The sequence below is a fragment of the Eubalaena glacialis genome, chromosome 18 (assembly GCF_028564815.1).
Source record: "Eubalaena glacialis isolate mEubGla1 chromosome 18, mEubGla1.1.hap2.+ XY, whole genome shotgun sequence".
NCBI lineage: Eukaryota > Metazoa > Chordata > Mammalia > Artiodactyla > Balaenidae > Eubalaena > Eubalaena glacialis.
The window spans coordinates 48197968-48268779 of NC_083733.1; the positions used below are offsets into that span (position 1 = coordinate 48197968).

At 49.8% G+C, this 70812-nt stretch overlaps 2 protein-coding genes across 2 annotated transcripts; one reads left to right on the top strand and one right to left on the bottom strand.

The window, feature by feature from the left end:
- The first annotated feature begins 914 nt into the window (after window positions 1–914).
- PLEKHF1 (pleckstrin homology and FYVE domain containing 1) lies at window positions 915–8763 on the top strand. The gene is made up of 2 exons (XM_061173191.1): window positions 915–1030; window positions 7113–8763. Exon 2 carries the CDS (start codon window positions 7127–7129, stop codon window positions 7964–7966), a length of 840 nt encoding a protein of 279 aa, XP_061029174.1. The 5' UTR covers window positions 915–1030; window positions 7113–7126; the 3' UTR covers window positions 7967–8763.
- Window positions 8764–28410: 19647 nt separating this feature from the next.
- Window positions 28411–38076, bottom strand: C18H19orf12 (chromosome 18 C19orf12 homolog). Its single transcript, XM_061173281.1, has 3 exons — window positions 38003–38076; window positions 33734–33903; window positions 28411–29398 (listed from the first exon to the last, which is right to left on the bottom strand). The coding sequence occupies exons 2-3, from the start codon at window positions 33891–33893 to the stop codon at window positions 29133–29135; spliced, it is 426 nt and encodes a 141-aa protein (XP_061029264.1). The 5' UTR covers window positions 33894–33903; window positions 38003–38076; the 3' UTR covers window positions 28411–29132.
- Window positions 38077–70812: the final 32736 nt, after the last annotated feature.

Sequence of the window (70812 nt, forward strand, 5' to 3'; positions counted from 1 at the left end):
AAGTGCTTTGCAAAATAATAAAATGGAGTGAGGTAGATGAGGGTGGGTCAGGAAGCCTCTGAGGAGGGGACACTTTGAGTTGGATCTAAATGCCAAAAATGCAGCCATGGGAAGATCTGGAGGCACAAAGGAAGTGCAAAGGCCCAGAGGTGAGAACAACCTTGGGGTTTTGAGGAACAGGAAGAAGCTAGTGTGAAATGAAGTGTTGAGAGGAGGCCAGAGGGAGGTTGAGACAGCCCTCGAGGAGTGGTGATGGTGAGGCTTGGACTTTCATTTCATTTCAGTGTTGCTGGGTGGGGGGCGGCGTGGGGGGGGCGTATGTTGAGCGCGGGGAGAAGGGGGACAAAACCTGCTGGCAATGTTGGAGCTGGGTGATGGGTACATGGAGTCCATTAAATTAGTCTCTTTCCTTCAATGTATGTTTGAAAGTTTTCACTATAAAAAGTTTAAAACATAAAACAGATAAAATACTGATTTTTCATATTATGATTATCAATCTCTCGATTTCTGAGAGAGGACTATGCCAGCCAGCAGCAGGGAATCCCGCCAGAGTCAGCAGAAGGCACAATAACGCCAAGGCCTCCCTCCCCCTTTCCTGGCTCACAGGCCCCAGTCCGGTGAGTTCAAAGTCTGCTGCCTGGCAAGAACAGCCAGCGTGCAGAGCGCGGCGTCGGAAAGGGAAACCGGGGGTCTTGAGACGGGGTACCCAGCCCCGGGAGAGAGCTACAAGCGAGCCCCGCCCAGCCCTGGCTCGCATCAGGGGCTCACCACGACGCACTCAAACTCTGGCCACTCCGCCTGCGCACTTTTCCCGGGAACTTGGGGTTCTGGAGTTGGAATCCAGGCTCCGCCCCCGCCGCGCGCCAGGGCTCCAATTGGCGGAGCTGCCGCGAGGGGCGTGTCGGGGAGAGTTGGAACGCGTCGGCTTGGGCGGTTGGGGTTAGCCCCAGCTGGCAAGAGGAACGGCGCGGCCGAGTGCGGTCTGACACGCAGGCTGCCGGGCGGGGCGCGCGGGGCCCCGGCCGAGGAGGTAAGGGTCCCCGGCCGGGCTGCGGCGACCGGAGCAGGCGGGCTTCCGGCCGGCCGGCCGCCTCCAAGCTCCCCGGGCCGCCTCGACTATATGGCCCCGGGGCTGGGGCGGGGCGGGCGCGCAGCCAGGACCATCTTGGACTCTGGCCCCGAGCAGAGGCGCGGAGCAGGGCGCTTATTGCTGGCTGGTCGGGCTGGAGGCGGGGCGGGGGCTGCAGGGGCTCCAGGGATAGCGGGGTGACAACAGGTAAGGGGTCTCCGGGGTGAAAACAGGTTAGGGGTCCCCGGGGTCGAGGCAGGGTCCCCGGTGTATGCGCGACGTGAGAGCGGAAAAGGTCAGGAGGCGCCCGTGGGCATTGAGCCCTGGGGCAGCAGGGATCTCAGCGCTCCCGCGGTCCGGAGATGGTTCAGGGATTCCTGACTCACGCCGTCGACGGTCCCAGTCTGCGGGGTGTGGAGAAGTGGGCTGAGATAGTTGCCCCAGCGAAGGGGGGAGGAGAGGGAGGGTGCAAGCGCCTTCCAGGTGACCTAGGTGCTTGCTAGCCTCTCTCGTTTAGGAACCGGCTGGCCCCTGAAGCGTGTGAGTTTGTGACTTTTGGTGGGAGTTGTCAAAGGAAACAGAGCCGGCCTTAATCTCCCATTTCACAGAGGAAGTAACTGAGGCAGGCCCAGAGAGAGGTGACAGTTCCTTCCCAGCCTGCAGTCACCTGGAATCTCCTTCCCTTTCTCTCTCCCTGAACACCTGAAGAGCTGTGCAGGGGGAGAGTTGTCATCAGCCCCTTTTGCAGGTGGGAAAATGGACGCTTTGAGTCACACTGAAACTGTTTTGTTTGTTTTTTATAAATTTATTTATTTATTTATTTTTGTCTGCATTGGGTCTTCATTGCTGCACGCGGGCTTTCTGTAGTTGCGGCGAGCTGGCTTCTCATTATGGTGGCTTCTGTTGTTGCAGAGCACGGGCTCTAGGCGCACAGGCTTCAGTAGTTGTGGTTCGTGGGCTCTAGAGTGCAGGCTTCAGTAATTGTGGCGCATGGGCTTAGTTGCTCCGCGGCATGTGGGATCTTCCCAGACCAGGGCTTGAACCCGTATCCCTTGCATTGGCAGGCGGATTCTTAACCATTGCGCCACCTGGGAAGTCCCTGCATTATGCATTTGACAGCATGTGGTGGTATAGATCAGGGGTCTGCAAACTTTTTCTGTAAAGCGCCAAATAGTAAATATTTTAGGCTTTGCAAGCCAGTCCCCATTGCATGTGGCTGTTTGCCAATAAATTGTATTTAGAAAAACTGGCAGTTGTTCAGACTTGATATAGATTTGCCACTCCTGGTGTAGATCATGTGTGACACCTCGACTGTCAAGCACAGAACCCTGGTCACCCAGTGACACTTAGGGCATGGCTCACTCACTGAGAGCACCTTTGGCCCAGCTCAGGTGGTGGGATCACTTGTGTTCAGGAAGGCCAGCCCAGGAGCCTGCCCTCCTTCCAAAACCTGCAAGAAAGAGCAGGTCTGTTTACTTCCCTGTTCCCAGACACTGGCCCTTCGGGAGTGTCCACCTTCTGTCAGCATCTGGGGTACCACATGGGGGTCAGCACAGGCTGTCCTGAGGCAGGCGGCCCCAAAAGGAGTGGGCACAGGCTCAGCTCTCTCCTCCCCTGTTCTAAGGGAGGATGGTTCACTTCCCTAGTGACAACAATAAGAACAGGATTCCCCATCTGCTGGGAGGGGTGGGGGATGGGGAGGTGGGGATGCTGCCTCATTTACCAAGAAAATCTCCAGGGGACTTCCCTGGCGGTCCAGTGGTTAAAACTGCGTGCTTCCACTGCAGGGGGTGCGGGTTCGATCCCTGGTGAGGGAAAGAAGTGAGGGGCGCGGTCAAAAAAAAAGAAAAAGAAAATCTCCAGGCCATGTTATAGCAGGTGTGAAGTTCTGGTCGTGGCAGATCTGGTAGGCAGATGTGGGGGAGCCCCCCAGGAGGATGCTGTCTGCCCGGCCCCTCACCCCAGCTGGTACTCGCTGCAGGCCCACGGAGGAGGGGGCACAAGAGCCTTCCCACTACCCCAGTCAGTGTGTGGAGTCAGCTCGGAGCCCAGACCCCTTTCATTGTCACCAGGTACTCCCCACCCTTCCTGCGCCATATTTTGCCGCCAACAGGGCCTGGAGGGGGTCTGTAAACCACTGACTAGGGACAGAGCAGTGTGGGGCATCCAGGGGCCTCCTACAAGGGACGGGGAGACAGTGCTGTAGGTCCTCCCCTGCCCAAAGCTCTCCCCTCCCTGGGCGCTGTTCCTCACTTCCTCCATGGCGCCCACCTGGGTAGCATCTAATCAGAGATGGACCTGGGCAAGTCTGCCTCCAGAGCTCACCCACTGTGGGGGGCACCTGCTGTTCTCTCCACATAAAGTCTGTCTGCTCAGTGCTGAATGTGTTAGGCCTCGGTGTGTGGCTGCAAGATTGGGTTTTCAACCAGTTCTGCCAGGTGGCTGCCAGGTGTGTTGGAGGGAACAAGTGGCGTTCCATCCTCAGATGTTCATCCTGGCGTGTCCTGCAGCCTGGGCCCTGCTGCTGTGCGGTCAGGGGAGGCCCAGCCTGGTGACCCGCTGCGAGGCCAGTAGAGCCCAGAGCTCTTGACCCAGACATTGTACTGTAATTCTTTTCTTTTTGAGGACCTTAAATTTAGAAAGAGAGAAAGAAAAAGCTCATGTTCCCACTTCCCAGAACTGACTGGTATTGGGATTTTATCACATTTGCTGCTGCCTTTTTTTAAATGAAAGAAATAAAAATTTCTCCTGATTTTGGTTTGTATCTATCTTTTTGTTTTAAAACCATCTTAACTATTTTTAAGCTTACAGTTCAGTAGTGTTAAGTATATTCCTATTGTTTTGAAATATCTCCAGAATTCTCTTCATCTTACAAAACCGAAACTCTATACCCATTAAATAAAAACTCTCCTCCACCACCACAGCCCCCGCCCGGACCCCGCTCTTCCTCCTCCTCCACCCCCAGCCCTGGTAACCACCTTGCTACTTTCTGTTTCTATGAATTTGACTACTATAGATATATCATATTAGTGGAATCATGCAGTATGTCTTTTGGGGACTTGCTTATTTCAGTTGGCATAATGTCTTCAGTGTCCATCCATGTTGTAGCAAGTGACAGGATTTCTTTTTAAGGCTGAATAATATTCCATTGTATGTCTATACCACCTTTTGTTTATCCATTCATCCATCAATGGACACTTGGGATGCTTCCATTTCTTGGCTGTTGTGAATAATGCTGCTATGAACATGGGTGTGCAAATACCACTTGGAGATCCTGCTTTCAATTCTCTTGGATAAATAAACAGAAGTGGATTGCTGAATCATATGGCAGTTCTATTTTTAATGTTTAGAGGGACCTCCATACTGTTTTCCATAGTGGCTGCACCAGTTTACATTCCCACTAACAGTGCAGGAGGGTTCCAACTTTTCCATGTCCCTACCAACACTTATTTCCTGTTTTTTTGATAGCAGCCATCCTCATGGGCGCGAGGCTCCATCCTATCCATTTTGATTCACAGATATAGTTCTTGGACACTTTTTAAATGTTGCGTAATTTCTGCATACATGGTGTCACACAGACCATTCTGCAGGTTGCTTTTTCCACTCAGCGTTTGGTGTCTATTGTCGCTCCATGTTGACCCATGTGGATCGGGTGGAGTCACTGTAAGTGCCAACAGTAGCCCATTGTGTGAGTGCACCCAGTTCACCCTTTGTTCTGCCCTTTCCCCTCTGCCAGGCATCTCCGTTGTCGCTGCTGTAGGTCCCAAAGTCACTGCTCTTGGTGCCTCTCCCTCCTTTGCTACACTCTGAGCTCCTCCAGTGGAGCCCTCATCCAGCCCATCCCGGGGCCCAGCACCCAGCCCAGGGGTCCTGGGGGTGGCCTCTGGAATGTTGCCAGACTGTCCACAGCAGGGATGCAGTGACTGGTCCTAGCAGGACAGCCCAGGGCTGTCACCCATAATCAGCTAGGTTTGCAACATGCAGCCGAGATCAGCAGCCTAAAAATAGTGGTTCTTACGTAAGGTGGTGTGGACAGCACTTCTCAGGATGGCTTGTGGTCTGAAAGGGGCAAGTGGTGTGTGAGTCGGGGCCGAGCACCCCTGTTGTGTAATGCATCCAGCCCCCGCGCTGGCCCCACTTCAGCTTCCCACAGGTAGCCTGACTTACGGAACTGCAGTGTGGTGACCCAGAAACTCTGCGTGTGTGATCAGTTCGGCCAAGGGTGTGCTGTGTGTGACTGTACACTTGTGCGCACATGGTGGTGGCGGCAGCAGCGGCTGTGGGGTCAGCTCTCATCTGCTTCCTCTTCAGAGACAGGAGGTGCTACTCCTTCCTCCTGTGGTGGGCACCAGGGAGCTTTGGTTCATTCATTCACTAGCCACTCACGAAGCACCTACTATGTGCTTGGCACTGTTCCAGGCATTGGGGATACAGCAGTGAACAAGAAAAGGCTCCTGCTGTGATGGAGCTTAGAAGTGGGTGAGGGAAATAGAAAACACGCAAGCAAATGATGGATGAACAAGAAAATATCAGGTCCTGGTAAGTCCTGTGAAGAAAAAGCAAAATAGGGTAACATCCTACAGAAAAGGTTAGCAAACTTTTTCTGTAAAGAGTAAATTTTAGGTTCTGTAACCATGTGGTCTCTGTCACAGCTCTCAGCTCTTATTGCAGCAGGAAAGCAGCACAGACAATTGTAAATGAATGATGTGGCTGTGTTCCAATAAAACTTCATACACGAAACCAGGCTGTGGGCCAGATTTGACCCTCAGGCCATGGTTTGCCGACCCTGTCCTGGGTAGGGGGAGAAGTTGCCTGAGCTGGGGTTGTCAGAGAGACCCTTTCTGAAAGGGAGATAGCCTTGCTGTCAATTCACTGGTGGAGTTGTGTGTTGAGAAGTGGGCAGACTGGGGCCAAGTGTGAGAGAGAAAAATGATGGAGCTTGCTAATGGGTCGAATGGGGGTACAGGAAAGAGGAGATTCAAGGGGGAGTCCTAGATTTGGGGCTTCAACAACTAGGTGAATGGTGGTTTGTTTCTGGAAAAGAAGAGGAGCTGGTGGGAGGTCACGGAGGCAGCTCAGGGGAGAGCTGGGACTGCAGGCTTGCCCTGGGGTCGGCGGTGTTTCGGTGTCCTCAAAGCTGTGAGTCTGGTGAGTCAAAGGGAGTGGGTATGGACAGAGCAGAGGGGGCCCAGGTGAGATCTGGGGCTACCACATGGAGCGCTTGGCAGAGGAGGATAGAGGCCTCCTGCTCCATGGGGGAAGGCTCTGAGCAGCACCATCTCCAGGGGTGCAAGCTCTGGGCTGCCTAGTTACTAACAGAGCCTCAGTTTCCTCCTGTCAAGGGGGGACCTACCTGCTATGGTTGGTGTGAGGACGAAATGAGATAGTCATGCTTGACATGGAAGAAGCACTCAGCAATGGTACCTGTGATGATGATGGTGGTGACCACTGGGCTCATGGGCTGAGTGAGTGGGTTGCAGGGTCTACGATGCTTTGTCTTGGTAGACGGGGGAGTCACTGACAGGTTGGGGTTGCAGACACCCCATTGCCTGGCACTCCCCATCCTGGTGCATGCACCTGCACCCTTCCGCCTGGGGCAGGCCCAAAGTGCTGGGTAGTCAGTGCTCCTGGAAGCCCCTGAAGGGAGTTGGGGCTCAGTATCCTTGCCCCTTGGGTGGATGGTGTTGAGGCCTGTTCTACCCTGTTTTCCAAGGCTCCCCAGGGGCTTGAGCCCCCACTTCTCAGTCACACATCTTTACTGCTGCCTTCCTATCCCGGGCTGGCTTCCATACGTCCCTCACTGGGGGGGGGGGGTGTCCCCCTTCACCTCCCAGTAACTCCTTGTCTAAGGGTCATTTTCTGGGGCAGCGAGTTTCCTTGGTTGAGTGGCCGTCTGGGCCCGCTGGGTTGCAGTGGGGTAATTAGTGGGTTGTCTGATGGATGGGTTGGTGAGCTGGGGGTTAGGGGGTGGTCTTGACACACCGCCCCCCACCCACCCCCATGTCTGAGCAAGCTGACGCCTCCTCTGCTGCTCCTCCCACAGCCGAGTGGCCGAAGATGGTGGACTACCTGGCGAACACGGAGATCAACAGCCAGCGCATCGCGGCTGTTGAGAGCTGCTTCGGGGCATCGGGGCAGCCACTGGCCCTGCCGGGCCGAGTGCTGCTGGGTGAGGGCGTCCTGACCAAGGAGTGCCGCAAGAAGGCCAAACCGCGCATCTTCTTCCTCTTCAACGACATCCTGGTGTACGGCAGCATCGTGCTCAACAAGCGCAAGTACCGCAGCCAACATATCATTCCGCTGGAGGAGGTGACGCTGGAGCTGCTGCCTGAGACCCTGCAGGCCAAGAACCGCTGGATGATCAAGACGGCCAAGAAGTCCTTCGTGGTGTCAGCCGCCTCCGCCACCGAGCGCCAGGAGTGGATCAGCCATATCGAGGAGTGTGTGCGGCGGCAGCTGCTGGCCACGGGCCTCCAGCCCAGCACGGAGCACGCGGCGCCCTGGATCCCCGACAAGGCCACGGACATCTGCATGCGCTGCACGCAGACGCGCTTCTCGGCGCTCACCCGACGGCACCACTGCCGCAAATGCGGCTTTGTGGTCTGTGCCGAGTGCTCCCGCGAGCGCTTCCTCCTGCCGCGCCTCTCGCCCAAGCCCCTGCGCGTCTGCAGCCTCTGCTTCCGCGAGCTGGCCGCCCAGAAGCGGAAGGAGGAGGCGGAGGAGCTGGGCACCGGGTCCACGGGGAAGCCGGCCTACCTGGCCGGGGCCGTCTGCGGAGCGTCCAGTGGAGACGAGGATGACTCAGACGAGGACAGGGAGGGCAGTGGGGATGGTGACTGGCCCAGCCGCGTGGAGTTCTACGCCTCGGGAGTCTCCTGGTCGTCCTTCCACAGCTGACCCCGGGTCTGCAGACATGCGGGAGGGCTTTCCTAGTCACTTCGGCATCCAAGCAGATGCCATTGCCGGGGCCCCTGAGAGGGCAGAGTTCCCCAAGCTGCCCAGCACCCTGCAGGGCCCTACCCCACGGGACCCTACCCCGCGGGGTGGTGGGCACAGCGGAAGCGGCTCCTTTTCTCTGAACCCCCAATGCCTCTTTTTGGCATCCTTCTAGTTCCACTTCAGGTGGAACCTTTTCATTTAGCAAACCCAAAATACTTAGGCCTCTTGGGAACAAATGTCGTTTCTTGGCCCTTTGAGCTGTTGATCCAGATGATCCCTTGAATTAGACAACCTCAGGCAGCTTTAGGGACCAGAGAGAAGGTTGCACTGGAGTGAGGTCCCCTCTTCTCTGAGGCCTTGAATCACCAGACCTGGCCCCGCCCCCCTGCAGGAAACACTGTGGGTCCTGAGAGGCCTCCAGGAAACCAATGCCTGCCCACCTACCTTGCTGATGCCCACCTGCCTGGCTGGCTGGGCCTTGTCACGGCAGGCATGTGGGCTCACCCAGAGCCAGGCAAGAGACTGCCATGCTGTGGGTGCCCGCCAGGCCCAGGAACTGCAGCCTGAGCTCCCCATGGTCCAGAGTGGCCTGCCAAGCCCTCTGGCCCAGTCTCACCTCCCTCCAGGTGTCTGATGCCTCTCAGTCCTGTCCTCATCCCTCCCTGTGCTGGAGAAAGCAGTGTTTTCTGTTAGGACTCTTAATTGCAAGTGACAGAAACCCTACCCAGACTGACTTAATAATAAAAAGAAAGTTTATCGACTCATGTGTTTGCAAAGTCCAGGAGTGTTCTTGCTTCAGACACAGCTCTGTGACTGAGGACTGAAACCATGCTAGATGGCAAATGTCGACAACTGTCCACCACTCTGGGCATTCCTGAGAACGCTGGCAGTTCCAGTGGGGTCAGATGTTTGCACCACACCATGGTTGATTCCCAGGGACAGAGCTCCATCCATCCAGGCGCCGTGACTGTAGCCCAGCACCTGCAGCCCTGTTCACTTGGTGTGAGTTATCTAAACAGCCAGACAGCAAGTAAAGGAAACAAGGAGCCACTTATCCAGCTCTCCATGAGCCTTCCAGGTTTAAAGCTCTCCCATGTGGCCTCCTGCTCTGGCCCACCCCCGAGGATGGTGCCATTGAGTGGGGAAGTCCCAAGTGCAGCAACCTGCCATGCTCAGCTGGTGTGTGTTGGGGCTGGAGCTTGAATGGCAGCCGCCTGATTCCTGGCCCACACCCGGCCACGGAGTTGTGGTCCTTCAGGACAGTCTCCTGTACCAGTCTTCCCCCCATCGCCTGGCTGGCCTTGGCCAGAGCCCACTGGGCAGAGAGGGGGTCACTGTCAGAAGTGGTGACTTTGGGGCCAGGAAAGCTGCCCCCAGCCCACACTGCGCAGTGCCTGAAACCCCACCATCAGCTCCAGTCCCTGGGTGAACAGTTGTCCTCCCGGCCCAGTTTTCAAACGTTCACTTGCAGACAGAACCCTGAGAATCTCCTTCGAATGCTAACTCTTGATTCAGCAGGCCAGGTGGGCTCCAAGGGGTGGCAACACTCCAGCCTACTCTTGACAGGAGCCACCCGTGTGAGGGAGGGCGGGAGGGGCAAAGTGTGAGGCACCCAGGGCCTGCCTGTGGCCTAACCCGCAGGGCAGAGGGACTGGGTGGGGAGGGTCAGAGGTGCTTCCAAGAATTGACGAGCCCTTGGCCTCCCTGAACCACACAAACTGGTTCAGGCAGTTCTGCCTGGGCAGAGGGTTCAGAGCAGGCAGGTTACAGGGTGCAGCGCAACTTACTGAGGCCAGATCGGCGTGAAAGCCCAGGCCAGCCAGTCCTATCCCTTCACCCAGGGTTGGTGCCCAGGCAGGGAGTGCCCAGCTCCAGCCACTGGCGTCTTGGTCACTGCCCCACTCCCCTAGAACCTCCCTTGCCCGGTAAACGGGCAGTAGAAGCACCAGGACAGTGTTCCTTTGGACGGAAGAGAGGATTTCCGCACCTGATTGCAGGCACCGGCAGCCTTCTCCACAGCTGCCTGCCAAAGGGGCACAGGGCACAGAACCCCAGGCAGGTGAGGCCATGCCCTCCACACTCGGGCTAGACAGGTCCTGGCTCGGCCCTCAGCCTTCGACCCTCAGACCTGCTTCCCTCACAGCCCTAGCCACCAGGGCTGGGACAGGGCGGCAGCTTCCCTGAGCCCTGAGGCGTTAGGGCCTGTGAGGACCCAAGGGCTCAAGTGGCAAACAACCTTTGGAGGGCTTTCATTCACGCAGACTCACTCATTGCTGTATGCTGCCTCATGGACTGGGGACACAGTCTGAGTGAGATGCACAAGTTCTCGGCTCTCAAGGAATATACAGCCTAGCACAAGAGGCACAGAAGTGGGTGACGTCGGGCCTGGCATGGGCTGTGATGGGGGCATGGACTTGGGCATGGCGGGGCGCGGGAGGAGGGCAGCACTCCTTGAATAGTGGGAATGAGTGAGTGAGGCCAGTTGGGGAGATGGCGTTCCAGACTCCAGACGGGGAACAGCAAGTGCAAAGGCCCCGAGGAGGGGAGGAGCCCATGTGTTCTGGAGCAGCTTGGCTGGACTGAGGCCAGAGAGGTGGTGGGGGCAGGTGGGATGCACCGGGAGCCACTGGAGCCTTTAGCAGGGCGGCAGGTCTGCTGTTTGCTTTCAGGAGCTTGCCCTGGTGGCTGTGTGCAGATGGCTGAGGCGGGAGAATGGCCGTGAAGCCTCCTGCTACCCCTGGGATCCCCAAGGGGTGGCCTAGGCTTCACTAAGGCCACATCTGCCTACCACGATAGATGGCAGAAGGCAAGCCTTGGCTGCCCTCAACTTATCCCAAAGGGCTGGCCCCTGCCCTGTTCTGCAAGACGCTCTGATGACAGCAGATGGTGCCCTCGGAAGCAAAGTAAAAGCCCTGGGCGGAATGTTTGCCCTGGGCCAGCGTGTGAGGTGGAGCAGTGATCAGGCCCCTGACCACTGAAGCACAGAGGGGAATGTGTCGGAGGAGTCAGGACCTCCTGAAAGGGAAGATGTGGGCCCAGGAGGGGAAGGCGCTGCCTCGGGAGACCCCATCTCTGACTCCTTACGGATCTGTTTCCCTTCAGAGACAACCTCGTCAGCCTGGCTTGGGTCGAGAGTCAGGCCAGGTCCTGACTCCACCCCCCTCACGCACAACCCCCCACCCTACTCCCCCATTCCCCACACCGGCTGTTCTTAGCAGTAGCCTGCTGCCCAGCCAGGCCGCACGGGTCTGCGCTTTCCTCCCCCACCTACCCAACGGCACATGTTGTCCAAGACTCTGGAGTTGCCCTCAGTCAGGGCCACGTGGCTGGCCCTTGCCCTTGGCCACCATGCTGTCCCCACACGTGGAGGAGGTCAGGAGTTCTCAGGCTGAATCAATGTCTGGCTGTTTGTGGATGTTCCCTTTCCCCCAGGACGATGCTTAAGGTCTGGCAGCAGGGCTGGGTCTGCTGGGCCTGCGTCTAGGTCCTCTCAATCCCTCTTGAGGCTTCACTTGCAAGGCCTGGTAAGGGCACGAGAACCAACTGTCCTGCCAGCCAAGTGCTCCTGTTCACCACCCAGGAATCTTCCCCCTCAGCTGGGCGTGGACTGCACGTCCCTGCCAGAGGCGAAGCCTGCTAACAGGCTTTGGACGCTGGGAGGGGCCTGCCTTGCCCCTCCTTCTCAGAGCTGCAGATGGACGAGGGTCTGAGGACCAGGCCCAGGCATTTGAGGGGCACTGTGGAGCCCCTACCACCTTAGCACTGCCTGAGGCACCCTTGCTGGAATCAGCGCAGACGGAAGTCTGAAGTCGCTCCTGGTGGAAAGCCAACTCACAAAGGCGACCTCAGGGCATTTGGGGACTGACTGACAGGCAGGCCTCCCTTTAGAGTTTAGCCCACTCCTAGGCAGGGGTGCTATGTTCCTACAGGACTCAGCTATTAGGGGAGGCCTCCTCAGGCCTCCTCCAACAGTTTTGTCTGTTGGGGTTTTTAGATGCTGAGTTTTCTTAAATAGGGCCCACTGCACGTGTGCTGATAACATTTGAGTGCTTTCTGCCACAGGCAGGCAAGGGATTCACAGGACCCAAGGAATCTTATCCCTCCTGGATGATGCTGATGGTGGGTAGTGGTGCTGATGGGAGCTGTGGCTGCCACTTACTGAGACCCATCTGTGCACTGGTCCCAGAGAGGCAGACCCAGGTCACACAAGGCCATCCTAAGGCCCTCAGGACAGCTGTTTGATCAGGGAGGGCTTCCTGGAGGAGGTGGTGTTTGGTTGAGCCTCAGAGGAGGGCAGGACTTTATCATAGAGGGTGGTAGTCTCCATGAGGCCTGGGAGTCTGGGTCTTTTTGTTAACCATCCCCTCCTGTCCCTGGCATTAATTTGTTGACTGAATAAATGAATCAAGTAAGAAATAGGCTGGGGGCACTGGGGCAGAGGGGATGACAAGGAAACGGGAATTGGGCCTCACTCCTGGAGCCCCCAGTCAAGGCGCTGGATGAGAACCCTGGCCTCTTTCTGGAGGGTTGGAGAACAGCCCCTCCCCCAAGACACTGATTGTTGCCCTCTTAGGCAGGGCAGGAAGTACCCATCCACCCCCAACCACCCAGGCAGAGCTTTCTGGAAAGGTGTCATCACACCTGTTTGCAGGGGTCCGGTGGCTCCCTTGGGGATGGCATCCAGGTTGGCATCAGAGGATTTCTGGTGGCCTGGCCTCTTTCCTGCCCCAGCCTGTTCTCTGGGACACGGCCACAAAGAGGCTGCAGGGGGGGTCAGGGCCACTCTCGGGCTCAGCCACTGGGCAGGGTGAGAGTGGGTGCGAGGCTGACCCAGTTCTCAGCCAGGACCCAGGGTCTCTCAGGCCACGATTGCAAAGCAAGGCAGCCGCTTCCTCTGCCCTGGGCCTGCAGGAAGTGGCCTTCTTGAGGGCTGTGGGCAGGGGAGGGGCCGCCTCTGTGTCTGGGGCTTTTCGCACCTGGCTGGCAGGCTCTGGGCTGCCTGAAGCCTCCCTCCTCAGTGCTCACCGCCTGGCCCGTGCCTCTTTCTGTGCCCAGGCCTGCAACTGTGACGGGGCCCCTGCCCTCCACCTAGGTGCCCTGCTTCAGCCCCGAGCAGACTCAGTGGGACCTGTGCTCAGAGGGCGGAATGTGGGGTGGGGGCCAGAGGTGGGGGAGAGGGGTCTGCCTCACTAAGACCAACAGAGCCAGGCTCTGGGCTTCTCTGGGCTACTTGCTATCTCTGTGCTCACCATTCCACCTCTGCCCATGAACTTAGCCCTCCTGTGAACCCCAGTGCAGCTGCCACCTCCACTCTGCTGCCTTCCTGGGATGCCCCAGGTCAGCATGGCTGTCCCATTTATGCTCCCAGAGCACCTGCAGCCCTGCTCCAGCTTCCCCACCCTCTGTCCTCCCGGAGGTGCCTGAGTGGGCCTGTGCCCATCAAAGCTGGCCCTCAAGTCTGAGCCACTCAAGGGCAGGGGGCAGCTCAGTCATCATTCATCTGCGGCCCCCACAGCTCCCAGCACAGGCCCAGTGCCCCTGGCCATTCCACAGATGCTTCTCTTCTAGGGGGAGGTAGCCTTGTGACTTCCCCTAGCTCCCGGGGGCCATTGGCAAGATGCTGGGTTCACAAGGACAGCCCCTGCGGTCACAACTGCCCCCAACGGCTTGGCCTAACCTGCTTGTCTGGCCTGCATTGGCGCCTGCACTCAGGCCTTCTAGCCAGACACTGGGGTGTCTTCTGGCCCTTCCCTTGCCTGTCCCCCACCCTTTTGCCCTTCCAGGCCACCCAGGTGCGAACTGAGGGAGTCTGTGGTGCACTGAAGCACCGAAGGAGCTTCCTTAGGGCCCTGGAGGGAGCAGTTCACACAAGGCCATGACGCTGGATGTGGACCAGGCTGGGCGCCCCCGTCCCCAACACAGACACCTCCAGCCCCTCTCAGCCTGCCTCCTCCTTTTCCCCTCCTGGACTCCCCATCTCAAAGCCTCAGACTGGCTTTGGATGAGTCTAGAAGGGAGGAACAGACAGTGAGGGCGCAGGAAGGAGAGGAGAGTGAGGCCCACGGGAGGCCCTTGGGGCTCCTCCCGGCCCCCTTCACAGGCCCCCAGGGCAGGCGTGTCCCCGACACTCGCGAGTCAGGGTCAGTGCCGCACGAGAAGCAGTGGCCAGATCCCATCTCCTGCTGGCTGCTCTCCACACCACAGAGCCCAGCTCTGACCGGAATGTTCCAACACTAAAGACAGAAAGGCAGGCGGGCAGGCGGGGGTGGGGGGGACAGAGGGAGGGCAGGCTGAGCCAGACGTTTCTGGGCAAAAACAAGAGGAAATTTCAGTCCTTGGAACGTCAGCTTAGGGATCCTGCCAGACATTCTGACCCCAAAGAACAGGCTTTCCAGAGACCGGTTCCTGCCCACCGTGGCTCCCAAGCAGGGAGGGGTGGGAGTGGGGGCCTGGGGCTAGCCATCCTTGCCACCCATTCTTTCTCAGTACAGAGGGTCCTCTGGCTGCCCACAGCAATGCCCAGGGCTGAGGAAATCAGGGTCCCAGGATTCTGGCACACACACACACACACACACACACACACACACATACACAAACTTTATGTAGTTTGTAAATTACCAACATTCTAAAATGCCAAAATGCCTTCCTTTGTATCTCAACCAAGGCTCCTGGGGTCCCCACCCCCCAGTCAGGAAGTGGAAGAACCCGTCAGCCTTGGTCTAAGACCAGCCACTAGCTGACAATTTCTTTCCCCAAGACCTGAGCTGGAGTAGAAGTCAGAGTTGAAGCAAAGGCACTCAGCGAGAGGGAGGTGGCCTGGGGGGCCACAGCGGAGGCAGGGCTCAGGGGGCCCAGCACTGAGTGGGGCTGGTGTGCAGATCGTCACCCCAGGACAGGCCCAGGATCTCCGTGCTCTTTCTGTTCTGCACTCATGCTGTGTCCTCACCTGGAAACACCACTTTGCTTACTGCTCCCTACCCCCTGCTGCTAGAGCGAGTTCACGGGGTGGTGGGCACCCGTGGCTTACCTGAGTGCATGTTCCTCCCTCGGGCGGTCACACTCTGGTATTCCCTGGTGTGAAATAATACAAAAAATATATATTCGTCTCTGCCCCCAGTTCCTGGCACAGAGCTCCTAAAACCTTTGTAATTTCCCAAGTGATAAGAGCACTGGGAACATCTCTGACACAGAGCTCCTAAATCCCCTGGAATTTCCTGGGTGACAGCAGTGTCTCTTTTTCTAATGAAGCAACATTGTAGAAAGACTGAGCCATGATTAGAAGCTTGGAACTTGTAGTCCCCCCCACCTCCACCATCCACCCAGACGGGGGGAGACTGAGTTAATGATCAATCATGATGAAAGCTCCGTAAAAATCCCACAAGCGCAGCGTTGGGAGAGCTTCCAGGCTGGTGAACACGTGGAGGCGCTGGGAGGGTGGTGCACCCGGAGTGGGCACCCAAGCTCCACATCCCTTCCCACTCATCTCTTCATCTGGCTGTTCATCTGTATTCCTTATTATATCCTTTATAACAAACAAGTAAACAAGTATTTCCCTGAGTTCTGTGAGCTGTTCTAGCAAATTATCAAACCCAAGGAGGGGGGTCACAGGAACCCTGATTTATAACCAGTCTGTCGGATGTACAGGTGACAACCTAGGACTTGGGATTGGCATCTGAACCGGGGGCAGTCTTATGGGACTGAGCCCTTAACACCAGTTAGTGCCAGAATGGAATTGAATTATAGAACATCCAGTCAGTGTCACAGAGAATTGCTTGGTGCAGGGAGGGGTGGGTGGGGTGAACCCCCGCACATCTGGTATCAGAAGTGCTGCGAGTGTGGTACTAACATGAGAGAAAATGAGATCACGGAGTGTTTTCCCCACGCCCCTGGGGAAGTCCTCTTCCTTACCTTTAGCCACATGTTTTGCTGCAGCTGACTCACCCACACCCTGGCTCTAGAAATGGGCACAAGACACGGGTCTGGACAACCAGTGCAACCGTGGGACTAAGTGAGGGGACCTACTGAGAGCTGCGAGGGTCCACAGCCACTTCCTCCACCTGCGCAGAGAGAGGAGTGGTCCTGAGTCATGTGACGGGGGTCTCAGCCCAGCTCTCAGGGCAAAGGACCAAGGAGTCTAGGGAAAGGGACCAGGTGAGGGTCTTGGGGCCCATATTCACACCCAGAATGAGGCCGTTGCCAAGACACTGTGCAGATTTCAATTCAGTTAGGGAGAAATCCACCCAATGATGAACAGCTCCAAGATATGAAAAAAGAACATTCATAGTGATTGTTTCCTTTATTCAAGTCAAAAACAATGCGACATCTTACTCAGGCAGTCTGTCTCACAAGCTGATTATCACATGAGTGGAGGAACAAACATAATTCAGATGAAAATCTGATTTGGGGAAACAAAGCCTGCCCAGCCCTCCTCAAGTTAGGAGAGCAATGATGCAGAGAGACCAAGTTCTTCAAGGATATACTTTGTGAAAGCACCCGTGTCCTCCAGGATTAGGTCCTAGGTATTTCAGCATGTCGACCTCCTCTCCAAAGGTCAAGTAGTGAGCAGGTAGGAAAATCAACAGGTCTTCAGAGCATTACAAGGATGAAATTAGCACAGGGTGGGATATCAGACAGAGCAGTCATCTGTCTGGGTTACCACTCTGGGACTTTTGTTCTCTTTCTTTTCTTTCTTCCTTCCTTTCTTTCTCTCTCTCTCTCTCTTTCTTTCATTCTTTCTTTCTTTTTCTTTCTTTCCTTCTTTCTTTCTTCCTTCCTTCCTTCCTTTCTTTCTTTCTTTCCTTTTCTTTCTTCCTTCCTTCCTCCCTTCCTCCCTCCCTTCCTTCCTCCCTTCCTTCCTCTCTTTCTCTCTCTCTCTTTCTTTTTTCTTTCTTCCTTCCTTCCTTTCTTTCTTTCTTCCTTCCTTCCTCCCTTCCTCACTCCCTTCCTTCCTCCCTTCCTTCCTCTCTCTCTTTCTCTCTCTCTCCTTTCTTTCTTTCCTTCTTTCCTTTCTTCCTTCCTTCCTCTCTCTCGTTCTCTCTCTCCCTTTCTTTCTTCCTTCCTTCCTTTCTTTCTTTTCCTTTCTTCCTTTCTTCCTTTCCTTCTTTCCTTCTCTCCTTCTCTTTCTTTCTTTCTTTCTTTCTTTCTTTCCTTCTTTCTTTCTTTTTTCTTCCTTCCTTCCTTCCCTTCCTTCCTTCCTTCTTCCTTCTTCCTTTCTTCCTTCCTTCCTTCCTTCCTTCCTTCCTTTCTTTCTTTCTTTCTTTCTTTCTTTCTTTCTTTCTTTCTTTCTTTCTTTCTTTCTTTCTTTCTTTCTTTCTTTCTTTCTTTCTTTCTCTCTTTCTCTCTTTCTCTCTTTCTCTCTTTCTCTCTATCAAGGTCTAACCTTCATTCAGAAAAGTGCACAAACTTCAAGTGTGCAGCTCAGTGAGACTTTGCACACTCTCACACACACCTATAAGCGCCACCCAGATCAAGATATAGAGCATCTCCAGCACCCAGAAGGCTCCCTCAGTCCCTCCCAAGCAGTACCTGCCTCCAAGGGTAACTGATGTTCTGCTTTCTGTCACCACAGATTTTTTCCTATTTTTTTAAACTTCATATTGATGAAATAAAATTCATACTTTATGGCAAGACCAGAAAAATTTAAACATAAAACTTTTCTCTGCCCATTTGGGCCTCCTCCCTTTAGTGTGTGTTGTGCATCTGCATTAACCAGACCTCCTTAGGAGATAACATTCCTCCTTAATCTCATCAAGGGTCACAACTCTTTAGGCGATAACCTTCTTTCTTAATCTTGCAAGGGGCCATAATGACCCATGACCCACTACTCGCTTTGTACTCAGAGATCTGGATTGTGTAAACTGTCAACAATACGTCATTTAATACACAGCCCTTTGTCTCAAAAACTTATGTAACTGTGCTTTGATCTCTAACAAGTGGAGCAGTTCTTGGAGCTTTCTGAGAGGCTGTTCCTGGGTTATAATCCTCAGTCTGGTTCGAATAAAATTTTCTATTTCTTTCTTAGATCTACTGATTAACTTTTCTTCGACAATATGAATAGAATCACACTGTATGTCTCTTTTTGTTCAGGTTTCTTTGCTCAACACTGTGTCTGTGAGATTCCTCTCTGTCTCTGTGGGTGATGTGGTTGTTGTTTTTCATCGTAGTAGAGTATTTGACTCTGGGAACCCTCCACAATTGTTTATTCATTCTGTCACCAGGCATTTGGGTTGTTTGCAATTGGGGTTATCATGAATGAGGGTTCACGACCAATCTTCTAGATGTCTGTTGGTGGACGTAAGCTCTCATTTGTCTTAGGCACATAACTAGGAGTGGAGTTGCTGGGCCATAGGAGAGATGTATACATGGCTTTAGCAGATGCTACCCAGCAGTTCTCGGCAGGAGGCAAACCAATTGGCACCCCACCAGCATAGGTGAGGGTTCCAGTCGTTCCACGTTCTCACCAGCAGTTGGTGTTGTCTGTCTTTCCCACTGCTGTCATTCTGGAAGGTTACTTGGCACGTAGGCCTCAGACACTGCGCTGACGTTGGAGCCAGCCTCACCAGGCGAACGGGCGGCTCCCTTTTCTCTCACACTTGGGTGGAGTGGATGTGTGAGATGGAGATGGTGTGGGAATTAGGCCTGGCCCGCGAGAAGCAGTCAGCCTGCGTATGGGATGCAAAATGAAATGGGAGAAAACCTGCCTGCTAGCTTTTAAATTTTTGTTTATTCATTCAACAAGTATTGATTGAGTACCTGCAAGCACTGGGAATATAGCTGTGACCAAATCAGACAAAAATCCCTCCCCTCCTGGAGCTCACACTATAGTGAAGAGAGACAGGCAAATACAATTTTTTTAAAGTATGTTATACTCTCTCTATCTCAGGTGTCTTTTCCAGCACTAGGGTGATTTCCAACCAAGAGGGACCACACTATTTGGAAATGCTCATGCCTGTCCCTTGTCAGTTCAGCTCTGCTGATGTGCTTTGTCTTTTGTTTTCTGAAAAGATTATCTCAACACTCTTCTTGATATAGATGGTCTCTATATCATCTGGGGAAAAAAGTCTGTAATGGAGTAAATTTGTAGGTATCAAGTGCTGTAGATGATAACAACGCAGGGTAGGGGACAGTGAGGGCTGGACAGCCACAGTTTCAGATCCAGTGGCCAGGCAGGGCTTCACTGAAAAGGTGGATTTAAGTTAAGACCTGAAGGAAACGAGGCAGATATTCGGGAGAGGGAAGAAACAAGTGCAAATGCCTTGAGGTGGGAAGGTCCCTGCCCTGGTCCAGGAGCATGGAGGAGGCCAGCGTGGCTGGGGCAGAGCCAGTGGCCAGAGATGAAGAGATGAAGGAGATGAGGGGTAAGGGGGAGGGAGGCGAAGTAGGGGCCTGGAGGCACTGTAAAGGCTCTGGTTTTCCTCTGGAGTCAGAAAATGGGTGTCATGGGAAGGCTTTCAGCTGAGAAGTGGCACACGCTGACTCACCTTTTAGCAGGATCACTGGCTGCGATGAACTTGACTAAGAGGGCCAGGAGGGCAGCTGGGAGATCACCGAGGAGGGAGAGATGATGGTGGCATGGACCAGGGCCCAAGTGGATGTGCTCAGAAGAGATTAAATTACGGATCTACTTGAAGGAAGAACCAACAGAATTTGCTAATGGGATGGATATAGAATGTGAGAGAAAGAAAGACGTCAAAGCAACTGGAGGCGTACAGCCCCTTGTTTCTGAGATCCAGAAGGCTGAAGGAGGAGCTGCTTGTTGTTGTTGCTTGTTTGTTGTGGGTTTTTTGAGGAGTGGGGAGTATGGTATCAGGAACGTAGTTTTGGGATGTAAAGTTGGGAAGATTGAGCGGGCAGTTGTATTTAAGGGACTGGAGTTCAGGAAGAAAGTCTGAGCTGACAAACACACTTGGGAATCTTCAGTGAGTGAGCAGGCTGTGCACAGGATGAGAGCCCCAGGGGGGTGCTGTAGATAGAAAAGAGAAGGGGTGAGCCCAGACGTGGCAGCAATGTAAGTGTCCATCAATGGATGAATGGATAAAGCTGTGGTGTACATATACAATGAAATACTACTCAGCCACGAGAAAGAGTGAAATCTTGCCATTTGCAACAACATAGATGGACCATGAGGATAATATAAGTGAAAAAAGTTGGAAGGTGAAAGAAAAAATATCATATGGTATGATCTCACTCGTATATGGAATCTAAAAACAAAAACCAAAACAAAACACAAGACCCCAAAAACAAATGAACAAACAAAAAAACAAAAACAAACTCATAGACACAGAGAACAGACTGGTGATGACCAGAGGGGAAGGGAGTTGGGAGGATGGGCAAAATGGGTGAAGGGGGTCAAGTGTAAGGTGATGGATGGTAACTAGACTTCTGGTGATGACCACTTTGTAATGAACACAGATGTTGAATTATAGTGTTGTACACCTGAAACTTATATAATGTTATATACCAATTTTACCTCAATAAAAAGACAGAGGGAGCGATAGTGAGAGGCCCGCGCACCGCAATGAAGAGTGGCCCCCACTTGCCGCAACTAGAGAAAGCCCTCGCACGGAAACGAAGACCCAACACAGCCAAAAATAAATAAATAAAAATAAATTTTAAAAAAAAGTAAAAAGCTTGAGATATAATTTACATACCATACAACTCACCCATTTAAAGTGTACAATTCAATGGCTTTAAAAAAAAATAAAGAGAGAGGGAGGGAGAGAGAGAGAGAGGAGGGGTCAGGCAATGAACCTTGGACATTTCAGTGTTTACAAGTCAGGACTGGAGGTGGAAGCAGCAAAGATCAAGAAAGAGCAGCCGTGGAGGCCGGAGGAAACCAGGAGAGCACAGGGTAGGGGAGGCCAAGTGGAGAGGGGTGGTCAACTGGGCCAAATGCTGCCCACGGGTCGGGCAAGATGAGGACTGAGAATGACCACTGGGTTTAGTAACGTGGAGGACAGTGACCTTGACAGGAGATCATTTAGTGGGGTAGTAGGAGCAGATGCCTGCCAGAAGGGGAAGAGACAGACTGGTGACAGTGAGTGTGGAAAACTCCTGTGAGGAATTCCACTGCAAAGAGAGAGAAATGGGGTGGTGGCTCCAAAGAGAGGGGGCAGCAGTGCCAAAGAGAGTACTTTTAAACAGCTTTATTGAGATATAATTCACATCACATAAAATCCACCCTCCCTCTTTAAAGTATACAGTTCAGTAGTTTTTAGTATATTCACCAGATTGTGCAACCGTCTCCATTATCTAGTGTCAGAACATTTTTGTCACCCCGAAGAGAAACCCCATGTCCATGAGCAGCCATTCCTCCTCTCCCCAAGCCCCTGGCAGTCACTGATCTACTTTGTCTCTATGGATTTGCCTATTCTGGACATTTCATATAAATGGAATCATAGAATATGTGGTATTTTGTGACTGGCTCTTTCACTTAGCATATTTTCAAAGTTCATCCATGTTGTAGCATGTATCAGTATATACATAATATAATTCTTCTTTATTGCCGAATAATATTCCATTGTATGTTATATACAATGTATATGCCACGTTTTGTTCATCCATTCACCAAGTGATGAACATTTGGGTTGTTAACACTTTATGGCTATTATAAAAAATACTGCTAATAAACATTCGTACGCAAGTTTTTGTGTGGCCATATGTTTTCAATTCTCTTGGGTATATACCTAGGAGTGGAATTGCTGGATCATATAATAACTCTCTGTTTAATATTTTGAGGAACTGTCGAACTGTTTTCCAAAGTGACTGCACCATTTCACATTCCCAACAGCAACATACAAATGTTCCAATTTCTTCCCAATCTCATCAACATTTGTTATTGTCTTTTTTATTTTTGCCATCTGAATGGGGGAGAAGTGGTATCTCATTGTGGTTTTGATGACTAATGATGTTGAGCATCTTCTCACGTGCTTATTGGCCATGAATATCTTCTTTGGAGAAATGTCTGTTCAAATCCTTTACCCATTTTTAAATTGGGTTATTTGTCTTTTTATTGTTGAGTTGTGAGAGTTCTTTATATATTCTAGATAGCAGTCCCTTATCAGATACATGATTTGCAATTATTTTCTCCCATTCTGTGGATTGTTTTTTCACTTTCTTGATGGTGTCCTTTGAAGCATGAAAGTTTTTAATCTTAATGAAGTCCCATTTATCTATTTTTTCTTTTGTCACTTATGATTTTGTGTCTTATCTAAGAACCCATTGCCTAATCCAAGGTCATAAAGACTTATTCCTATGTTTTCATCTTAGAGTTTCATAGTTTTAGCTCCTACATTTAGGTGTATGATCCATTTTGAGTTAATGTTTTATATGTTATAAGGTAGGGGGTCATCCAACTTCATTTTTTTATGTGTTGTTCCAGAACCATTTGTTGAAAGGACAATTATTCCCCACTGAATTTTCCTGGTACCCTTGCTGAAATTTTTGTTGTTTTTTTAATATGGGAGAAATCATGCACACGTTCACGCTGATGGGACAGGTCTGTGCAGCTGGGGACGTGGCAATGAGGGGGAAGGAGGAGAATGACTGGAGCAGTGCCCTCAGGAGGGAGGGGGTGGGATCTGGTGTCCAGTGGAGGGGCTGGCCTGAGTCAAGAGCAAGGGCGGTTCCTAATACCAGGAGGAAAGATGGGCACAGATGTAGGGAGTGAACATTCTCTTCCGGTTAATTCCTTTTCTCAGGGAATGAAGGTCATGACCTGAGGGAAGACACAGGAGGAAGGGTTGGGAGCTGAGGAGAGGAGGGGCAGTGGGAGAGGAAGTGAACTAGGAAAACACAGTGGTGCTGAGTGAGACCAGTCATTGTGGGCAGGTGTTTTCTTTAGCCACATTCAGCTCGGCAGGTGCAGGCAGAGAGGGGGTAGAGATTAAGGGGTGCCATCCTCCAAGGCCTCTGAGGGCCACCTGTGCCTGGGACAGAAGGACAAGGCTGGTTCTTAGTGGCTGAGGATGTTCATCCAGGGGGGTCTTCACCCACACACCAGGTCGAGTTGTCATCTCAAGGCAGGGAGAAAATGCTGTTGCCCCTAAATCAGGTTAGAGAACAGGGATCTGGGAGGTCCCCAGTAAGCCTCCCCTTCCCAGCTTCCCACCTGCCGCAGTCTGCTCAGGCTGCCATAACAAAGCGCTGCAGACTGGCAGCCTAACCATGGACATGTATCGCTCGCAGTTGTGGAGGCTGGAAGTCCAAGATCAGGGTGCCAGCATGGCTGGGTTCTGGTGAGGGCTCTTGGCTTGCAAACGGCCCTCTCCTCCCTGTCTTCACATGGCAGAGAGAGAGAGGGAGAGAGAGAGAGAGAGAGAGGGAGCTCTCTGATCTTTCTTCTCACAAGGGCACTAATCCCATCGTGGGGATGGGGGTCCCCACACCATGGCCTCAACTAACTCTAATTACCTTCCAAAGGCTCCATCTCCAAATGCCGTCACATTGGGGGTTAGGGCTTCTGCATATGAATTTGGGGGAGAAACAATTCAGTCCATAGCACCATCCAACCTGATCTTGACCTCTAACAAGGACCACAAACAAGCCCAGATGCTGAACTTCAGAACAGAGAAGGGACAGAAAGAGGTTCCTGGCCCTTAGAGGGACATGTCTGTATCACTGGCAACCCAAGGGGAAAAGAAAAATCTTTCATCTTTATGTTTTCTATTATGTATCTTACAGAGTGGTGATGCCTGACGTGGTAGCCACTGGCCACACGTGGCTTGACACGTGGCTAGTCAGATTTGAGATGTGCTATAATTGTGACATAGACACTGAGTTTCGAAGAGATAATATAAAAATTTGGAAAATATCTCAATAATCTTTTCTATTGATTATGTGTTGAAATGATAATATATGTTGGCTATATTGGGTTAAAGTATACTACTAAATTTATTTTTTACTTTTAAAAACTGAGGTTACTAGAAAATCTAAAATTGTGTTTGTGGCTTGTATTATATTTCTATTGGACAGACCTTAGAGGGAAGACTCTGTATCCAAACAGCTCCCAGCATGGCTGGCCCTCCTGCCTTGGTCAGGGGGCACATGTAACACCCCTCAGGGTTGTGCTTTGGAAACTTGCGCTGCAGTGGGACCTCGCCTCTGTGGGGGCAGGCTTGTGAGAACACTGCTCGTGAGGTGGCCTTGAACAGTTCCTGGGAGAAGCAGCCCCAGGGAGCTGGGGACCAGGCTGGTTCTTGCCTGGTTTGCGGATAGGTAAGTAATTCACATTTTAAAACACTAGAATCCCCTCAGGCACAAGATGCCCACACTCTGAGATTCTCATCCACCTGTGCCACTTCCCCTGAGCCACACCCTTGGGGCACTGGAAGCCCTTGGGGTCACCAGCACTGGTTACAGCTTGTCTTTTTCTTTATTCCCCCCAAGCACATAAGTATGAAGTTGCTGTAGGCAAATAATGCGCATGGAGCAATTCCACTGACTTTCATACACCCATCCCCATTTACTACCTATTAAAATTGGCGTTAGTATTCCATTATATTGCCCACATACACAGTTTAACTATTTCCCTGTTGTTCAACATCGGAATTGTTTCCCTTTTTTCCTGCCATCATAAACAGCAGTGCTATGAATATCTTTATCTTTTTTCTGTTTGAATTATTTTATTGTAATGTTTTCCCTGAAGTGAAATTGGTTGGCTGGAAAGTATATACAATTTTATGGTTCCTGTGACTTTTTTCCTTTAAATCACTCTCCCAGAAGACTGTATCACTATGTATTTTCTCCAGTGGAGTGTATGTATGTGTATACATTGGTTTCCCACAGCCCTGCCAGCTCTGGGTTTGATCATGTGTATTCATTAATACTAATTAATTGGTGTGTAACAGATAACTCCTAGATATTATCCTTTCATTTGTTTCACTGCAAGTGAGAACGAGTAAAGTCCTCCCCTTAAGACCCACAAAAATTAAATAGTTTCCACCTCAATAATTTAGAAAAACATTTTTTAACTTCCTCCATTTGCCAGCATTTGGGGTACCTTAGCAGCCCCGAGGCTGCGATGCAGCCGGCCAGGCCCAAGCTTTGCCTCCTGACCCGCTGTCATCATAATGGTCCGAGATGTCACCTCCAGCGAATAAAGCCATTTATCTCCTCCCAGCAAACTGAAAATATATCAGACAGTCCTTCTTCCCTGTGTGGTTTAGATGAATCCTGGCATTGCTTAACTGCCATATGTTGACTGTTCAGGACTGAGAGACATTCTGGTTTATATGCAAAAAGGTTGCAGCAGACATGGCTGATCTTCTGTTCATGGCTTATTAAAACCTCAGGAAGGCCCCAGCCCCCTCCCAAGGGGAACTCACAAAACAGCATATCCTTGTGGAGCCACATCCTGGCCTGGCTGGAGACTCAGAGAAGGCTCGACAGGCCCGGCTCAGAGGGAAGAAGAGAAAGGATGCACCCGCTTGCCCACTAGATGGCACCTCTCAATGAGTAACGGGGAGAGGACCCTTCCTCCACACCCTGAGCCCCAGTCCTCCCGCATTGCAACACCCCCCGGTGTCTACTTCCAAAACACAGAAAAATAGAAAAGTTCATTCTAGGTAAAAATACACCATCTGCCTGGAAAAATCTTGCTCGGCACTGTCACGTCAACACCCGAAGCAGGTTAATAACCGGTCCAGAGCAGAAGGTTTCTTTGTATAATTACTGGGTCCCCCACCAAGGCTTCCTCCTGGGCTGCCTCCCTACGCTCCCGCTGCTGGCACTCCCCTGCTGCTTCCTGGCCACAAGCCGCCACCGCCCCGCCAGCCCTCTGCTCAGGCCAGGGTCCCCTCACTCTCTGCTAGGCCTGGGCCATGGGGGCCCGGGGGCTCTCAGCACCACCTGGGTAGGTGGCCGCCAGGAGGTCACCCTGGCCTTGTCAACCCCACTCATAATCCAAAGATAAGTGACTCAAACCAAGATGTCAGTAATCACCCATCAAATTAACAGAGCTTTAAGACACTCTCATTCTATTTCTTGGTGAGGATGTGATGAGATGTGCACCCCCAAAACCTGTTGCTGGGAGAGCAAATGATTGATACTGCCCCTCTGGAAAGAGTTTTGACCGAATAGAACAACAGCCTTAAAAAATATTACATACTTTTTAATCCAGCAATCTCATGTTGAGGAATCTATCTTACAGACTATCTATCATAATCGAAAATATGAACAGAATATGCACACAAAAATGTTCACAAAAATGCAGCACTATAGTAGTAAAAACCTAGAAAAGATACTACAGCAGGTATGTATATATGGTTTAGTGCAGTGGAATATTATAAAGCCATTACACATATTTACAAGAGATTTCAAAATACATCACAAATGTTATTTAATGTTAATTGGTAAGAGTGTTCAAAAAGGTCTAAACACTAAAATACACATACATAGCATTAAAAGGTTTGCACAAAATATGCCAAATTTGTTAACAGTGGTTTTCTAGGTGGTGACACTTTTTTTTTTTTTTTTGGCTGCGCTGGGTCTTAGTTATGGCACGCGGGATCTTTCGTTGCAGTGCGTGGGCTCTTCGTTGTGGCATGCAGGCTTCTCTCTAGTTGTGGTGCACAGGCTTCTCTCTAGTTGTGGCGTGTGGGTTTTCTTTCTAGTTGTGGCATGCAGACTCCAGGGCGCGTGGGCTCTCTAGTTGAGATGCGCGGGCTCAGTAGTTGCGGCACGCGGGCTTAGTTGCCTGGAGGCATGTGGGATCTTAGTTCTCCGACCAGGGATCAAACCCTCGTCTCCTGCATTGGAAGGCAGATTCTTTACCACTGGACCACCAGGGAAGTCCCATGGGTGGTGATACTTTTAATGGTTTTTATTTCATTATACTTTTCTGGATTTTTCTGTTTTCAGCAATAAACACTGACAAATAAAAGAATACTATTCAATGACTATCTAAAAACAGAGTTAAAGGAATATACAAGAAATTGGTATAGTGGCTGCATCTGGAAAGGGGGCTGGAGCAGGGGTCAGTATAGGAGGATGCCTTCCTTTTCCATTTGTATCTTCTGATGTCTTCTAAGTTTTGTACTAGGTTTGTATTACCTATTCAAAAATAAATAAATGAAAAAATTTCAAAGAAGATGCAGAAATACTAAAGCCACAGTTGCTGGGAGTAGAGTGTGAGGGGAAAGCAAGGAAAGTGCTTTCAGCTCCTGGGGGAGATGAGACTCGAGGCCCGGACTCCTCTTGGGCCTAAAGTCCACCGCAAGTCACCCAGGACCTGGCTAGGCCAGTGACTTTATTCTGTAAGGCCTGCTTCATCTGACCCCAAATTGGTCAGGAGTCAGGCCATCTCCTCCCGAGAGTGGTTTTCCCAAGGGTAAAGCTAGGCAGGCCAGGGAAGGGACTCCAGTGGACATTGGTGCAGGACCTCCGAGCTGGAACCACCTGTGTCCCCTGGGCCTGGCAGAGTAGGACCCAACACACGAGTTGAATGGGTGGGGGCCCCCCATAACTACCCAGTCACCTTCTATGAGTCAGGATAATCATCTAAAAGGACTCCACCCTGCCCCCCATCAACCCAAGCAGTGCAAATGACCAAAGTGGCTTCATCAACCCCAGGAGTGTGGCCTGTAAAGGGCACCTGATGTGTGCTAGATGAGGCCAGATAAAGAGCAGCTTTTCTGGGCTTCCCTGGTGGCCCAGTGGTTAAGAACCCGCCTGCCAGTGCAGGGGACACGGGTTCGATCCCTGGTCCGGGAAGATCCCACATGCCGCGGAGCAACTAAGCCCGTGTGCCACAACTACTGAGCCTGCGCTCTAGAGCCCGCGAGCCACAACTACTGAAGCCAGCGAGCCACAACTACTGAAGCCCGCGTGCCTAGAGCCTGTGCTCCGCAACAAGAGAAGCCACCGCAGTGAGAAGCCCACGTGCAGCAACGGAGACCCAACGCAGCCAAAAATAAATAAATAAATAAATAAATAAATTTATAAAAAAAAAAAGAGCAACTTTTCTGAGATAAAAGCTTGATCCTTCCTTAATAACCCTGGGTTCTAATTTGCCCTGAAGTTTTCTTTACGCACACGGAGGCGCGGGATACTGACTCTGCTCAGCAGGAGTGCCTTCCTCTGCACCCCAGGGAGGACAGTGCCGCTTCCTTCCAGGTCCCTGGGACCCAAGGGACATCCTGTGGTTGCTAGGGAGGCTCAGGGCAGTGTGCACTCACCGGCAGCACAGGGAGCCACAGCAGCCTGGAAAGTCAGGTCGCGGGCCCTGCAATCCGGAGCTTTCATTCCTCCTTTAAAGTCACAAATCCGATACCTTCCCTTCCCTTGTGCTCCATGTGTACAACTTCAAATGTCAGAGATACTTTACACAAATAGGTGGAGAAAAGGACTGTTCAGAAAACATTTATTGTAGTTTGATGACACTTAGTCAAACTGTGGTTCTGAAAGCAAAGCAAAAACAATATTAGGGGAAATTTAGGGTGGACAGATTTCTTAGAGATAGCTTATGATTCTACCACTTCAGAAAGAGCAATAATTTACTGAAAATATTTAAATTAAAAAACAGAACTCAGGAACTACTATGACTTTTCAGATGGGGAAAGCAAGCCCCTGGGAGGGTGAGAGCCCAGTCGGGCAGCTACTGGGGGAGGGGCTGGGTGCCACTGACGTTTGTGGCTTCACTCAGCAGGCCGACTGCCCCCTCCCTGAGGCCACTCAGAAGTCACTGGGTGGGGAAGGGGCATTCAAGAGGTAAACATGATTCCAGCAGGGGACAGCCCCTAGGTCCCAAGGGAGGGCTGGTCCTGCAACAGCTGCCTGTACAGGCATCATCTTCACATGATGAGATGAGAAGGCTGAACGTGAAGACCTTCTTCCAGCTCCTGTGTGAGTGAGAGTAGATTCAGAAAACTGCCACTACGTGGCAGCAGTCACGGCTTTACTGTTCACCAGCTTCCCAGCTGAAGGGTTGTCAGGGCACACAGGTGCACACGGCCACAAAACACGGCATCTTCTCAAATAATTCTAGAACATGATATAGCACAGCCCCAGCCTCTCCAGCAGGAGATTTCGCTACAGTTTAGGGTAATATTCTGATGATGTGGGGCTTCCTGCAGCTCCCCAGTCACCTTCCATGAGTCGGGGGGACCCCGCTTCCCGGAGCAGAGGCCTAGTCGTCGTACTGCACTTCTGCCCGGAGCTCCTTGGTGACGTAGTTGGTCAGCATCGCCAGCAGCTGCTGCTGCAGGGCTTCACTGCTCATGACCAGCATGGTCAGCTGCACGGCGTCCGTCCATTCCAGGTGCCTAACGATGGCAGTGGCTTCGTTAAAGAGCTTCTGCTGCTCGGCAGGTGGCAGCTCCATTATGATCTGAGGAACTGGCTTAAACTGTCCACTTGTCATCCACGCGCCTAACAAACCCCCGACGGCCCCCCCTAGAAAACAGGAAGGACTCAATTAGTCGGTCATTTATATTCATAAATGAGTTCACATCTACCGTCGTGACGAGTGGGCACATTCATGAGCGGGTCAGAATGGGCTTGGCTTCATGCCTGCTCCGCCAGGTGGGCAGAGGGCAAAGGTTGACATGGTCTTTGGTCGATTTGGCTCAGATAATTGTCACCCAAACATGCCCTCCCCTAAGCTCTGCGCTCACAGTGCAACACAAAGCATCTCCCCTCCTGAGAGCTGTGCTAACTAAAATCCTCTTCGTGGGCGGAAGGTTTCCATGCTTCTCATAAAAATCTCTCTCATCTCAAAGAACAGGGCTGAGAAGCAAATGCATTTTCAGGGAGAACCATCTCAGTGGTGAGGCTGAGTTTCCTCCACTGGCTGGCTAATTTGAGTCTTAGCCCTGAACTTTGAAATTTCCAGTGGAACCACGTGGTTATAAAGGACCCTGCGGACAGATGAGGAGGTATTTTCTCTTGAAGCAATGTTTTTCATACAACCCCTCCAAAGTTGTATGATGATAAATAACAAATTTAATGTATTCAACTACTTCTCTTTCTGCTACCCCAAAAGGGCACAAACATTATTTTTAAATGTCAATTTATTATTATCAAAGTTAAAGCACACTATTTTGGAACTTGAAGACCTTGTATCAATGGAAAGTTCTATTTAACCAGGTCAGGTGCAGTCTGCTACAGGAAGATGTCCTAGGGCAGGGGTCTCAAACTCAGGTGCCTACAGGGGCCAGGCAGGTAGCTGAAAGGAGTGAAGTGAGCTGAGCGGGACTGTGGTGACCTGGAGAGATAGGTCGCTGTCTAAAGGAGACGAGGCTACCCTACGCCAGCCAATTGCTGCTGCATGGAATACCAAGTATGTATCTTTTAAAAGTCTTATGATTTTTAAATATGGGCAATCAGATATTGAAAAGACGCAGCCCAGCTGGACTTGGTGACTTTCTTCAAAAGAGTAGAGTATGGAAAGGGGAAACAGTAACTTTGCAGTGGAGAAACCTGGAGGACATGACCTTAGCCAGGTGATCAAGGCGAGCATCACAAGAGAGGTCCTGTGGGTGTCATGTGTCCCTGAAATGTGTGACAAGAAGGGCGCTGCACCTCCACGGTATTCTTTCCAAAGATCCATAACCACAGTCTACTCGTGAGAAAGACATCAGGCAAACCTAAATTGAGAGGAGTTCTCCAAAATACCGTACTCCTCAAAAGTATCAAAGTGGTAAAAAAACAAGACCGGAGAAACCCTCAGAATGGGAGAAAATATTTGCAAATGAAGCAACCGACATGGGATTAATCTCCAAAATATACAAACCGCTCATGCAGCTCAATATCAAAAAAAGAAACAACCCAATTCAAAAATGGGTGGAAGATCTAAATAGACATTTCTCCAAAGAAGATATACAGATGGCTAAAAAGCACATTAAAAGATGCTCAACATTACTAATTATTAGAGAAATGCAAATCAAAACTACAGTGAGGTACCACCTCACACCAGTCAGAATGGCCATCATCAAGAAATCTACAAACAGTAAATGCTGGAGAGGGTGTGGAGAAAAGGGAACCCTCATGCACTGTTGGTGGGAACGTAAACTGGTACAGCCACTATGGAGAAGAGTATGGAGGTTCCTTAAAAAACTAAAAATAGAGCTACCATATGATCCAGCAATCCCACTCCTGGGCATATATCTGGAGAAAACCATAATTCGAAAAGATACATGCACCCCAATGTTCATTGCAGTACTATTTACAATAGCCAGGACATGGAAGCAACCTAAATGTCCATCGACAGAGGAATGGATAAAGAAGATGTGGTACATATACACAATGGAATATTACTCAGCCATAAAAAAGAATGAAATAATGCCATTTGCAGCAACATGGATGGACCTAGAGATTGTCATACTGAGTAAAGTAAGTCAGACAGAGAAAGACAAATATCATATGATATCACTTATATGTGGAATCTAAAAAAAGGTACACATGAACTTATCTACAAAACAGAAAGAGTTACAGATGTAGAAAACAAACTTATGGTTACCAAGGGGTAAGGGGGAGGGATAAACTGGAAGATTGGGATTGACATATACACACTACTATATATAAAACAGAAAACTAATAAGGACCTACTGTATAGCACAGGGAACTCTACTCAATACTCTGTAATGGCCTATATGGGAAAAGAATCAAAAAAAGAGTGGGGTAAAAAAAACAAGACTGGGGAGACTAAAGAGACATGACGATTAAGTGCAATGTGCTGTCTTGTGCTGGATCTGGGACAGAAAAAGATCATGGATGCAGAAACTGATAAAATCCAAATACAGTCTGAAGAATAGTTAATAGTAATGTTAGTGTTGGCTTCTTAGTTTTGACAAGTGTACCTTGGTAATATAAGAACTGAAACTGGGTGAGAGATATATGGGAATTCTCGGCATTATTTTTGCAACTTCTCTGTAAATCTAATATTATTCCAAAATAAAAAGTTTATCTAAAAGAATGCAGCCCAGGCCAGAGGGAACCCATTTGCAAGCTGGACTCAGCCAACAGTAAGTAAATCTTGCACCATCTCAGGAAACCAAGTGTGGAGGCACCTGGTAGCACACACCTTCTCTGGGGACCAGCCAGCCTCATGTCCTAGAGGCTGAACACTGCCCTTCGACAGCTTCCCCCCAGTCTGAAAATAAGGAGCATTCTAGGGAGGGAGGGCCAGTCATTTACAAGTTTTACTGAACTTTTCCCCATGACACCAGTGAAACACTTAAGAGCTGATAAGAGTTGCACTCATCTGCACTAAATCTTTATGAGAACATCAATATTTGATTTAGAGCAGCACTTAATGCAAAAAGTCACCAGAAAATATCGACCAGAAAATTACCAACTCTTTGGAAAAGAGAAAATTCCTTTGTTTTCCGGGTAAAATGATGCTCCTGCCCATGACCAGGGGCTGCAAGTAGCAAATCCCTGGGGTTCTCTTTGCAGACATCCTGTTCTCTACCAGCTTTTACTCAATCTGAATAAAATATGTCCTCCCAAAATGGCATTTGGGCACAGCTATATGATAAATGATCGCAGCTAGCCTTCCCTGAGCACATTAGATGGGGTGGGACAAAGATATAGGATGTCACTGAGTAAGAAGGCAATGGCCTTGTCTCCTCCCTCACGGGCTGCTTCCTGGATGGCAAGAAGCTGAAGTCAAGACTCACTAATTCACAGAGTTTGGAAATGGAAATGCATAGATGGAAGGTCTGGGGCCACCCACAAGCTGATTTTTCTCCCTGGTGTGGGCTCAGCTTAATACAGTGTCCTTGAATGTCAATCCTGCTACCAGAGGGAAGAACAGAGCAGGAAGCCTTACTGGTGAGCTGGGACACAGAAACCAACCTCAGCAGAAAAGCAGTCACCTCTCCAGCCTGTATTCATGTGAAGACTGCAAGCCATATTGAAAGGACTTCCACCAGACTGTGAGCTTTCCCAGGCCCTGTATCCCAGCACAGGCTGCCTGGCACAGAGGAGGCATTCAGTAAATATGTACTGAGCCCAATGCAGCAGACCACGCCTTAAGCTGATGCCCCTGTGTTGCAGGGTCCATCTGAGGCACCTCGAGGGAGGCCTTATCTGGCCCCTCCTCAAGTCAGGCCTGGACAGCAGCCAGCTCTCTGACACCACCCCTAGCCCATGGTTTGGGCCACAGAGGAATTCTTCCTGCTCCTAATCCAAAGGAAGCAACTTCATTCTAGCAACAATGAATGATGGGAAAATCAGCCAAAGTTTCATTTATTGCCAGAAACGGGTTCCCAAATAGAAGCAGGTGGTAAAAGAAGGGGACAGGGATGACCACCCTAGGAGTTCGCTTATTGCTTTTCCTGCATTGGACTGCTTGCTTTCAGAATGCGGAAGCGCTGTGGGAACGAGCTTATGTAAAGTGGCTCTATAGCATCAGCCCCCAGTAGATGCCTGGCAAATCTCAGCTTCCTCTCTGGATGTGTAATGGTGATGGGGGGAGGGAGACTGTCCAAGGGACCCAGGACACCCTGAAATCTTCAGACTCTAAGACACATCCCTGGGGGGAAAGGTGTCCTCCAGGTCTGCATGACACAGATGCCATTTGAGAGAGCCCTGCACTTCTGAGACATTCACACAGAAGCTCGTGTTTTTAACAGGATGAATTATGTACCCAAAGATCATTTCACAGAAGCAACCTCAACTCAACAAACTTCTCACACAGGACAGAGGCTTTTATGAGGTCTCTGTGGTTTCAAAGGTCTTTTTTTCCCAACAACTGCACTGTCCCTGTGAGGCACTTGCACTTACCAACGGCTAGTCCTGGTGGGCCGCCCACCAAACCACCAACAAAGGCCACAGCCCCTGTGACCAGGGCGCCCCTCCCGGAGTGCCTGACGGCCGCCCTCATTTTCCTCTCCTCGGAGATGGAGCACAGCAGCCTCATGATGTCCTCCAACGCGACGGGCATCGCAGCAGACCTTGAAGGAAGCATTCCAAAGGAGAGTTTTAATGAGTGAAGCGTATTTCTACCCAAATGTTACTCTTCCTAAAGTTTTAAGGAAGGTTCCCCATTTTTGGTACAGAACAGTATCTCTGCTGTATGCACAATGACAGCACCCCCCCAGTCATGTGCCAAGTCCTCTGCCAAAGAGAAAGCAGGGCAGCTTTCAGTTAATAAGCAGACTGAATCAGCAGAGTGGATGAAAGGTCTTCTCTGCCCTCTGATTAACTTCTGATTTACAACAGGTTAAGGAGCAACCCTGCCCACATGTTCCACCAGTTCATCACAAGTGAGGCAAGTCTGAGCTCTCTTGCATCAGGGCCTTTCAGCTGGCTCAGGCAATCCCCGAGCACAAACCTTGGCCGAGTGCACAAAGTCCCAGCCCCCGGTCGTCTCCTGTGTGACAGGGCATCTCAGCCCACACCAAGCCAGAGAAGGGGAAAGCACAGGACTCTGCAACCACACAGCCCTCACCCACTGGATGACCCTGAGCAGAATGGCAGATTCCTTACCTGTAAGATGGAGATAAACCACCTACAGGCTGGATTCTTGCAAGGTGTAAGTAGAATGGAAGCAAAGTGCCTGGAGCGAGTCTGAAACACTGCAGACTCTCAGACATGATGGCTCTAAATGAACGTTTGGTTCCTAACATACACCACTGGCTTCTATAAGCAACCACTCATAGAGACAATCCAGTTCTACTCATGAGACATCAAAGGCAAGGACAGGATGATGTAGTAAGATGAAACAACCAGAGAATAAAAGAAATCAAAGAATTCCAGGGGTTTGCATATGGATGGACAGATGACGGATGGATGTACTTTGGAACGATGACCTTTAGAACAATTCTCTGGGGTCAGGAAACTGTTTGCCACACTAGCAGGAAAAGGACAGGCAGGGGCAAGAGTGAGGGCAGGGCAGGCTCCGCCCCAAGGTTGGTGGGAATGGAGAGCTTTGGCACTGATGGGCCACCTGGCAGGATAGGAAGTAAAATCAAAGCAGCAATGAGCAGGTGATTCTCCTTCCAGCTTCGGCTAGACCCAAGGCTCGGTGGGCACTTTCCTTTCTCACCAACACTCCCCTTTTCATTTAAGGCTGAGACATGCAAATATTCACTAAAGGAACTCGACTGTGGAAGTTTGGAGCAGACCCTATTACTCACTATCTTTTGGATATATGAGGCTTTTTTTTTAAACCCAAGGATAATCTAGAATTAGTCTCTAATGTAAAATTATCCTCCCGATCCCGAGAGAGAATTCTGGGCCCTTAGAACAAATCTGTGGATCTCCTGTATCACCAGTCAGAACTTCTTTGTAGTCCCAGGAGAGGTAAGAGGGATCCTGTGCTCCAGCCCCTGTAAATTTCCCCTCTTTTTCTTTTATATTCTTGACATCAGTGATTCTCCACCGGTGCATAGGAGTCACTGAAGATCTTGTTAAACACGGCCCCTATGGGCAGGGTGAGAGTCTGTATTTACATGCACCCCCAGGTGATCTTCTGCCCTCACTTTGGACAGCAAGAGTCTATGAGAGCATGACTCAAGATGTCTGACGTCTGTTACTCAGTCCTTGAGTTCAGAAATGCAAAGAGGCATCCCCCAGATGTGTCTGTTCACCAGGTGTGTGAGAGGCAGAGGAGGGGCAGTCCTGCAGGGTTGCCCAAGGGACTAGAGGAGAATTCAAGTGTGTTTGTCCTTGCTCTGGGTCCCAAGTGTCCTGGATCTGCTAAAATGCCTGCTAGCTTCCAGGCCCCTCTTCTCACCAGCGGTGACCACGTGTAGACAGAGCACATGCTCCCTCCTCCTCCCTGCGAGAGAGCCCCCTTCCACCCTTCCAGAGGTCAAGAATTTTCCAGGCACAAATGTCAAGATAACATTATAGCATTATTAACAGCGAAGGAACTGCACTCAGAAATGGGGGGAGAGAGAGTAACCTGATTTACCAAATAGCCATGGTCCTGTAAAGCTATGCAAACAAAATGTTTAATTTCAAGTACATATTAAGATAACCAAAGGAATTAATTTCATGGTAAAACCTTTCAAAAAGCTAAAAATCCTCCTGTAAAATATCTAGTCACCTTCTAGCTTAGCTCTGGTTTATATCCAGCTTTTTATCTGTCACTTATGCTGAAAAAAGGGAGATGAAGCGCAGGTCCCTCGAAGGCCCCTCTGGAGGCTGCAATGAGCCTCCCATTCCCAGAGGCATGAAGACCCTGAGCCTTGCCATGCTTGATCTGCAAGTCTGGTTTCTAGGCCAGTGTACTCTGCCCAGATGCCACTCCTAAAACAGGTTTTCTGCAGAATTATGGATCTGTACTCTTGAAACAGTTTCTGCACAGCAAGAAAAGGTATGTAAAAGAGGCAGGAAATAGACATATACCCACTTCACCCTCTACTGTCTATTAAAAAAAAACCCACAAAACAAAAAACAAAAAATCAGCTTCCAACCTGCTCTGAATGACTTTAAGTCGAAACCCACAAGGGCTAATGAGGCATCACTGTGCAAACGCCACTTCCAACCTCCACTTAGCCCAGTTGGGCCAGCACAAGGCACAAGCCCAGAGCTCTGTAGGACTGGAGAGCCAGCAGGTGTCATGGTGTGTGGGAGCGGAGGCAAGGAAGTGGCCTGATTCCAGCTGGGTTCAATGGTTCCACACCATGGGTAGAGAGGGGGCATTGTGGCTGCCTCCATCCAAGGGAATGCTGGTTTAATTTCCTTGTAAGGATCATTTTAGAAGTTAGAGCATCAATAGACTCTTGTTGTGGAAGAAAGGTTTGCAGCCCCATCTCCTGAGCCCTTGCTAAAAAGCTCAGCCTCCCAACTTCTCCAGGCCTGCCAGATTGAGGAAGGAAGCCAGTCCTGCTTCTCCTTCTCCCACTCCAGCTGCCTTTGTCTGTAAGCGGTAGAGAAGTGGGTGAGGAGGGAGGAGACAGGAGCACTCTGATGGGGACAGATCTCAATGGGGCGGGAGTGTGCCTCCCCCCATATCACACCTATTTCAGAATCAGATTTGTCTACGAAACAGGCTCCGGTCACAGGAAGCCCATCTGCCAGCCACAGGGAAGGCAAATGCCAACGTGAAGCCCTGGTTTCTTGTAAGCACCCAGGCTGGTCTGCCGATTACAGCAGGGATCTGGGGGAGAGGGAGATGAGCCCGTCCCTGGGACTGCAGCCTGGCTTTCTGAGGTGGACCAGATTGTGAGAGATGAGGAGAGGAAGGCTGCAGAGCTAACACAGACCTCCATGCACACAGCTCCTTTTAAAAATTAGAAAAGCAGGGCCTCTTAAGAATCACCTGCAATCCTCAGTACTTTCTACTTTGCTGGTGAAATTTACAAAGCTCCAGTGTGCCCACTGGCTCTTATAAACCGTGTCTTTCCACCTCTCTATGCCCCAGGGCAAAGATTGGATCCCATCAGCAAACATTGTCAGATTAGCCCACAGACTTTTTAAAAACGAATTCATTGCCAGAATTTTAAAATCAAGAGATTTCACATACACCTCAGACTTCTGATTTCTCCTGAAAAATGAAAAGCACAAGCCACACTGGGGCCGCCATCTGCAGCAACCCAGGCTAGAGCCAAGCAGGACCCTAGCGGAGCACACCTTACCTACCTACCTGGCCCATGAGCAGGTCTCTTCACACCCTCTCAAAATATTCCTATTTCTTTTTTGTTTGTTTGTTTTAAAGGCTAAAGAAGCTACCAGTCCCCACAAAGCTAATCTCCCCCAGCCCCTAAATCAGTAACATCCCTTCCTGATGATCTCTAAACTAGCATCCAGATTCTCTTCCCAGAGGGCAAGGCCAAGGGTGCTCCGCCCTGCGGATATAACACCAGCCACACGCACCGCGGTTCCTGCGGGAAGTGACACGCGCGGGCACATGCACACACAGGAGTTCCTGCGGGAGGGGACACGCACACCCAGCCCTCCGTGTCCCCCCGTTTCTCCATATGGAAAATAAATGCACGAAGAGCGTGCGCCCGGCACGGGAGGGCCACGCCCGCGGCCAGCCCGCACGCCAGCCGCTCCGGGCGCCCCTCCCCCTCCCGGCTCCAGCAGCTCGGAGCCCTTTACCTGCGGAGGCGGCGCCGCGAGGTCACAGGCCGGCAGGCGTGGGGACACCAGGCCGCCCTGCCCGGCGCGCAAGCCCCACCCTCCCGCCTTCCGGCTCTTCAGCGCTGGGCCTTCCGGGGCACCACCCACCTGGTCGCGCAGCCGCTGCCGCCGCGCTCCCGGCCCAGGCCCGGCTCCGGGAGCGGCCCTCCCGGATGCGGCACCTGGAGTGGGGTCGCTGGGCCCCGAGGCCGCGCGCACCCCGGCCCTCCACCCCGCCCACACCCGTTTTAGGTCGGGGTTCCCTTGGACCTTGCTCAAGCCCGGGCTCCTCCTGGGAGACCCTTTCTCTCTTTGGCCCTTCGCTCAGGACCTAGGGACCCCTCCCTTCCCCCCATTTCCGGCGCGGGAGAGAGCACGGCAGCCTTGGCAAGTAAAGGCGCTGAATTAATATTCGGTGAATATTCGGGGCAGAGTCAAACATCAGCTGGCCGCAGTGCGGGCACCGGCGGCATCTGGGTCTGGGGGTTTGAAAAGGCCTAGCGCCACCTTTGCTCCTGGGGTTCCAAGGGAAGAGGAGGTGCAGTTTCGGGGCAAAGCTGAGGTTGGGGAGCCTCTTGGGAGGGTGCAAAGGCTGAGGGTGGTGGGTAACAGAAGGGCCAGGGAATACTTTAGGGGCATATGGAGAAGGTTTCCCCCCATCTCCTCCGAGCCCCCCACACAAGATCTGGCCTGGAACCATCTCAAATCTGAAAAAGACTTCTGGGGGCGTTCCGTGCACCGTCTCACTCAATCCTGACAGCAATCCTGCAACGTAGGCATGGTTGCCATTGCCATATTACAGACAGGAGAAGGGAGGCAGCAAGGCGCAGAGAGATTGGTCTACCCAAGGCCACCAAGATAGGGAGTGTCAGGGTCCAGACTCCATCTTGGGTCCACGTGCCTCAAAGCCCCTGCTTGTAACCAGCACTCTGCCTTGCTTTCCCGGGTGCTGTGGGCATCCAGAGGGTGAGCCTCTTTCACACTACCAGAACAATTTTGTTACTTTTCTTTTTTTTTTTAAATGGGAAAGTACTTTGGGTATGTTTGTGAACTATAGATATATAGATACATATCTTACTTTACTGAGGTATGATTGACATACAAAAAGCTATACGTATTCAATGTATACAAAACCTGATGAGTTTAGGGATGAGTTTATACCCGTGAAACCATCACCACCATCAAGGCCATAAATACAGACATCGCCTCTGGACGTTTCGTCTGGCCCCCTTTATTATTATTATGATTTGTGTTTGGGGATGTGGTAAGAATACTTAACATAAGATCTACCCTCTTAGCAAACTTTAGTGTACAGTACGGTATTGTTAGCTATAGATACTATTCTGTATAGTAGATCTCTAGAACTTATTTGTCTTAGTTAACTGAAACTTTGTATTCTTTATCATCATTTTGTCACTTCTGTTTCCCCTCTGTCCCCATTGTGAGAAAGGGCCTAAAGCATTAACCAGAGTTCCCCTGGCCACAGTGAAAAAGCCCCATCCGTTTCTGAATAGGAGCTTTTGTATAAGTTTGGGTAATTTTCAAGAGTGAAAATTAACCAAAGTTAAGAATAGCCCAACTCCCTGGGGTGTCTCCAGGCATGGGCCTGGGTGAGATTCTCCTGTTTCTCTGCAGGCAGCTCCCTCTGGCGGCCCATTAAGGAATTGGGCCTGCTCACTTCCGCAGAGATGGGGAGGAGAGGACAGTAGGGAAGGAAAGATGCTGGAGGGGAAAGAAACTTCAAGGTTGGGACCCTCTAGAGAAGGTTAGCTATAAGAAGTCAGACAAACATACAACCCATCAGCAACTTGGGAACTTCATTCTGATATGAATAAAGTCATAAAATGCACACACCAAAGCCCATAAATATAACACAAGGTACCACATTCTCATAATAGCAGCTGGACCTCCTGCGAAGTGGGTCCCATGAATGAGGTGCACAGTGGGGTCTCCATCATGGTGTGATGACTGTGCACTGACCCAGCATCCAGCTAGTGCTTTCATAATGCTTATGGTCTTAAGGTCTGGCTGGATGACCTTGGGAAACTTCTCTGTGCCTCAGTTTCCTCATTTGGGAAATGACAGTAATAATAGTACCTGTCTCAGAGGATTGTTCTGAAGATTAAAGGAGGTAATGTGTAGGAATCTAGATCATTCTTGTTTACATCATAGGTTATGAAAATGAACCTCCAAATTCCCAAATGTGAGCCTCATATGCCCAGAGTGGCAGGAAATTCAATTCCACCCCAGCCTTCATAACGCACCCTCTTCCTGATAGGCCCAACAATCTCCCAGGGTGCTAGGTTTTGTTTAAAGAGCCAGATGGAGCCAGAACTCAGGTGGGGTCCCCTGAGGCCAGCGCCCTCATCCTCCCCTTTTCCAGAGGATGAGTGAGGCAGCTCCCAACTTACACAGCTCTTTCAGGATAACCCTGCCCAGACCCAGGGCTGGATGATCCATGCACAGGACACACACATAAACCCCTGCAATCTCTTAATAAGAGTATACAAGTAAACCAGATGTCATTTTCAAAACTAAAACGTGTTCTTTTTATTTTAAATTACCTCTAAGGAAGCACCATAGTCTGTCTGGTGCTTAAGGATTCCTGGGGCTCTTGATCTAGCCTCGCAGACAGTCATTTGTCCCAAGGCACTCACAGAGCCAAGGTTTTGGGTCAGGAGAGGTTTCAGCCCCACATGCTGGGTCCAGGACATGTGGGGCTGAAAGGACCTCTGAGTCCTTAGCCCTGGAGGCAAAGGAGGTCTCCTCACCTCCCAGTCCTTCCCCTGGGATGCATTCCATTCCTTTCACCTGTGAAGTGTTCAGCACACTTTTGGGCACATATCAGGTGTATTAGTTTGCTGGGGCCCCATAACAAAGTACCACAAACTGGGTGGCTCAAAAGGGAAATTTATTGTCTAACAATAATATACATCTTTGTTTACTAAATAATTAGCTCTGTTACGTAAACCATAAAAATCACGATTCTCAGAACATTATATCAGAGGAACAAGAATGTTTCTGAATTCTTATAATCTGAATTTTGATTGAGGATCATACGATGGATTGAAAGGCTTTACTTAGACTATATGTGAACTTAACATTTGTTAATTAATAAAAGTGAATGGTTTTTAATGTGTTAAAAAAAAAAAGAAGTCCAAGGAGTTGGCAGGGCATGCTCCCTCCAAAACCTGTAGGGGAGGATCCTTCCTTGACTGTTCTAGCCTCTGGTCGTGGCCACCAATCCTTGGTGTTCCATGACTTGTAGCTGCATCTCTGCCTTTTTTGTCACATGATGTTCTCCCTGTGTGTCTGTGTGAGTGTCCAAATTTCCCTCTTATTATATGACACCAGTCATATTGGAGTAAGGGCCCACCCTACTGACCTCATCTTAACTTGATTACATCTGCAAAGACCCAATTTCCAAATAAGGTCATATTCATAAGTACCAGGGGTTAAGACTTGAACATATATTTGGGGGTGACACAATTCAATCCATAACACCAGTTATTCAGCAAATGCCAGCTACGATGATTATCATCCAAGCATGCACAGCATGCACATGGTACCTGCAAGCATGCTAAAAATACCAGTCTCAGCCATGCCTTGTGTCGAGGCTGTTGTATACAGGGGGCCATCCAGCCGCCTGCCTTTAGTCTTGGGAGAGCTTAATTCCGAAAGGGTTGTTGAGGGACAAGGTGGCTTTGGGACTGGTAATGAGCTCCTCCTGGGCTTCATCATTGTTCTTCTAAATAAGTAATTCATCTTCTTCCTTGCTGTTTACATCCTTCACATATTTGTAGACGGTTATCCTGTCCCTTTAGTCATCACTTAGCACCACTCTACATATTTGCCATGGTGTTGAGTGTGTGCTGTCCTCATTGTCATGATTAGTATTATTATTTCCTCCTGGTCCACTCCCTGGGTCCCTCAACCACCATCACCACTGTGTGAATATCCTTCAGGTCCCCAGCCTTTCAAGTGCCAAGTTCCTTGGCATGGAACATTAGAAGTCAGTAGTGGTGACAAGGGATGCTTGCAGGCCCTCTGGCCCCCTGCTCCTCTGTCATTTTTGTCAGTTTCCCCAAAGCCAGATCAAATAAATACACAAGCTAAGTAAAAACAGTATGTTTACAGTGCAAATACTGTTTCCAGACAAATCTCCCTGTCCCTGCTTTCATCCAGATAATCTCAATTTCTTCAACTATAAAGTAAGGATAAGAATTCCCACTCTCAGCAACCTGGGATTACTGTGAGGACTACATGAGGAAGAGAGTGGAAAAGTGCTTTGTAAACCACAAAGCAGGGGGAGTGGCAGTACCAGCAATGCCTTCAACATACGATTAGATTTCTGCAGAAAGTTCCAGGGGTCAGCTGTTCTAAAAAGCTAGAAATTCTAAGTTAGAATTTACAAAATGAACTCGATAGAACTGAGATTCACCCTAAAATCTGTTTGTTGAAAGAATATAGAGATGCCCTACTTCAAAATCTACTATTAGATTTTAGTATTCCAAAAAAAGTGTGGAACTCAGAGCTGGATGGGCCCTTGGAGACATGTTACAGATGGCCCTGAGGAGGCTTTGGAAGGTTATGCTGCTATAAAAGATTTTTTTTTTTTTAAATCCACTTTGTCTTCCATTTCAGATCTCACTGAAGGGTTCTTCTGTACCCGGAAGACTTATTTTCAGTCTGAGAAGAATGATTTTCAATGGTTCTGTTGAACATGCAATTCTCATGCAAGTATTTCTATAATTACCCTGTTTCAGTTATAATACAGTTTCTGGAACAATAGGACTTTTATTGTATTGCCATATCTGTTATAATAGATGTTTTATTACAGTAAATTATGGTAGAGTCACTATTATGATTCTGAAGTTTTTATTTCAAATTGTTCATAGGATGGAAATTCTTTCTCCCAAGTAGTTTTTACTTTAATGGTGCTTTGTTGTTGGTTTTTTTTTTTTAACTTTTTTTGGGATTTTGTTCAATGGCAGAATGTGTTCTTTTGCTACAGTACATACTGTGGATGAAAAGTTACCCCTGGTGTTTATTTGTTTGTTTGTTCTTAGCATGTGGTGCACAGAATTTTTTTTTAAAATGCCATCTAGATTGTTCTATATATATCTGCATACATTAGCCTGCTCAGGCTGCCATAGCAAATACCATAAACTGAGTGGCTCAAACAACAGAAATTTATTTCTCACAGTCTGGAGGCTAGAAGTCCAAGAGCAAGGTGCTGGCAAAGATAGGTTTCATTCTGAGGCCTCTTTTCTTGGCTTGCAGGCAGCTGCCATCTTGCTGTGTGCTCATATGACCTCTTCTATGTACGCAGGGAGAGAGAACAAGCTCTCTGCTGTCTCTTCTTATGAGGACACTAATCCTATCAGATCAGGGCCCCACCCTTATGACCTCATTTAACCTTGATTACCTCCTTATGGGCCCCATCTCCAAACACAGTCACATTGGGGGTTAGGACTTCAACACATGAATTTGGGGACACACAATTCAGTCCACAGCACTGCATAACTTTTATTATTATAAATAAAAAGAAATTCCCAGAGCTCTTGTATTAAATAAAGTTAATAAACTATATTTGAGAAGGAATAAATAATATTAGTGAGAATGACAACAGAGAAGTTGAGACTTCAAGCACAGAGTAGGTAATAGCCTATTTCAGATGGTAGCCCCACTAGGGGAGAAGAATGGGGGCTGGAGTTTTTCTTGATAAATTCACTGGCCTCAGACCCCCAGCTGGGGTCTGGAAGCATGTTTGTTGGCTCCAATGTGATGGTTTTGGCCCATAGGAAGATCCCACCTCAGGGGAAAAGGTGATTCTGAAATCTCAGACATCAGGTCAAGCTCTAGACCCAGTGGACCTGTCCACATGGTAGGATTTAAGAACTATGAAAAGTCCCAAAATATCTGTGCACAGGTCCAGCACCATCAGGACCTGCCTCTGAGTTTAGCCATCATTTCCACGTGCCCCTGGTAGAGCATACTCCCCAGCTTAGAGTCCAGATCTATTGATGGAGGGACAAGTCCTGGGCCCTGGGGAAAACAGAGGATCTCCAGTCATGGTCTTTAACTAGACAGACCTTAATTCATCTAGGCTCCTGGGTTTCCAGGTGATTTCTTAGGCTCCCCAAGAAAGAGAGAGGAAGGGATTTCCCATGGTTACGGCATTAGTAACAGAATCATAACAAAGGTCCAAACCTCTTGGTTTCCCAGCCTCTGTTCTTCCCACAGCACAGGCTCCAACAGGGAAGGGAGGAGACCCTGGAGGGTACTGGGGGTGGGGGTGCTGAGCATTGGGTGCTGAATGCCTTTGAAGCCTGGGGGGTGGGTAAACACACACACACACACACACGCACACACACAGTAAACGTGGAGAAAATCAGAGAGGAGACCGTTAGGGAAGTAGAAAACAATCAGGTAGTTTGGAGCTCCCAGAAGAGAGGGACTTTGGAATTCAAAGCATTCTTTTGAGGCTCAGAGGCACTGGGAGGTGGGGTCTCTGGGGTCTTACCTCCTCTCCTCCCCCCACTCCCATCCCACAGTGTGGCTGTCCACTGCAAAATGTCAACTGCCTCGTGGGAACAAAATCCTGACTTCAGGATGGAAACCGGTGAGGAAAGGGAACTGCTTTGCACACATTTGGCCCCTTTGCTGGGCCACATTTCTGTTAAGCAAGCAGAGACTCGTCCTGTGTTCCCATCAATGCTTATCCGCTTGTGGACCTCAGGTAAATGATGCTTCATTCACCTCAATGTTCAAGCCCTGATAAGGCAGACTTTGGGGTGATGGTTTGGGTAGATAAACATATATTATCTCTGGCAGTTTCTGTAAGTTAGGATTTCAAGCATGCGGAGAGGGCACCCAGTAGTCATTTCTACCAGGGACCCCCTCCCCTGCCCGAGGCTCAGGCAGGTGCCAGGTCCTAGGCCCTCGCCTCTCCTTGGTCGAAATCCCCGCCGTAGGATTGCCTTCCTCAGTTGCCATCACGCTTTGCTGTCGCGGCCCAAGGCGGGAGACAGCCACGTTGGCTGGGATCACAGGCCCACGCCTTGGTGAAGGCCCTGCCGGTGCCAGCGGCTAGTGGAGAGTGATCCGAGCGAGCCAAGAGATTCCACCCAAGTAAGCTCCTCAAAGTATCTCCTGAACCTCAGAGATTACACCGCCCACACAATGCGAGCAAAGCGGCTTCTGATAATGCGGCAGACAGCGGGGCGCGGGGCCGCGGCAGGGATGCTCAGCGCGCGGGGATGATCGGCGCCCGCACTCGCGCGGGCCCAGGTCGGCTGCACGCCGGCTCACCCAGTGCCTTGCTCCTCCCCGAAAACAAAGGCCCGGGGCCAGTCTTTGGTGGGCAGCGGGTGGGGGGGGGGGGCGGGGAGGGCCGTGCTGGCTCCGCTTGAGCGACAAACAGAGCAAGGAGACAAAGGGCGCGGCCCGCGGGTGTGCGCGGTGGGGAAGCAGTGCAGCTCGGTTGGAATACCATGTGTGGACTTGAGACCAATGGGAAGCGCTCCCAACAATGCCCGTTGTTTTCACCGGGCTGATTTTTGCTCAGTTTCATGAAGTAATTTGCATGTCATTTAAATAAAACAAATGAATTATGGCCGAGTTTTTGTTTTATTTATATTAAATAATGGCTTCCTTTCCTTTATTATTGAGATAGTTCGTCCTGAGCAGGGTGCACAGTGGGCAAAGGGAAGCTCTCCCGCTGGCCAGATCCCAGCTTCCTGTCTGCTGAACCGGATAGTCAACTCCCAGGACGCCCTTCGTTTGTTCTGGCTGTCCCGCGTGGCAGTGGGAATAAACTAGAACATCAGCCCTCTCCTTTCTTAAGCCTCCCTTTCTTGAGGTGGAAGCTCCAGAATCTCCATGTAGGAGGGGCTCAGAGTCGACAATGTAGTCAGAAAGGGCTGGATGGTTAAAGGGCTTCTCTTAAAGTGGTATTTGCAAACTAAGCACACTGTTTACTAGGGTTTATGTTGCAACTTTTAAAAAAGAGTATATTTTCTAAAATTCCTTTTCTAAAATTTTCATAAGACTGAGGAAGTGTCAATAGTTGGATTAAGGAACAGCGTAACATCACTGTATTTGTTATTATTGCTGCATAACAAATTGCTTCAAAACTTAGTGGCTTAAGACAACAATAAACATCTAATATCTCTCACAAAATTCTGGAGTGCTTTATCTGGGCAGTTCTAGCTTGCATTCTCTCATGAGGGTGCAGTCATTTGAAGGCTTGATTGGGGCAGGAGGGTCCATTTCCAAGGCCTCAGTTCCTTGACACCTGGGCCTATCCACAGGGCAGCTTGAGCATCCTCACAACTAAGCAGTGGGCGTCCTTCAGAGCCAATGATCCAAGAAACAAAGCAGAAGCCACAATATCTTTATGATCTAGCTTTGAAAGTTACACACCATCACTTTCTCAACATCCTATTGGTTAAGCAGTCCAGCATTTGTCAATATGGGAGGGGATTACCCAAAGGTACAAATACAAGCACTGGAGGATCATTGAGGGCCATCTTAGAGACTGGTTACCACAAGTGATTATCACTGATGTTGTTCGGCAGGGGTTTTTTGAGGGTCTGGAGGAGAATACTATATGCCTAAAGCCAACATTTCTTATTTGTCTTTCTAGTCAAGGCAAACTTAAATGGTCCATCACCTTTAATGCTCTTCCATGTCAGCCCAGCCAGTTTATTGTGTTTATTGCACAGCCAGTTTATCTGTGCAATAAACATGGACTCAGGGTCCTCTCAGTGCCGGCCTCACCTCCAGATTGGGGAATAGAGCAGTAGTCAAGGGAGACAAGAGCCCCCTCTTGGCTGCCTGACGTTCTGGAGAGAGGAGACACAAGGAGACAAACACATGGCAATTAGGGTTATAATGTTATAGGCAGTGCTGTCACGTGGGGAATTCAGGAAGAACACTAAGCCCTGAATGCCGTGGTTGGCGGTCTGTATACCTTGGTCCTCCCCCAATTGGAAATCTCCAATGACCCAGGCATTGCATTCAGGTGGCTGCAAGCCAAACCTTTTAGTAGAATAACAGCCTAGATAAAATGGACTTTTGATATCATCACAGCCCTCATGGACCACCCCTCATGTATACAACACTCTCCCTCCCAGAATGTGAGATCCACAGGAGAGGAACTATGTCTTATTTACTCCTGGGTCTTTAGTGCCTAAAGAATGACTAGTATGTAATTGGTATTCACTAATGACTACTGTTAGTAATAATTATTTAATAGTTATCAGCCTATTGGTTCCCCAAGTCTTCCAGTCTTAATGGAAGTCACCCATTAATAAATAAAAGTGACTCACGCTCTCAATCCACTTACAGTAGAACAGCAGCACTGAATCCTAGAGACTGCTGATAGGTGTGGGGAAAACAAACTCCATTTCTCCTGAGCAGAAGTCCCTGGAGCTTGACTCTTCCTGGGCTCCTCTCCTAGCCTCCCTTCCCAGCTCCTGCGTCAGCAGCCCTCTTCCTGCTTAGCTTCCCGGGACTGAATGAACGGGGAATTCCAGAGCTTCCCAGGAACTTCCCCAAAGCATCTCTAACGCAAGGTGCTCTGTGCTGCAGACTTTGACTAAGGGCTTGCAGCCTCCAGAGAGAGTTACATGAAACAGCATGGTCCATCAGGGGGCCTGAGAGGGAATACTGAGTCATCCAGATTCTTTAAAGTTACTGGGGCCCAGCCAGGCTCTCCTCAGCTTATTGGGTCTCTTACTACTCTCTTCCCAATGGACCAGCCTCAACTCACTTCCACACTCGTCCTGGACTCCTGTTCCCATAGCCAATGTCAGTAACATGCTCATCCAGGCCTCAGTAGTTAGGGGTCCAAAGCTCTGAACTAAGGCCTTACCTTTAGCATCGTCAACATTTTAGGCTTCATACCCAGCATTCTTCTAAATGGAGGGAAGCCATGGGTATAAAGGTTTACTCTGTTCCCATAATGAATTACACCCCCCCTCTCTTTAGAAGACACAAAATTTCTGGTTTTTTTAATAGCAATTTTTCATTCTGGTTATACTTAGATATACATACATACCCACAAGACTGCTGATTACAGTTTTTCGAGATCTTCTGGTGTACTGTCACTTTGCAAAACAATTTGTTGTCCATGCAGTGACTTTAGGGGCTTTCTAAGATTGTCTGTTCTCAAAGACTATTTATCAGAGAGGTGGCACAACTGAGTGAATCCCAGCCATTCTGTAGACAGGAGGACTGAGGAAGAAGTTCAAAGGGCATTCTGGAGTGATTTGCAACGTCTCAGACAGAAATATAACATCTTCTTTCATCCTCTGCAGAGTCTGGAGTGAAATTCACACCTTTTTTTTTCTTCCCGTCACTTAAAATCAAATTCTCGCCCTTAATACTTCCTTTCAGAACTGCACCCAAAATGATGATGTCTTCTCATGCATATGAATTACCCGAAGTGTATGAGAATCAACCCCACTGGAGTGTGCTGAAGCCTTAACTCAACTCCCTTGAAAGCTGCTAAGCCCTGATTAAGGCAAAGGTGTCTTTTTATTTTATAAGACATTTAGGATAGTTCACATCACCGTGCACAGATGCACTGAAATCGATTGTGGGGGGAACTATAAAGAGAGCATATGCTCCCTGTATCTGTTCGTGAGCCAGGTAGGATGCTGAATTCTGATGAGGGATTGAGGCAGACAGCGGCATCTGTCTCCTTGCAAACACCTGTTTGGACACTGGTCTGACACCCTTCCTCATGTTCATCCTGGGAAGGTGGTGCATTTTCAGTTGAAACCTCATGATCTGGCATGGTGTCTTATACAGACCACACGGGCACACAACAATTAATTGCCGGAGAAACAAAGCATAAAACATGACTTTTTTCTTTTTTGGCTGCGTTGGGTCTTCGTTGCGGTGCGGGGCCTTTCTCTAGTTGCGGCGAGTGGGGGCTACTCTCCGTTGCGGTGCGCGGGCTTCTCTTGTTGCAGAGCACGGGCTCTAGGCACACGGGCTTCAGCAGTTGTGGCTCGCGGGCTCTAGAGCACAGGCTCAGTAGTTTTGGCGCCCAGGCTTAGCTGCTCCGCGGCACGTGGGATCTTCCCGGACCAGGGATCAAACCCGTGTCTGCTGCATTGGCAGGAGGATTCTTAACCAATGTGCCACCAGGGAAGCCTGACATTTTATTTTAAACAAAGAGGTGGAACACATTTATCCTCCAAAGATTCAAACACCTGATGATCTCTCCTTAGAGAAAAAGCAATGAAAAGTAGCCTCTCCTGTAACAAATTTCCACTAACATAGCTTTTGCCGAAGTCAAACTTCGGTGCTGAGCTCAGGACATGAATTGAAGATACCACTAGGGGGTGCTAGAGATCAGGCAATCCAGGAACCATTGGCGCTGGGGAGAGCTCAAACACAGCCTGGTTTAATCTAACAAACAAAGCATTTCACTTCGTGAGAACTGTACATTGAAAACGACCTATGTCTTCACTATTTATGTTATGATGAAATTTTTCTATATGTTCTCAATTTGATAAATTTGTGTACCCTGTGATTACATGGAATTTCAAGACTGGCTGCAAGTTACAGAACCCAGGTCTCTATGATAAACACCAAGTATTTTAAGTACTTTATGTTTTTATCCTTTTAAGCCTGACACAGACAGAAATCCCACTCATGGACTTCAGTTCTTTTCCAGGGGAAGTCAGAGTTTGGAGACACTGTCTTTACCTGGGTCCTTCCCAAAAGCAGAACCTGAAAAAAAAAGACTTGGAGGAAGATAGCTTATTTGAGAGGTGATCCCAGGAACAGGGATGAGGAACCAGAGGAAATGACAGGGAAGGGGGAGATGCATTATTAAGGCTAGTTGGTCACTGCTGTGGGCAACCAGGACTGGATCCTGTGGGGACATATAAAAGGCCTCTCAGAAATCTCTGCCTGCCCTCCATTGGTTGACAATTCCCAGGGAATGTTAATTTCCTGTACTTCCAGGCTGCACAGGTGGGGTGCAGGCTGAATGGGGTCTTTCCGCCATCGCATGCCACAGCATTAAGGAAACCCTGGGGCCAAAAGGAAAAACACACTTGGGGCAAGGTGCAGTCAGGACCAGGTAAGCTGAAGCTTGCCCAAGACCATCCACCACAGTCGTAGCTGTAGCAGAGTTGAAGCCATGAGGATGTGGAGCAGAGCACAAGATATGTCTGATACAGTCCATCCCTTGTACCAGTCAGATCCATTCATGCCCTGCATTAAATCCAATCTGTCACCAAGTCTTCAAGGCAAGGGCCAACCAAAATCTCTACTGTAAATGGTCCCGGAGCTGTAACCGATAGTCATTATCTCCCTTCCACAGCAGGCATCCTAGACTTCCCTCACTCTTGGCCAGCCTTCAGCTTGTCTAAATTGTGTGCCTGGTGAGGTGACCACACCTCCACCACTGAGAGTTCTAAGTCCTTAGCTGATCTGTCTTGGGGCCCATGGCTGCTGTGATGCCCATTTACCTTTACTGCAGGACACAGACTCACCGAGATGCCCAGTGGATCCCCTGAGACCAGATGTACCCGGTCTTCCCTCCCTGTAGAGCAACAACTCTATCTCTATGATAAGCAGGATCACACTGTAATCACAGCCTTTATTTTTATTGTGGTAAAATATATACCACAAAAAAAACTTGCCGTTTTAACCATTTTAAAGTGTACAATTCAGTGGCATTAATTACATTTAAAATGTTGTGCAACCATCACTATTTCTAAAAGATTTTAATCACCTCAAACAGAAACTCTGTATCCATTAAGCAACAATTCCCCATTCCCCCTTCCCCACAATCCCTGGTAAATGCTAACCTACGTTCTGTCTCTATGAATTTGCCTATTCTAGATATTTCATATAAGTAGAATCAGACAATATTTGTTCTTTTGTGACTGGCTTACTTTACTCAGCATAATGTTTGCAAGGTTCATCCACGTTGTAGTGTGTATTAGAACATTCCCTTTATGGCTGAATATTCCACTGTGTGCCTATACTACATTTTGTTTATCCATTCATCTGCTGATGGATACTGGGTTGTTCCCACTTTTTGGCTATTGTGAAAAACTCTGCAAAGAACATTGGCATATAAGTATCTGTTTGAGTCCCTGCTTTCAATCCTTTGGGGTATATACCTGGGAATGGAACTGCTGGGTTGTACAGTAATTCTGTTTTTAACTTTCTGAGGAACCACCATACTTTGTTTCCAATAGCAGCTCCACAGCTGTACATCACCACCAACAGTGCACAAGGGTTCCAGTGTCTCCACATCCTTGCCAACACGTGTTCTTTTTTTTTTTTTAATGGTAGCCATTCTAACAGGTGAGAAGTGGTATCTCATTATGGTTTGATTTGCATTTCCCTCGTGATTAGTGATGTTGAGCATCTTTTCATGTGCTTTGGACATTTGTTTATCTTATTCGAAGACATGTCCATTCAAGTCCTTTGCCTATTTTTCAGTTGAATTGTTTGTTTTTGTTGTTGATTTGTAAGAGTTCTTTATATATTCTGGATATTAAACTCTTATTAACTGTATGATTTACAAATTTTTTCTCCCTTCCATAGCTTATATTTTTAAGTTCTTGATAATGTCCTTTAATGCTCAAATTTTAAAATTTTGATGAAGTCCAGTTTATCTTTTCCTTTGTTGCTCATGCTTTTGGCATTATATCTAAGAATTCATTGCCAAATCCAAGGTCATAAAGATTTACCCTTATGTTTTCTTCTAAGAGTTTTATAGTTTTAACCCTTATGTTCAAGCCATTGATCCATTTTGAGTCAAATTTTGTATATTGTGTGAGGTACAGGATCCGTCCTCACTTTTTTGCATGTGGAAATCCAGTTGTCTGAATCACTCCTATTTTTCCCCTGCTCTGGCTCACTTACATGAGAAGCTCAAGGTGACCAGGCAGTAGTTATGTTTTTAAGTTCAGTGGAATTTGTGATGTCCCCTAGTGGAAGAGTCCACCTTCCTTCCACTCCCTCCACTCCCATCAAGAACCAAGACTGCACATTTGCCAGGGCCGAAACCAAGCTGGGGACATGAAGCATACATTTCTCCAGTGGGTCACTGAGAGCGATGGGGAGGGGAGCCAATCTAACTCCCATCCCTTGGTTCCCAGACCCATATGTTTCAGCTGTTGGAAACATAGGACCAATGTGTGGTAGAGCATACATGCTACAGTCTAGAGGATAGCACCCCAACTATACAGGGTACTGTCCCTAAGCTTTCACCTTCACACAGCCCTGAAATAGGTCATTCTGATGTTCTATTAGGCCAGCTGCTTCTGGATGAAACTTGTCATGAACCCATTGTCGACTTCCTTTGCTGTGAAACAAAACAGATCCCTTGGCTTGAGGCAATGTTGCTTGAATCCCATGCCAATGAACCAGGTGTGTGTAAGTCCTTGGGTGGTTATGCTGGTGGATGCACTATGGTAGGGAAGGAAATCCTTATCTAGAGTAGGTAGTGAGAACTAATCACTGTCTCCTCTATGGTAGAGGGATCTGATGTCATTAACTTCTCATCAGTGGCTGCCTGGTCTCCTTAAGAAATGGTGTCATATTGAGGACTCAGTATTGGTCTATGTTGATGGCAGGTAAGGCATTCAGCAGTGGCAGTAGCCAGATCATCCTTAATAGAGAGAATTCATGATGTTGGTCCCATGCATAGCCCGATCTTTGCCACCATGGCCACACCATTCATGGAGCTGTTTATTGCCCAAGCATGAGGTTGCTGATGCTGAATCCATAGGACGAATTATCTTGTCTACCTACTTGCTGAATGCCTCCTCTGCAGAAGATGCTTTCTAGGGGGCCTTTGCATAAGTCCAAAGACTGGTGCACCGGTGCCCATTTCCACAGATCAGTATCACTGATTTTCCTTTTGCCTCAGGCTCCAGTGTGGCTCCGCACAGCACTGTTACTGATCCTGTCTTTACTTAAAACTTTGATATTTTGCTCATCATGGATTTTTTTGCATTATTTTTGACTTTTTAAATATTATATTAACATATTATTTATCTTGACTACTGATGAATTTTTCATCCAAGATGAGTGCCACCCTTGTTCCAGCCCTGAGGGCAGCAGTTACTCTTAGTTCCGCTGGGCATGGGGACACCTCTCCCCCTCCCCTGTCATATGTCCTTAAGGCCATATTTTAGTCCTTTCAGGCTGCTATAACTGGATGGTTTATAAACAACAAATATTTATTTCTCATGGTTCTGGAGGTTGGGGAGTCCAGGATCATGACACCAGTGGATTCAGTGTCTGGTGACAGCCCTCTTCAGGGTTGCAGACTGCCAACTTCTCCCTGTGTTGTCACGTGGTGGAAAGGGCTGTGTGTGTGGCGGGGGCGGGGGGGGGTGTCTCTTTTTTTTTTTTTTTTTTTAAATTCAGCTGTTTAGTTTTTAATGTGAAATTTGGAAACCTAGATGGTAGTTCTTTTATTTATTTATTTTATTTTTGGTCTGTGTTGGGTCTTCGTTTCTGTGCGAGGGCTTTCTCCAGTTGCGGCGAACGGGGGCCGCTCTTCATCGCGGTGCGTGGGCCTCTCACTATCGCGGCCTCTCTTGTTGCGGAGCACAGGCTCCAGACGCGCAGGCTCAGTAGTTGTGGCCCACGGGCCCAGTTGCTCCGTGGCATGTGGGACCCTCCCAGACCAGGGCTCGAACCCGTGTCCCCTGCATTGGCAGGCAGACCCTCAACCACTGCGCCACCAGGGAAGCCCTGGGGGGGGGGTCTCTTTTATAAAAAGAGCCTAATCCCGTGGTAGAGGGCTCCACCCTCATGATTTAATCACCTGCCTAAGGCCCCACCTGCAAATTACCATCACCTTTAGGGGGTAGGATTTCAATGTATGAATTTGGGGGGAACACAAACATTCAGATCATAGCAGGCCACAGCATGAGCTGAGGGGGAAGTGTCACTGCATCAGAGATAAATGATTATGGGGGTCTAGGCCACCTGTTCACATAACTTGTATGTATGTTCCCCTTGGACTTCCTTGGGCCTGATCCCAAATGCATCGTCTTGCATGATGGATTGCAGTTGTGCCCTCTCGGTCTGTGACTCGATGGGCCTGACAATGCCCAGCTCACTATGGTCAGTTCCAATAGCAGTCACTACTCTCCTAGGGGTAGGCACTAAGTCTCTACCAGGACCCAGTCGCACGCACACCACAAGCTGGTTTTCAAGCTGTGAGTAGTTCTCTGCAGTAGAAGGAATGGCCTTACTCCAGAATGCTAAAGGTCTACACTGTGACTCTCCTCATGGGGCCTGCCAGAGCCGCAATGTGGCATCCTTATCCGTCATAGTGGATACGGAGTCTGTCGCCATCAGTTCTGCCAGATCGTAAACCTGAGTGGAAAAGCAGATTGTTATTGAGCCTCCTCTGGCTCTGGGCTCCCTCAGAACTCTGATAAGTGGGTTGGAGAAATATTACCAAGTGTGCATCTCCTAAAGTCCCAGGGGGTGGGTGCACCTAGCACTGTGTTTCTTTCTTGGTAGTAGATGACACGATATTTCTGCTACGTGTGCTTTACCTTAGAAGGTATGTCTGGCCTGTCCCAGACCAGTGGGACCTCTGGAAACCTTGCCAATGTGGCAGCGCCCTGAATACTTCTAAGTTTACCTCCTACCATTGGCATGTAAGTGACTTCTCACTAGGACATAAGAGTTTGCCGCTCTGCTTGCCGGGTCCTCTTGGCAGAATGTCATAATGGGGTACCCCTGTGCTGTTCAGGCTACATTGTGATGGAGAACCCTGAGGTATTATTTTATTCATGATTGTTTGATTCTTAGTTTAAAAAGTCATTTTAAGGACAGGGTCTGTGTAGGAATCCTTTCTGGCCGCCCTCCCCCCCCCCCACACACACATACACAGAGTCCCTGGCACATGGCAAGGGGTCAGTAAATGTTGGTTGGATGGATAGATGAATATAGGAATGGATTTTTTTCCATCTCCTTGGAACTTCTCCCAAAACACCAGTCAAGTTGCCCATGTAAAGTAGGTTCCCACAGGGTAAAAACAGCGACTTACGGTGAAATTTGAATAAGATCCATAGATTAGATTACAGTACCAAATCAGTGGTTATTTCCTGATTTTGATAATTGAACTGTGGTTGTATAAAATAATGTCCTTGTTTTTAGGAAATACACACAGAAATTTTTAAGAAGAAAGGGAATTACATCTGCAACTTATTCTCAAGTGTTTCAGGAAGGAAATTATCTATCTATCAAGAGAGAATGATAAAACAAATGCGGTAGTATGAAAACATTTGGAGAATCTGAGTGAAGGATATATAGGAATTCTTTGTTTTATTTTTTCAACTTTTGTATAAGTTTGAGATAATTTCAAAATAAAAGTTAGAAATGAATGCATTAATAATTTTAATTAGCAAATCATTTATAAATTAGTTTCATTAAAATCAAAAGCAAAAAACAAACAACATATCCTTGAGAAGAATATGTTCTCTCTTGGATATGGATATCTCTTGTATATCCATATCCATAACTTGGATATGGATATCTCTTGGATATCCATATCCAAGAGATGTTCCATATGGTGGATATGGAACATCTTTGTTCGCTGGGAACTAGAAGTGGACACAAAGCCCAAAAAGAATCCACTTAAAATAAATACAAAACATGATTTGGTTATTATCTTCAAAATTGAACCTATCAACTATTGAAAATAAGTTTATTTTCAATATTTTACTTAAACTAAGATCTAGATTATACCTCCACTGTGCTCTCTAAATTTTAGGGCAAAGAATGAATCAACTATTTTTATTTCTTATTTATAACTTTTATATTTTATCTTATTATATATTTATTTTATTATATTTTATTTACAACTTTTATATTTTTATTTATAACTGTTTTAAGGGTAGAATGCTTTTCTGGCAAAAGTATAAGATGACATGATATCGCATCCTTTACTTTTGACTTCCACAGGACAATCGCAAAACGGTCATTTTTCTAAAAATACGTGAGGCTTCGACTATTTGACATTCAAATAATTCTCTTTTGAATTCCTATCACATCAAGATCCTTGTCGATTTTCTTTCTTTTGGTACTTATCTGGTCTAACTTAGTCAAATGCTCAAAGGCTTTCGTATGATTCCAGAAACTCTCCACCATCATTTTCATCAACTTCATGAAATCCTTCATCTTTGTCAAGATTTTCAACCTTCCCTCGTAAATTATTTGCATCCCATGTTCATTTTATTGGTGTGCATTTAGACCAAGATGCTGGCATGTGGCAGGGAGAGACTCTGGTGTTAAGAAAAAGAAGAAGTTTGAGTGGTGTGTGTGTGTGTGTGTGTGTGCTGTTCCCTTGTGTATCTGCGGACCTCTGTGGTCAGGAGGGCTCCTCTCTAAGCACGTTGAGCCTCAGGGTTGTGGAACAGTGGAGCAGACTTTTCTCCTGAGGAGTTGTTAGGAAGTTTAGCATTCACCCAGTTTCCTTGTAATTCTAACTGGAATCAGGGACCCTTAGGTCTGATGGCCTCTGTTTTCTGCTGGAGGGTGATAGGAGAGAGAAGCGGAGACGTTCATAAAAGGCGAGTGGCTTCTCTCATCTAACGGTTCGAATTATGTAGTCAAAATCCTCCTACTTGGTTCCTGGGAGTTCCTCAATTCTTAACACTCAAAACAAGGAGTGTTAAATGAAGGTTGGGGCTTTTTAAAAAGTGGTTTTTAAAAGGGGGGCAGGGGAGGGATGGATAGGCAGAGCACAGAGGATTTTGAGGACAGTGAAAATACTCTGTATGATACTCTAATGGTAGATACATGTCACTATACATTTATCAAAACCCATAGCATGTACAACACCAAGAGTGAACCCTAATGTAAACTATGGACTTTGGGTGATAAGGATGTCAGTGTAGGTTCATCAGTTGTAACGAATGGGCCACGCTGGGGGTAATGCTGATGATGGGGAGGCTATGCACATGCAGGGGCAGGGGGTAAAGGAGATATCTCTACCTTCGATCAATTTTGTTGTGAGCCTAAAACTGCTCTAAAAGAATTGTCTTTAAAAATGGAAGAATTTTTTAAAAAGTTATGTCAGTACTTGAAATTGGAGACGATCATGAGAGCCACCACTTACTGTGCGTTGCCAGCTCTGGGCTGTCAGCTTTGTGTCTGTGATTACTTCTCTATGGCATCTCATCTCGTGAATGTACAAAGTAAAATTACTTTATTTTACCAAGTACTGCCTTCAGCCATTTGATGCTGAGTTTCTCCTTTCAATCCCTTGGGGCGTCTCTATAGTGGACAATATATCAACATCACCTTGGCCCCTTCTATACATAAAGACTCCCTCTGAGGGGTAATCTGGGATCCCTTCTGCCCCACAAAGGCTGTCTTCTACCTAGGCATCCATCCCACGCCCCCCTGCCCCTCCTCATCCTCCATGTCTCTTTCTCTGGTGCCTGAGGACCTGCTGAGATCCCCATTCTCAGAGGGCTGCAGGGAACTAGGGTGGGCGTGTGCCCCCATCTTTCTTCGCAGACTTGCTCCACTTCTCAGGACACTCCAGGGTCTTCCACCTTTAGACAAAGATTGTACTCCATCGCTGGGTCCACAGAAGCTCCTGGCTCCCAGGAACACATACCAAGCCCTTGGAAACGTTCTTCAGCTCACTTCCTCTGCTGGGCCTGCAGATCCTGAATTCAGCAAACATCTCGGTGGGAATGAGGTGCCGGCCCCCTTTTCCTGCTGGCGCCCTGATCTGCCCTTCCTTCCTTCCTTCCTTTCTCTCTCTCTCTCTTTCTTTCTTTCTTTCTTTCTCTTTTTCTCTCTTTCTCTCTTTCTCTCTTTCTTTGCCATGTGAAGACACAGCAAGTAGGTGGCATCTGCAAGTCAGGAAGAGAGTCCTCACCAGAATCCTGGTGAGGCACGCTGATGAATCATGATGGCACCCTGATCTCACACTTCCAGCCTCCAGAAACTGTGAGAAATACATTTCTATTGTTTAAGCTGCCTGGCCTGTGGTATGTCGTTGTGGTAGCCTGAGCTGACAGAGACAGGAGACTGGCTAGGGGTCTGGTCGAGTGAGAGATGAGGGAGGCTTAGGGCACAGTGGCAGCAGGGTGGGGAGGAGAGCAGACAGGGTATAAGACACATGCTGTAGGGTGCACCCACCTGGTGATGGTTCGGACAAGGGGATGGGAGGAAAGGGGCATCAGGAGTGACTCCTGGGTCTGGGCTGGAGCCGTAGGGGAGGTGGACATGCCGTGTTCTGGGGAGGACAGCAGGGGCCATGGGATCTGTCGTGTAGGGTTTGGCTCTAGAGCAAGGAGGGGCCTGAGAGGTGGGAGGCTGTTGGGAGGGTGGGGAGTCACTGAGGCTGGCACGCAGAGGATCTCCAGGAGAAGGCAGCAGTCAATCACCATGGTAAGGCCTTGCCTCTCGGCCTGTTTGTTCAGTGCATTTACCCCACCTACCTTCCCCCCGACCCGCGTTGCTGCTCAAGCAGCCTATGCTCTGGGCCAAGGGACCCTCTTGGCTGTCCCCATCTGTGAGGAGGGTCCCTCAGTTTTGAACCATCACTCCCGACTCCACAGATCCATGCTGCCTCCTTGAGGCTTTCCTCAGTGTCCCCAGTTCTTTCCTCTGCACTCCCCAGCCCCTCCGTGCCCCTCTTCTGTCTGTGTCCCCAGGACGTAAGCTTCTCACAAACAAGGGTCCATGCTCTGAACAGAGGGTTTTGCTTCTGAGCAAAGGGTCAGGCACCTGGTAAACGAGTGAGGAAAGTTTGCTGAATGACTATGTGAATGCATGCCATCAGCACACGAGATTGGCAGACTGGGCTAAGTCACCCGAAACATCGCTTGCCAGTCAGAACAGCCCCGCGGTGCAGTGCTTTCTGCCCTTCTGTAGTGAGCAGCCCATCCCTGGAGGTGTCCAAGCAGAGGATGCGTGGACACTGTCCAGGGCTGGGAAATGAGTGAGGAGATTCCTGCAATGGGGGGAGGTCAGACTGCACAGGCCTTCCCGCTCTGGGGACCTCCCAGCATAAGAACAAAGCAAGAATAATGATCATGGAAAGCTGAAGGATTCACTGACATAATTCCAGAGTTTGGCACTTAGCTTAATCTGAAAATATTTGCCAACCTATTATGAATAACAATATTTGCAGCTTAAAATGCTTAACCTCCACACTCCAGAGTGTGAAGATGAGCCTCTATCCAGACAAAGATGTGCTCGCTGCCATCAGCGCAGATTGATATGGGGAACCTGCGGGCCTGATTGGTGGTGTCTCAGTCACACTGCCTCCCCCGGGGCCACGTTGATAACCTGGCTGACAAAGACAGTAGGATGCAGGTAGGGAAAGGTTCATAGGCCAGAGGGCTTGGTGGGCCTGGGTGTGGGGTGCTTTCTAGCCCCCCAACTCCTCCTCATGCCCACACGCATCCTTTTCATTGTCACGAGGTCTCTGGACTGTTTTCCCTTGGGCACCTATAGGGTTCAGGACATCCTCACAGCCACGTCCAGGGTCTGGCAAGGCTCTGTGGGTGTGAGCTCATGGCTGCTGGCTAAAATGGGCGGCCAAGGTCACCGAAGTTCTTGGGTACAATCACTCCGCACATCTGTGGAGGTGGGGGGTTCTCTCCCCTCTGGGGAATGGCCAAAGGACCACGGAGCTCTGCGTCTACAGTACACGTCTGCACAGGGCATGGGACGAGGGGAGGTACATAACCACCTGGGGCTTTCAGCAGCACGTGGCAGAACGTGCACCCCAAGCCGGCTTGAGCATGGAAGGAAGATCATTGTCCATCGCAGCTGAAGCCCAAGGCTGGGCCGCCTGAGGGCCTCGTGCCTTCTGCTGGGCACCCTCCTCCCCGTGCCACAGCCCCACTCTGCCGCCAACACCCAGGACGGCCAAGGCCAGAGCCCCTTCCTGTGGCTCCAGCTCAAATCCTGGGGTCCTCCCTCTCATGGGCCCAGTTTGTGGCACCTCAAAACCTTCACTGTGGCCTGGGAGGGGGTGTGGAATATGACAACTGATCCCCAGGGCATGGTCTGGGAGTGGAAAGAGGGCTTCCTTCCCCAGGAAAGCTGGGGAGCTCTCACCAGAAAGAGAGGAACAGAGGCTGGGCAGGAAACGTGTTCAATTAGGGGAGGAGGAGAAAGAGAAGGAAGAGAAGGCTGGCTGCTTCGGCCAGTTCAACCAGCTGGCTGGGAGACCAGGGCTGGCCGACCTGTCAAAGGACGGGCGCAGGCGGCCACGTGGACGAAGACGTGGAGCAAGAGAGACCTGAGCGCTCAGAAACCAGAGAACTAGAGAAGTAAGGCAACCACAATGAAAGCAAGTCTTAAAAACTACCCTCGGGGCTTCCCTGGTGGCGCAGTGGTTGAGAATCTGCCTGCCAGTGCAGGGGACATGGGTTCGAGCCCTGGTCTGGGAAGATCCCACATGCCGCGGAGCAACTGGGCCCGTGAGCCACAACTACTGAGCCTGCGCGTCTGGAGCCTGTGCCCCGCAACAAGAGAGGCCGCGATAGTGAGAGGCCCGCGCACCGCGATGAAGAGTGACCCCCGCTCGCAGCAACTAGAGAAAACCCTCACAGAAATGAAGACCCAACACAGCCAAAAATAAATAAATTAATTAATTAAAAAAAAAAAAAAAAAAAAAACTACCCTCCACTCAACACTTATCCTTCAGTTAACTAGATTTTTTTCAGGGAGGAATTATCAACGTAATTTGGAAAAGCATCTCTTGGGGGGAGGACCAGGGGAGGGAAGTCATCTGTGTAACTGTCCAGGTCCCACGACCTGGAGCCCCAGTTTCCTGGCTCAGCTGCGGGCTCAGCATGGCTGGCCCCTGGAGCGAGTGTTTCCTTCATCCTGCTCATTCCACGGACGGCTACCAGGTTCCTGCTGTGGGTGCTGGGTCCTGTGCTCACCAATATTCTGAGCAGAAACGACAGGGAAACGTCCTGCTGTCACAGAGCCCAGGTTCTGCTCAAGAGAGGAGATGGCAGGAATAGAGAAGAATAATTCAGATGATGATACAGGCAGGGAAGAAAAGCAAATAAGGTGAGAGAGCAAGGCACTTTGGGGCAGGATGTCCAGGAGGGCCTCCCTGAGGAGGTGATACCTGTACTAAGCACCAAATGACAACAAGGAGCCGTGCAAGGATCTGGATAGAGCGTCCAGGCAGAGGGAACAGTCAGAGCGATGGCACCGAGGACAGAGGCACTGGGCTGGAAGGTGGGGCTTTCTGGGGAGGCCCCTGCTGGGTCTCTCTCTCGAGGGGCTCTCTGGCCCTCGGCTGACCGTCCCTGACAGTGGCTCCCTGAGCACACGGGGGCACCTGGACCCACACACGGGGAGCCAGAGACAGAGGCTAGGCCGGCTCCCCCAGTACTGTCCTGAGAACACACAATCCCTTCTGTTGTTGTTCCTCAAACAAGAAAGTAGAGGTGTAAGGCAGACAGACAGTAAACCACCCAGAGCTGTCAAGTTGGCAAAGCTCGTCATTTCTTACCCAGAGCATCCCCTTTAAATCCTCAGCAGGACAGGGCAGGACCCTGGGGGTCTTGTCAATTCTCTGACTTTAGGAAAGAATCTGACCAGCCCAGGCTCGCTAACAGGCTTGAAAGTGGCCTCTGGTCAGGCCAAGGGTCAGGTGCGGGGCGGAGTGGGACCCTAACAATGTCTTCTTTTTGTTGTTGGTGGCTGTAACCCGCCTGGTGTTTTGATGCCCACACTTACAGAACAAAAGCTGCTGAACAGCACAACCATGATTCCTGAGAGAGAGGAATGCTGGAGAGATGAGAGAGGAAGGGAGAGAGAGAGAGAGAAATTGGAAGCTGTCTTCTGAAAACGACCAGGCCTCCACCAGGTGGTACCATGATGGTACAGGCTGGAGGGTGGATTTTAAAACATGGGCAGGCAGGCAGGGAAGGGCCTGGGGGTCACAGAGCCTTGTCCAGGCTACCGACATCCCCCTCCAGGCCTCTGCTCACCGTCTTAACGCTGAAGGTCATGCCCACTGACAAGCCTGACTTCTACTGCAGTGAAGGCTTGGGCTGTGCTCTCAGGGGCTCCCAGCGTGCTCACCTGCTCAGAAAGCCAGCTGTTCTGTTGCCCTAAGGAGTCACCAGGCACAGGACCCCAAGGCTCTGGAACATCGGCAGAGATGGCGGCAATAAAGGCAGAAGATGTACAGGGACGCAGCAGGCTGCCGAGCCTTGTCCCAGGCCACCTGGAAGAGATGTGGAGGCTGGCCCCGGGCAGCAGCATCTGTGGCCCTTAGGGCAGGGCTGGGCAGCTGGGCCAGGGCCGCTTTGCAGGTGGTCCTGCCCAGCTCTTAGCATGCCCTTGCTTGCCCATCTGTGAAACGGGCATGCCACTCTGCGCCCTGCCTGCCTCACTGGGTCTGTCCATCACTCAACATTCAACAAAGAACACCTACCACATGACCACCCTCTAGGTCATGGGAGAAATGTGTGGATGAATGCTTCAAAGAAGCTGATAGCGGCTGGCTTGTGACACAGTGTTCCCACCTTGTCACTGTTGGTCTGTTCATCTCCCCCAGGACATGGACCCCACTTTAGGGGCAGGGACTGAGCACGGTTTGGAAAAGGTGTGTCACCTCCAAGCCAGCACAGGGCCTATCACATGCTTAAATATTTATTTCTTTTATAAAGGATGTGTCAGTGTTTCTGGAATGTGAATGCGTGCGGAGCAGGCGCAGGGCCTGCATTCCTAGGGGAGACCCAGGGGTTCAGGAAGAAACTGAGGCTCTGATGTGCCACTCAGTTCTTCATGAACAGATGGGCTGGGTCAACATGTGGGCCCAGCAAATAGGTCACCTCTGATCACCAGCCTCAGGGCCTCTGCTGAGCAGGGCCTCAGGAGAATAGGACCTCAGGACCTCACAGGTCTTTCTGGAGTCCAAAGATACTCCAAGACTCACCTGCCCTTTCCTATCTAGAAAGGCTCGTTCTGGATGGTGATGGCCCAGCCTTGCCCACTCCCTCCCAGGTAAGCTCCAGGCCACAGTCATCCACGTAGCTCTCAGCCCCTTCCCCATGGACAGAGTTCCCATTTCCTAGAAGGTCACTGATCTCCGGCCTCTAGTCCCAGCTCACTGCCCCTCAAGCAAGGACAGAGAAAGAGCAGTGAAGGCAGCGAGCCTGTGCCTGGGGTGGTGTCTGCCCCTGTGGCCTCCTCCTGGTGGGTTTGGGCAGCCTGGGTGAGGGAGGGGCAGTGAGCTCACCTGGTCTGTCTGTGTGGGCAGAGGGGCCTGCCTTGCACACTTTGGTCAGGGGGCCCTCTGATTTCTGTTCTGTATTTTTACATCCTGATTATTTCATATACAGCCTTCTGATGGACTCATTTACTGGGAAGCTAAAGATACTCTTAAATGCCTAAAAATAAACCTGAACTACTAAAAATTCAGCATTTCTCTCCCTCGTCTCCACCAGCTGGGCCTGTCTGCTTTCACTCCAACACCATCAGGAGCTACAAACAAGATTTACAAAAGTGAACAAGTTTACATGGGCCTGATTAGCAGATTCTATTTTATCTTCAATTTGCCAAAACATTTTGGGGATCTTATTACTGAGACATACTCACTCTTTCTTTTTCTCTTTCTTTTCCTTCCTTTCTTCCCTCCCTCCTTCCTTCCTTTCTTCCTTCCTTCCTTCCTTCCTTCCTTCCTTCCTTCCTTCCTTTCCCTCTCTCTTTCTCTCTTTCTTTCCCCTTCCTTCCTTCCTTTTTTCCCCTAATCACTTCAGTTTTGTGACTTGTGCTCTTTTTACTTTAGTATTTAGGAAAAGTTTTTTCTAAATGCAGGCTTCCAAAATTCTCCCCATCTGGTCAGCTGCACTTCCTTTACTTACTTCAATTATTTTAAGAGACTCTTGGTTTCTATGAATACCGTGCCAATTGCCTGAAGGCCAGTTAAGAATAAACCTGCTAAACCAATAAATTACACTCACCCTTATTTCCAGAGGAACCCTTTTACATAAATATCTGCCATAGAAATAAATCAGATAAATTAATAAGAACTCCCTCCTCCCCTCAAACCAAACAGTGAACAGTAATGGTTATCAGACCAGTTAAAAGAATAAACCTATTAAATAAATAAATTTGCTCTACACCAATTTATGTCACCAATGTACTTAAGGGGAAACCTTTTAAAGGAGTAGATTTACAGTGCACACACACAGATCTCCACTGGCTATGTGTAATTACGCATAAGAAAGGCATTACTTTTAAAGTGGATGAATGGGCCATACTTTTTTGATTTACTGTTAGAAACAGAAAAATGGTAATGGCATGAAATAAGCGTTTGCAAACCCATTTCAGAAGACAGGAAATGCTTGATTTACCTAGGGCACCCATCATGTTCTGTATTTCAGATCGAAGTAGATAAATGGCAAGGCAAATGGATATTTGGGGGGAAATCTATAGCCTTTCTGTCAACTCAGCAAGTTAAATGTTTGGAATAAAAATGCAGAGAGTGTCTATGTGCGAGGAAGAAGTCATGATTTATCAGCAATCTGGCAGATGGAAAGCAGGCAGTGCTTACCTGGAAAGGTGAGGATTTCACACACGGGAGGGGCCCCAGGCCCTTTCTGCCATCCCCGATGTCTTTAGCTATGAAAGCTGGTATCCAACTTATCCTGCTTTCCTTCCAGGCCACCTAAATGGTGCCCCCAATGCTCTTCTTGTTCTGATCTCTTTCTTGCACTTATAAACCCTGCCTGCGCCTCCACCCCATCAAAAGAAGAGATGGATGCCCTGTGACGTGGTTGGGCATTGTTTTCAGGGAGGCCACATGGAGCTATGGGCCTTAGTGTCACTCACTGATCAGTACTATGTACAAGCCTTTATTGAATGCCAACTGTGTGCATGCACCTGTGTCAGTGGCTGCTTACAGATGCCTATATGATTTCTGCATTTCATACAACTCAGTATTTCCCAAGGCAGAAATCAATATCTAGAAATTGGCCCAGTATCTCAGGAGCCATGTCTACACTCAAATAGAGGGTTGAAACTAGAGTCCAAACCCTAAATATTTCCTAAATAGCAGCCCTCCCTTCCTGAATTACCCAAGTCATTTCAGGAACTATTTCCTCTGTTTGTTTTACCCTTTTGCACACAGCCACAGAGGAAGACCTTCAAGCTGGGCAGGATGGAGGCCCTCGTTTCAATCCCAGCTCGGCTAGTCACTAGCTGGTCACAGTCTCTCTGAGCCTCAGTTTCCGCATCTCCAAAATGAGTATAACCCTCCCATAGCCTCTGATGGTTAAATGGAATCAGGATTAAATGAACTTACCATGTTGGGCAGGTAGTAAATAGTGACAATACCTGTTTGTTGGTAATTGTCTGTTTGTTGGTTTTCATCATCGGAGAGACAAACAAAAAGTATGACCAGGTGACAGGCTGCATGCCCAGCTCTGTCCCAGGTGCTCTGAGGGCCGAGAGAGATCTAAACCCCAGGCCCTGCCTCAAGGAGGTTACGCTGGTTCTCTGGTTCTCGTGCATGAGAAAGAAGGAGGAAATATTCAATGGTATCATTAGTGCTTAGGCAGCTCAGAGAGAGGCGAGGGAGCCGAGTGAGCACAGGCAGAGGGAGGAGGGCATTCTGGGCAATGGGCACAGCCAGGCAAAGGCGGTGTCTGGGGAATGGAAGGAGGATGTCTGGAGGTGAAGCACGGGGGTGTCGGGGAGCCACAGGGCTGCTGCTCAGGAGGCACTCTGGTAAGAGTCGACGTGAGCGCTCTCTCAGCCACAGGGGGAAGCCTGGCTTCTTCCACGCCGTTCCATCAAGCAGTCAGATCCAGCTGGCCTGTCCCCTGCTCTCCCAGCCCCGGAGACCCCTCCGTGTGGAGGTTTTCCCTGACTGGGCCGGAGCCTGCCCCGGTTCTGCCTGCAGGACTCAGCCACCAGGCAGGTGCCCCATTCCTGCTGAGCGTGGGGTGTCCTGCCTGCCCGTGCGCATATGGGAGGGCACGCCGAGAGCACGAGGGGGCTCCGGAGCTGGCAGATTTACACAGTCAGACGTGCTAAGAACTTTTGACCGGCTTAAGAATAAATATGGCCCAACAAATTGTCGTTTTTATGGATATTTACAACCAAGGCGCTTTGTAAACCTAAGAACTAATATTTCCCAGAGGAAATCTGGCTCTCAATTCTTGATAAATTACTGGAAATTCAAACAAGCCCCAGCCCAGGGGTTTCTCTCTCTATTTCTTTTTGGCTCCAGAGGTGAGGCCTAAGACCAACTTAGGCTTGTCTGGGGCTGAACCACAGGAGGGCATGAGCAGCCTCGAGACACCTAAATGGTAACACCAGGGATAATATAATCACAGCAATCACAGATAATCTCCTGTAGCAATTACTATGCCCCAAGGCATTCTTCTAAGAAGTCCTTCCAAGTATTAACTCATTTAATTGTCCCAACAAACTACGTTGTAGGCGCTGCTATCATCCCCCCTTCACAGATGAGGAAACTGAGGCAGGTTACAGTAATATTCAGGCAGAGCATAGGAATCCAATCCAGTGTATTGGTGGGTATATGTTCTGTTGCAAGTTAGAAAGCCCAAATAAAACTGACATTTAAGCAAATTAAAAAAAAAGAGAAAAGAAAGAAAGAAACATATTAGCTCTTATAACTAACTTCTGGGGAAGTTCTGGCTTCAGGCAGTTTTGGGCAGACACTCCACCAATGTCGTCAAGTTTCCTAATACCTCCTGGCTTCCCTCTGCTTGCCTGGCCATTCTCACACAGGCTGCCTGTCTTGCTGCAGGGGTCCCAGACTTTAAAATCCCCTCCCATTCAAATGGAGAAGGAAGAGAAAGTGAGGCCCTTGTGTGAGGGTGGCATGGACCCTGGGGCTGCCCACACCAGCAGATGTCCACTTGCCGGGGACAAAGGGCCCAGAGTGGAGTCACTATCCCAGGAGGCCTGCCATCGTCCAGCAGTACAGTCACCTCCAGCATAGGGACAGGGCTTGGGTGCTGTGACCCTGCATGTCTGCCCCCTTCCCCAGTTTGGAGGTCAGCAGTCTTCCCAGTCTTAGCTCTCCCACCTTCTAACAGCAGCGAGGGGCCAGGCCAGCCTCCCCGTTTACTTCCTGGGCTCCTGGGGAGGGCAAGGCAGGCACTCCTGAGGCCAAGACGCCCCAGCGGCCAGCGTGCCCCACAGCCATGTGCGGAAGGAGTTTGTGGGGCCTCTGGGACAGGCAGGAAGCAGTGTATCCTCTCAGCTCTGTGGCCACCTGGCCGTGGGGCCTTGAGCAAAGAGATTATTACCACATTTCTCTGGTTATAAACTCTTTCCCACCCCTTTAAATGTTGATATCAGAGTGTATCTTAGGATCGATGTGTGCCTGGTTCTCCCAAATCTGGTGCTGTCAGTGGTGTGTTTTACAGCTGATGACACAAAGTGTCACTTTAAGCCCAGGTGCCACACGGAGTCGGGAGATGGATGCAAGTGGAGCCAGAAAGAGAGCAGTGATGAGGCGATGCCCACACGGTGGGGCTTTGCCTGCGGGAGGCTGGGGCCACTCGGAGGCCGAGCACTGCGGGCTCTGCTCTGGCCTGAGCGTCACACCCCGTCACCAGGCCCAGGTTGGGGGCCATGCACGGGCACCCGGTCCCTCAAGCCCGGGGGGTGTGCTCCATGGGCACAGCCAAGGCAGCCAACCCTGGCAGCGCCGGCTGCCCCGCGGCTCACTGCCCGCCATCCCGGCCATGCAGGGCAGGCGCTTCCTCCCCTTCAGTGTTGCTCCAGAGAACAACAATGCAAAACAAACATCCAAGCTCAGCAAACATACTTTTTTGACAGCTTGAACATTAAAAAGAATAAAAAAGCCAACAAACGTTTCATCAAAGCAAAGCCCTCTCCCCACGGCGCTCAGGGTGCGGACGTCCTCCGTCACTGGGGGGGGCCATGGGAGCCTCAGTCCTTTGAGGCCCTGCCTGCGCAGTGGCGCCCCAGCAGGCCTGGCTCCTGGGGGTCTGACACCTGGGCCCCGCACACCCCAGGTGGGCCTGGGTCTGTGGCCCTGACAAGAGGGCCTGGAAGATCCATCCTCGCTCAGGTTCTGGCGGGCAGAGGAGGAGATAGGCAGGGAAGCAAGGCCATGGCACCTTGCCCGGGAAGGCGGCACCTGCCAGGTGAGCCACAGCCCCGCAGTGCCCGGAGGACCAGAGTCGGGGCTGCCCAATGCCGGACCTCTTCCTGCTCCAGCTGAGAGGCGGCAAGGGCTGGACTGGGGGCCGGGGCTTGCTGGGGTCCTGGGACTGGTCCTGACGTGACCCAGAAGGCAACGTGCACAGACGCAGGGACCGACTGGAGGAGAGGAACAGCGTGGAGAAGAGGATGCTGCCCGGGGCTCTGGGCACAGAACACGACAGGAGCAAATTCCCAGACCCAGTCCTGACTGGTGACGAGGACATATTGGGGGACCAGCCCCACATTCAGGGTAACGTGGTTGGGGGTGGGCTGAGGCTGTACAAGAACGTGGGCTGGGCAGTGCCCAGTGGTGGGTCTCCCTCTCTGAAACAAGGGGAGTTTCTCCACACAGGTCTGTCCCTGGGCTGGCTTAGGGCTGAATTGTGTCCCCTCCAAAACCATATGTTGAAGTCTTCACTCCCAGTACCTCAGAATATGACTGTATTTGGAGATAGAGTTGCTTTCAAGAGGTAATTAAGTTAAAATGAGGTCATTAGGGGACCAGAACCCAGTATGACTGGTGTCTTCATAAGAAGAGGATGTTAGGACACTGACACACAGAGGGGGACAACCGTATGAAGACTCAGGCCATCTCCATGTCAAGGTGAGAGGCTTCAGGAGAAATCAACACTGTTGACTCCTTGATCTTGGATTTCCAGCCTCCAGAATTGGAAGAAAATAAATTGCTGTTGTTTAAGCCACCCAGTCTGTGGCACTTTGTTATGGCAGCCCTAGCAAACAAATTCAGAGGCTCCACCAAGGGGGCCTGGAGGCATGTACTCCCTCCACACACCCCCTTCCTTCCTCTCACCACCCCCTCGCCTGGTAGCAAGGCCAGAGCTCTGCGAAGGCCCCGGGCTGTCTCAGCTAACGCCAAGGGAGCTCCTCATTTCCCATTCACCCTGCTCCCCTCTGTGCAAGGGGTAAGGCAGGGGGCAAGCAGGATTCCAGCATTCCTCAGTCCTCGTCCATAAGGTCAACACCATCAGGACCTGAATACCCTTTGTGCCAGAACTTCAGCCATGCTTTGAGGAACCCAGCAGGGAGAAGGCTTTCACCTCCCTTGTCTCAGACACTGTGCTTCTATTAATGCAACCAAATTGAGCGCTGGCTCTCTTGTCAGTCCTTGTTCTGTAGCCCCACATTGGCTGCTGTGGCTGAACACCCCGCACTCCACTTTACACATGCCTCTGTGTCGAAGCATGTCCTCCACTCTGTGTCACACACTTGGGTTTGGGGCCCAGTTGTTGGGCTTTACATTTTGTCCTTTTTAAGTTTGTTCGTGTGACCTTACATCCAAGGATGTGAAGCTCATCTTTACAGCTGTGAGCTTCAGCATGGGGGGAGGGGAGGGCAGGCACTAGAAGGCCCTTGCGCACATGTCTCCTGCAAAGCTGCATCTGCAGGGTCAGTCAGTGTCTCTTGTACAACCTCAGCGGCCCCCATTGGGGCTGGCCCCTCAGTGTGTCTTCATCAGTAGGAGGGTCTGGGCTTCTTGAGCTTATTTGCTTTGTGAAGCTGAATTTGCTCCTGTTATGTCAAAAATTACTTGGTTCCCCTAAGGTCCAGTTTGGAGAGGAAAGGTAGAATAATGCTGCATCCATTCAGTTTGCCAGTTTTCAAAATAATGATTTAGTGAACCTGCATCTGGCAAAGGCAGGGATGACCATATAATTTATCGTGACTTTGTTGTGCAAACTAGGATATCAAGTAAAAGGGCAATGGGTGTAAATCAGGACACTCAGGGCAAACCTTAATGCACGTTCAACCTACCCAACGGCGACCGTGAGGCTTCGTTTTGTTTTAAGTGTCATTATAAAGTCACAGATTTAAGAATAGTTCATTGGTCTCAATTCACTGCAGCCATTATTCTTACTGATACTCACATTGCACCGTCTTTGGCCAATAGAAAATCAACACTTCTAAACTCCCATCCTCTCCCTAGGATACGAGTGAAACCATAGGCCTGATGTGCTATTATGCAAAGCACTTGGAACTATCAGAATAAGCCTTGTTCCCCCTGCACTGCCAAAACTTAGCTACTCGTCACCCTGGGGGATCACCGAAGGAATCAGGGACCTCTGTGAGGTCAGGAGCCGACTTGAGGGGTGAGCTGGGGGCTGCACAGCCTTAAAGACCCCACAGGCAGTCAGGGAGGAGAGAGTCACTTATTCTCTAGGACCCGGGCAGGCTGCTGGGGGGTGGGGTCAGGGGAAGGGTTTCAGCTCCATTCTGACAGCATGCTGAGCTAGTCAGCGCTGGGCCATGAGGGAACCAGCTGTCTCCATGGCTCCCCATCACTGTAGCTGTGCAGACAATATGGCCTCAAAGACAGCCTTCCTCTGGCCAGCCTCCCAGGGCGAGGATTCTACCTGGCCAGGGGGATGTGTCCACCCAAAGCCTGGCCCCTTCTTGACCACACCCTGGGACTCCCTGCCCAGATGGCCCTTGGCCTGAGTGGGCCTCAGGGCTGCACGCTTCTAGGTCAGTGTTTCCCAAGGGGGTGGGAGGAATGATTTTGCCCCCCCGGGGACGTTTGGCAATGTCCACAGACATTTTTT

What these genes read in the sequence shown, in the direction of transcription:
- PLEKHF1 (XM_061173191.1), top strand. Translation starts at nt 7,127, where the DNA reads ATGGTGGACTACCTGGCGAACACGGAGATCAACAGCCAGCGCATCGCG.
- C18H19orf12 (XM_061173281.1), bottom strand. Translation starts at nt 33,893, where the DNA reads ATGCCCGTCGCGTTGGAGGACATCATGAGGCTGCTGTGCTCCATCTCC. An exon ending in CCCACCAGGACTAGCCGTTG is followed by an intron (nt 29,399 to 33,733) that starts GTAAGTGCAAGT and finishes CCTGTTTTCTAG; the next exon opens with GGGGGGCCGTCGGGGGTTTG.